Raw genomic sequence first — 72089 nt, 5'->3', positions numbered from 1 at the left:
GACCATACCCAGCTGGGCCTCCGCGGTCGTCCATGCCCAGCGTCTCATGTCCTCCCTTCGTTTCCGACAGTGGGTTCTCCGCCTGCAATAGACCCCCAAGGTCTGCACCCCCTTGGCGATGGCACACCATATTCCCTTCTTTTGACTGCAGAGGCAATACAGACAGGATAACACTATTAGACAAACAGTACAGCGTGTCAAACAAATGGCCCACCATACCCGTTTTCATCACCATTGGCACACACATAGCTCAGAGCACAACATGTACACCACAAAGAGGACATCCACCCCTCCTTACACAATGCCTTCACACACAACTCAATGCATTCATGCCACATGCATCGTGCTCACAGGGTACTCACCTGTTGGTCTGGAGGCCTATACAGCAGTCCGCACTGGGGTATGACCCCATCCACCAGTTGCTCCAACTCCTCAGAAGTGAAGGCTGGGGCCCTTACCCCGGTCACGCAGGACATGGTAGGTTCCAAACACAGGTCACAGCAGCACATGCAGTGTAGGTCCTCTCCTATGGAAGGTCAGGAAACAAGTGAGGAATGAGAAATAAAATGGTGGTCACATCCGCGGTGGTGCATACCGTCACCACTGGCGTAGATCCCCATTGGCCACTGTACCCTATAGGGCCCAATATACACAAATGAGGAATTGCACAGTGGTTCACGACGGCCTACCGCCACGGCGCACAACGTCGGTGGCATTACTTCACTTCCACCTGTCCCTCCACACAGGACAGGTGGCTGCCATTTCAGGAGGGGTGAAGAGGCCTATTGATAATTTCTGCGTCACAGGATATATAGGCACATACTTTTAAATTACACTGTCCAAAAACATGATTGCACGAGTGGACTGCTGTTGTGGTATAGTTGTTCAAATTGTGACAGCCTACTCACTCTTGTGTCCCTTAGATACCTACTGCTGCGGATGAATAGGAAATGGAGACATACCCCCATGTACAGACCCTTGGTGGACTTGGCTACACTGGAGGATATGGACATTATACTCACCTATAGGCTGGACAGGGCCACAATCACACAGCTGTGTACCCAGTTGGAACCTGACCTGATCTCAGCTATCCGTCGTCCCACTAGGATTCCCCCCCTCTTGTGCAAGTTCTATCAGTGCTCCATTTCCTGGCAACTGGTTCTTTTCAAGTGACAGTGGGCTTGGCAGCAGGAATGTCACAGCCAGCGTTCTCACTAGTGCTGGCAAGAGTCTTGTCTGCCCTGATAAAGCACATGTGCAGCTACATTGCTTTCCCCCAGGTGGAGGATTTTGCAACTGTGAAGGCAGGGTTTTATGCAATGAGACATATCTCCAATATAATTGGGATGATTGACGGTACACATATTGCGTTTGTTCCCCCCGCGGCAAAATGAACAGGTGTTCAGGAATCGTAATAGTTTCCACTCAATGAATGTGCAGATGGTGTGCCTGGCGGACCAGTGCATCTCCCACGTCAATGCTAAGTATCCTGGGTCGGTGCGTGATGCCTTTGTCCTGAGGAATAGCAGCATCCCAAATGTGATGTTGTGATGTCCCAACTACAGAGGCACAGGGTGTGGCTAATAGGTGAGCCTTGGTCCCCACCCAGTATATGTTGGTGTATGCCTATGCTGTTGGCCACATAGGATAGTTTGTGGCTAAATGTTGTCCCTCAATATTTGCAGGTGACTCTGGTTACCCAAACCTATCATGGCTGCTGACCCCTGTGAGGAATGCCAGGACAAGGGCAGAAGAACGTTATAATGAGGCCCATGGGCGAACCAGGAGGATTATTGAGAGGACCTTCGGCCTCCTAAAGGCCAGGTTCCGGTGCCTCCATCTGACAGGTGGATCCCTGTGCTACTCACCCAAGAAGGTCTGCCAGATAGTAGAGGCATGCTGCATGTTGCACAACCTGGCCCTCAGACGCCATGTACCGTTTCTGAAGGAGATGCACGGAAGCAGTGAACCCTGTGGATGGTGAGGATGAGGAGGCAGAGGATGAGGATGTGGACAACAGAGTATTAGTGATACATCATTACTTCCAATGACACACAGGTGAGACAGTACAACTTTACATTTCTATGACTCTTGGTGTATTCTGTGTGGCATTGGCATGCTGGCATTACCCACTTCTTTCCCCTACTTACTGTTACATATGGATATTCATTTTACAGATGGTGGTGATATGACAACAGTGTCCTGATGTGATCACAATAGCCAGCAACAGGTCACTCATTCTATGCTCACACTATGTACAGTTCAATTGCAATGGTTCTAGCTGTTTCAATCAATACAGATTTGCAATACATGCAATACTAGTAGTCGAGTTTTATCCAAGGCTGTTTATTGTAGTGTTAAAATATGGAGGGGAAGGTGCAGTGTCCATGGGTACATAGGAAGGGGAGCAATGGCAGTTCAAGGTTGTAGGAAAGTACCATCTTGCCTGGCATGTTACCCCCATTTTTCACTGTATATATGTTGTTTTAGTTGTATGTGTCACTGGGACCCTGGTAACCCAGGGCCCCAGTGCTCATAAGTGTGCCTGAATGTGTTACCTGTGTAGTGACTAACTGTCTCACTGAGGCTCTGCTAATCAGAACCTCAGTGGTTATGCTCTCTCATTTCTTTCCAAATTGTCACTAACAGGCTAGTGACCATTTTTACCAATTTACATTGGCTTACTGGAACACCCTTATAATTCCCTAGTATATGGTACTGAGGTACCCAGGGTATTGGGGTTCCAGGAGATCCCTATGGGCTGCAGCATTTCTTTTGCCACCCATAGGGAGCTCTGACAATTCTTACACAGGCCTGCCACTGTAGCCTGAGTGAAATAACGTCCACGTTATTTCACAGCCATTTTACACTGCACTTAAGTAACTTATAAGTCACCTATATGTCTAACCTTTACCTGGTAAAGGTTAGGTGCAAAGTTACTTAGTGTGAGGGCACCCTGGCACTAGCCAAGGTGCCCCCACATTGTTCAGAGCCAATTCCCTGAACTTTGTGAGTGCGGGGACACCATTACACGCGTGCACTACATATAGGTCACTACCTATATGTAGCTTCACAATGGTAACTCCGAATATGGCCATGTAACATGTCTATGATCATGGAATTGCCCCCTCTATGCCATCCCAGCATAGTTGGTACAATCCCATGATCCTAGTGGTCTGTAGCACAGACCCTGGTACTGCCAAACTGCCCTTCCTGGGGTTTCACTGCAGCTGCTGCTGCTGCCAACCCTTCAGACAGGCATCTGCCCTCCTGGGGTCCAGCCAGGCCTGGCCCGGAATGGCAGAACAAAGAACTTCCTCTGAGAGAGGGTGTGACACCCTCTCCCTTTGGAAAATGGTGTGAAGGCAGGGGAGGAGTAGCCTCCCCCAGCCTCTGGAAATGCTTTGTTGGGCACAGATGTGCCCAATTCTGCATAAGCCAGTCTACACCGGTTCAGGGGACCCCTTAGCCCTGCTCTGGCGTGAAACTGGACAAAGGAAAGGGGAGTGACCACTCCCCTGACCTGCACCTCCCCTGGGAGGTGTCCAGAGCTCCTCCAGTGTGCTCCAGACCTCTGCCATCTTGGAAACAGAGGTGCTGCTGGCACACTGGACTGCTCTGAGTGGCCAGTGCCACCAGGTGACGTCAGAGACTCCTTGTGATAGGCTCCTTCAGGTGTTGCTAGCCTATCCTCTCTCCTAAGTAGCCAAACCCTCTTTTCTGGCTATTTAGGGTCTCTGTCTCTGGGGAAACTTCAGATAACGAATGCAAGAGCTCATCCGAGTTCCTCTGTGTAGGAAAGTACCATCTTGCCTGGCATGTTACCCCCATTTTTCACTGTATATATGTTGTTTTAGTTGTATGTGTCACTGGGACCCTGGTAACCCAGGGCCCCAGTGCTCATAAGTGTGCCTGAATGTGTTACCTGTGTAGTGACTAACTGTCTCACTGAGGCTCTGCTAATCAGAACCTCAGTGGTTATGCTCTCTCATTTCTTTCCAAATTGTCACTGACAGGCTAGTGACCATTTTTACCAATTTACGTTGGCTTACTGGAACACCCTTATAATTCCCTAGTATATGGTACTGAGGTACCCAGGGTATTGGGGTTCCAGGAGATCCCTATGGGCTGCAGCACTTCTTTTGCCACCCATAGGGAGCTCTGACAATTCTTACACAGGCCTGCCACTGCAGCCTGAGTGAAATAACGTCCACGTTATTTCACAGCCATTTTACACTGCACTTAAGTAACTTATAAGTCACCTATATGTCTAACCTTTACCTGGTAAAGGTTAGGTGCAAAGTTACTTAGTGTGAGGGCACCCTGGCACTAGCCAAGGTGCCCCCACATTGTTCAGAGCCAATTCACTGAACTTTGTGAGTGCGGGGACACCATTACACGCGTGCACTACATATAGGTCACTACCTATATGTAGCTTCACCATGGTAACTCCGAATATGGCCATGTAACATGTCTATGATCATGGAATTGCCCCCTCTATGCCACCCTGGCATTGTTGGTACAATTCCATGATCCCAGTGGTCTGTAGCACAGACCCTGGTACTGCCAGACTGCCCTTCCTGGGGTTTCACTGCAGCTGCTGCTGCTGCCAACCCCTCAGACAGGCAGCTGCCCTCCTGGGGTCCAGCCAGGCCTGGCCCAGGATGGCAGAACAAAGAACTTCCTCTGAGAGAGGGTGTGACACCCTCTCCCTTTGGAAAATGGTGTGAAGGCAGGGGAGGAGTAGCCTCCCCCAGCCTCTGGAAATGCTTTGTTGGGCACAGATGTGCCCAATTCTGCATAAGCCAGTCTACACCGGTTCAGGGACCCCTTAGCCCCTGCTCTGGCGCGAAACTGGACAAAGGAAAGGGGAGTGATCACTCCTCTGACCTGCACCTCCCCTGGGAGGTGTCCAGAGCTCCTCCAGTGTGCTCCAGACCTCTGCCATCTTGGAAACAGAGGTGCTGCTGGCACACTGGACTGCTCTGAGTGGCCAGTGCCACCAGGTGACGTCAGAGACTCCTTGTGATAGGCTCCTTCAGGCGTTAGTAGCCTTTCCTCTCTCCTAGGTAGCCAAACCCTCTTTTCTGGCTATTTAGGGTCTCTGTCTCTGGGGAAACTTTAGATAACGAATGCATGAGCTCAGCCGAGTTCCTCTGCATCTCCCTCTTCACCTTCTGATAAGGAATCGACCGCTGACCGCGCTGGAAGCCTGCAAACCTGCAACATAGTAGCAAAGACGACTACTGCAATTCTGTAACGCTGATCCTGCCGCCTTCTCGACGGTTTTCCTGCTTGTGCATGCTGTGGGGGTAGTCTGCCTCCTCTCTGCACCAGAAGCTCCGAATAAATCTCCCGTGGGTCGACGGAATCTTCCCCCTGCAACCGCAGGCACCAAAAAGCTGCATTACCGGTCCCTTGGGTCTCCTCTCAGCACGACGAGCGAGGTCCCTCGAATCCAGCAACACGGTCCAAGTGACCCCCACAGTCCAGTGACTCTTCAGCCCAAGTTTGGTGGAGGTAAGTCCTTGCCTCACCTCGCTGGGCTGCATTGCTGGGAACCGCGACTTTGCAGCTACTCCGGCCCCTTTGCACTTCCGGCGGAAATCCTTCGTGCACAGCCAAGCCTGGGTCCACGGCACTCTAACCTGCATTGCACGACTTTCTAAGTTGGTCTCCGGCGACGTGGGACTCCTTTGTGCAACTTCGGCGAGCACCGTTTCACGCATCCTTTTAGTGCCTGTTTCTGGCACTTCTCCGGGTGCTACCTGCTTCAGTGAGGGCTCTTTGTCTTGCTCGACGTCCCCTCCCTCTGCAAGTCCAATTTGCGACCTCCTGGTCCCTCCTGGGCCCCAGCAGCGTCCAAAAACGCCAAACACATGATTTGCATGTAGCAAGGCTTGTTGGCGTCCTTTTGGCGGGAAAACACTTCTGCACGACTCTCCAAGGCGAGAGGGATCCGTCCACCAAAGGGGAAGTCTCTAGCCCTTTTCGTTCCTGCAGAAACCTCAGCTTCTTCTGTCCAGTCGAAGCTTCTTTGCACCCGCAGCTGGCATTTCCTGGGCATCTGCCCATCTCCGACTTGCTTGTGACTTTTGGACTTGGTCCCCTTGTTCCACAGGTACCCTAGATTGGAAATCCACAGTTGTTGCATTGCTGGTTTGTGTCTTTCCTGCATTATTCCTCTAACACGACTCTTTTGTCCTTAGGGGAACTTTAGTGCACTTTGCACTCACTTTTCAGGGTCTTGGGGAGGGTTATTTTGCTAACTCTCACTATTTTCTAATAGTCCCAGCGACCCTCTACAAGGTCACATAGGTTTGGGGTCCATTCGTGGTTCGCATTCCACTTCTGGAATATATGGTTTGTGTTGCCCCTATCCCTATGTTTCCCCATTGCATCCTATTGTAACTATACATTGTTTGCACTGTTTTCTAAGACTATACTGCATATTTTTGCTATTTTGTATATATATCTTGTGTATATTTCCTATCCTCTCACTGAGGGTACACTCTAAGATACTTTGGCATATTGTCATAAAAATAAAGTACCTTTATTTTTAGTATAACTGTGCATTGTGTTTTCTTATGATTTTGTGCATATGACACTAAGTGGTACTGTGGTAGCTTCACACGTCTCCTAGTTCAGCATAAGCTGCTCTGCTAAGCTACCATTATCTATCAGCCTAAGCTGCTAGACACCCTATACACTAATAAGGGATAACTGGGCCTGGTGCAAGGTGCAAGTACCCCTTGGTACTCACTACAAGCCAGTCCAGCCTCCTACACTCTGCATCTCTCTCTTCACCTTCTGCCAAGGAATCGACTGCTGACCGCGCTGGAAGCCTGCAAACCTACAACATAGTAGCAAAGACGACTACTGCAACTCTGTAACGCTGAACCTGCCGCCTTCTCGACTGTTTTCCTGGTGGTGCATGCTGTGGGGGTAGTCTGCCTCCTCTCTGCACTAGAAGCTCCGAAGAAATCTCCTGTGGGTCGACGGAATCTTCCCCCTGCAACCGCAGGCACCAAAAAGCTGCATTACCGGTCCCTTGGGTCTCCTCTCAGCACGACGAGCGAGGTCCCTCGAATCCAGCAACTCTGTCCAAGTGGCCCCCACAGTCCAGTGACTCTTCAGTCCAAGTTTGGTGGAGGTAAGTCCTTGCCTCACCTCGCTAGACTGCATTGCTGGGAACCGCGACTTTTGCAGCTACTCCGGCCTCCGTGCACTTCCGGCGGAAATCCTTTGTGCACAATCCAGCCTGGGTCCACGGCACTCTAACCTGCATTGCACGACCTCATAAGTTGTTCTCAGGCGACGTGGGACTTCTTTGTGCGACTTCGGGTGAGCACCGTTTCACACATCCTTGTAGTGCCTGTTTCTGGCACTTCTCCGGGTGCTACCTGCTGCTGAGAGGGCTCCTTGTCTTGCTCGACGTCCCCTCTCTCTCCTGGTTCAATTTGTGACCTCCTGGTCCCTCCTGGGCCACAGCAGTGTCCAAAAACGCAAAAACGCACGATTTGCAGCTAGCAAGGCTTGTTGGCGTTCTTTCGGCGGAAAAACACTTCTGCACGACTCTCCACGGCGAGAGGGATCCGTCCACCAAAGGGGAAGTCTCTAGCCCTTTTCGTTCCTGCAGAAACCTCAGCTTCTTCTGTCCAGTAGAAGCTTCTTTGCACCCACAGCTGGCATTTCCTGGGCATCTGCCCATCTCCGACTTGCTTGTGACTTTTGGACTTGGTCCCCTTGTTCCACAGGTACCCTAGATTGGAAATCCACAGTTGTTGCATTGTTGGTTTGTGTCTTTCCTGCATTATTCCTCTAACACGACTTCTTTGTCCTTAGGGGAACTTTAGTGCACTTTGCACTCACTTTTCAGGGTCTTGGGGAGGGTTATTTTTCTAACTCTCACTATTTTCTAATAGTCCCAGCAACCCTCTACAAGGTCACATAGGTTTGGGGTCCATTCGTGGTTCGCATTCCACTTTTGGAGTATATGGTTTGTGTTGCCCCTATCCCTATGTTTCCCCATTGCATCCTATTGTAACTATACATTGTTTGCACTGTTTTCTAAGACTATACTGCATATTTTTGCTATTGTGTATATATATCTTGTGTATATTTCCTATCCTCTCACTGAGGGTACACTCTAAGATACTTTGGCATATTGTCATAAAAATAAAGTACCTTTATTTTTAGTATAACTGTGTATTGTGTTTTCTTATGATATTGTGCATATGACACTAAGTGGTACTGTAGTAGCTTCACACGTCTCCTAGTTCAGCCTAAGCTGCTCTGCTAAGCTACCATTATCTATCAGCCTAAGCTGCTAGACACCCTATACACTAATAAGGGATAACTGGGTCTGGTGCAAGGTGCAAGTACCCCTTGGTACTCACTACAAGCCAGTCCAGCCTCCTACATTGGTTGTGCAGCGGTGGGATAAGTGCTTTGAGACTACTTACCACTCTTGTCATTGTACTTTTCATAAGAGAAAAATATACAAAACAAGGTCAGTGTATATACACATAGCCAAAAAGTTTTGCATATACTCTTTTCACTCTTTTCTAAGTGCTGAAAAGTACTTCTAAACTTTCAAAAAGTTCTTAAAAGTTTAAAAAGTTGTTTTTTTCTGTCTTTCTAAAAAGTTCCGAAACTTTTTTCTCTTTTTCTATCACTTTAACTCTCTCTAAAAATGTCTGGCACAGGCCAAAATGTTGATCTGTCCAAACTTGCATATGATCACCTTAGCTGGAAAGGAGCAAGGAGTCTCTGCATAGAGAGAGGTTTGAGTGTAGGGAAGAATCCTTCCTTGGAACTGTTACTTAACATGCTTAGAGAACAAGATAAGGCTATAGGTGCCCCATCTGTTGAAAAAGTACCTAATAGTTCCCAATCTGATTCAGGGACTCCCCCAGGAAAAGATTCAGGAAAGAAACTTCCTAGCCTGCCCATTACTAGACAGTCTAGCATAGTTGGTAATGATGATGAGCCACACCATATAAATAGTGTTGTCTCACATCATAGCAAAAGCATTTATTCTCACCATACTGGTAGTAATGTTTCTGTTAGCCAAGCTGTTAGGGTGGCTTCTGTAAGGGACAGGTCTCCTTCTGTTCATTCCCATCATACCTCTGTATCCAGGAATGTCCCTCCCACCAACCCTGATGACAGAATGTTAGAGAGGGAACTCAATAAGTTGAGGGTGGAACAAACCAGACTGAAGCTTAAGAAGCAACAGCTGGATTTGGATAGACAGTCTTTTGAACTAGAGAAGGAAAGACAGAAGTTGGGTTTAGAAACCCATGGTGGCAGCAGCAGTATTCCCCATAGTCATCCTGCAAAAGAGCATGATTCCAGGAATCTGCACAAGATAGTTCCCCTTATAAGGAGGGGGATGACATTAACAAGTGGTTTGCTGCACTTGAGAGGGCCTGTGTTGTACAGGATGTCCCTCAAAGGCAGTGGGCTGCTATCCTATGGCTATCATTTAGTGGAAAAGGTAGGGATAGGCTCCTTACTGTGAAAGAAAATGATGCTAATAATTTCCAAGTTCTTAAGAATGCACTCCTGGATGGTTATGGCTTAACCACTGAACAATACAGGATAAAGTTCAGAGAGACCAAAAAGGAGTCTTCACAAGACTGGGTTGATTTCATTGACCATTCAGTGAAGGCCTTGGAGGGGTGGTTACATGGCAGTAAAGTTACTGATTATGACAGCCTGTATAACTTGATCCTGAGAGAGCATATTCTTAATAATTGTGTGTCTGATTTGTTGCACCAGTACTTGGTGGACTCTGATCTGACCTCTCCCCAAGAATTGGGAAAGAAGGCAGACAAATGGGTCAGAACAAGGGTGAACAGAAAAGTTCATACAGGGGGTGACAAAGATGGCAACAAAAAGAAGGATGGTAAGTCTTCTGACAAAGGTGGGGACAAATCTAAAAATGAGTCTTCATCAGGCCCACAAAAACACTCTGGTGGGGGTGGTGGGCCCAAATCCTCTTTTAATCAGAACAAAGAAAAGAAACCATGGTGCTATTTATGTAAAATAAAAGGCCATTGGACAACAGATCCCAGTTGTCCAAAGAAAAGCACCAATGCTCCTACCACTACAACCCCTACTGCTACCCCTAGTGTCCCTACTAATAGCAGTGGTGGTGGGAGCAAACCTACTAATAGCCAATCCAAGGGAGTAGCTGGGCTCACTATTGGTAACTTAGTTGGGGTTGGCCTTGTTAGGGAGGCCACAGAGGCTGTGTTAGTCTCTGAGGGGGCTATTGATTCAGCCACCTTAGTTGCTTGTCCCCTTAATATGGATAAGTACAAGCAGCTACCCCTAATAAATGATGTTGAGGTTCAGGCCTACACGGAAACTGGTGCCAGTGTGACTATGGTCATAGAGAAACTGGTCCACCCTGAACAACACCTACTTGGACACCAGTACCAAGTAACCAATGCTCACAACAACACACTTAGCCACCCCATGGCTGTTGTTAATCTCAACTGGGGGGGGGTTAGTGGTCCAAAGAAAGTTGTGGTAGCTTCAGATTTACCTGTAGACTGTCTATTAGGGAATGATTTGGAGACATCAGCTTGGTCAGATGTGGAGTTGGAGGCCCATGCAGCAATGCTGGGCATCCCAGGGCATATTTTTGCTTTGACATGGGCTCAGGCCAAAAAGCAAAAAGGACAGGGAAGCTTGGATCCTGGAACAATGGACCAAGTGCTCCCTAAAGCTAGGGCTCGTAGAAGCAAACCACTTCCTACTATCCCTCCCTCTACAGTGGATTCAACTTCTGAGGAAGAAGAATTCCCTCCCTGGGCAGAACCTACACCAGAGGAGCTTCAAGCAGACACTGCTGAGCTTTTGGGTGAAGGGGGGCCTGCCAGGGAGGAGCTGAGTGTGGCACAGCAAACCTGTCCCACATTAGAGGGTCTCACACAGCAAGCTGTCAAACAGGCTAATGGGGATGTCAGTGACTCTCACAGAGTTTACTGGGAGGACAACCTCTTGTACACTGAGCATAGGGATCCTAAACCTGGAGCTGCCAGGAGATTAGTGATTCCTCAGGAGTACAGAAAGTTCCTCCTAACTCTTGCCCACGACATTCCCCTAGCTGGGCACCTGGGTCAAATGAAAATTTGGGACAGACTGGTTCCATTGTTTCATTGGCCTAGGATGGCTGAGGACACAAAATAATTTTGTAAGTCCTGTGAAACCTGTCAAGCCAGTGGCAAGACAGGTGGAACTCCAAAGGCACCCCTTATTCCACTGCCTGTGGTTGGGGTACCCTTTGAAAGGGTAGGGGTTGACATAGTTGGCCCCCTTGACCCTCCTACTGCTTCAGGCAATAGATTTATCTTGGTGGTAGTGGACCATGCCACAAGATACCCTGAAGCAATTCCTTTAAGGACCACTACAGCACCTGCAGTGGCAAAGGCCCTCCTGGGAATATTTTCTAGGGTGGGCTTCCCAAAGGAAGTAGTATCAGACAGTTGAAGCAATTTCATGTCTGCATACTTAAAGGCCATGTGGAAGGAGTGTGGTGTAACTTACAAGTTCACAACACCCTATCATCCACAAACAAATGGACTGGTGGAGAGATTTAATAAAACTCTCAAAGGCATGATTATGGGTCTCCCTGAAAAACTCCGCAGGAGATGGGATATCCTTCTACCATGCCTCCTTTTTGCCTACAGGGAGGTACCCCAGAAAGGAGTGGGCTTCAGCCCCTTTGAACTTCTTTTTGGACACCCTGTTAGGGGTCCACTCACACTTGTAAAGGAGGGTTGGGAACAACCTTTAAAAGCTCCTAAGCAGGATATTGTGGATTATGTACTTGGCTTCAGATCAAGGATGGCTGAGTACATGAAAAAGGCCAGCAAAAACCTTCAGGCCAGCCAAGAGCTCCAGAAGCAATGGCATGATCAGAAGGCTGTTTTTGTTCAGTACCAACCAGGGCAGAAAGTGTGGGTCTTTGAGCCTGTGGCCCCAAGAGCACTCCAAGATAAATGGAGTGGACCCCACACAATTGTTGAAAAGAAGGGAGAAGTCACCTATTTAGTTGACTTAGGCACTGCCAGGAGTCCCCTTAGGGTGCTCCATGTCAACCGCCTGAAACCCTACTATGACAGGGCTGATCTCACCCTGCTCATGGCAACTGATGAGGGACAGGAAGAAGACAGTGATCCTCTACCTGATCTCTTCTCTTCCACAGAACAAGATGCTCTTGTGGAAGGTGTAGTTTTGGCTGATTGTCTTACTGCTGAGCAGAAAGACCATTGCATAAATATCCTAGATCAATTCTCTGAACTCTTCTCTACTGTGCCAGGTACCACTTCTTGGTGTGAGCACACTATAGATACTGGAGACAGTTTACCTGTCAAAAGTAAGATCTATAGGCAGCCTGACCATGTCAGGGACTGCATAAAGCAAGAGGTCCAGAAAATGTTAGAACTAGGAGTGGTTGAGCACTCTGAAAGTCCATGGGCTTCTCCTGTGGTACTTGTACCAAAACCCCATTCCAAAGATGGAAAGAAGGAAATGCGGTTTTGTGTAGACTATAGAGGTCTCAACTTGGTAACCAAAACTGATGCTCACCCTATACCCAGGGCAGATGAGCTCATAGATACACTGGCATCTGCCAAGTATCTAAGCACTTTTGATTTGACTGCAGGGTATTGGCAGATCAAATTGTCAGAAGATGCTAAACCTAAGACTGCATTTTCTACCATTGGAGGACATTACCAGTTTACTGTAATGCCTTTTGGTTTGAAAAATGCACCTGCCACTTTTCAAAGGTTGGTGAACACAGTCCTGCAAGGGCTGGAAGCTTTCAGTGCAGCATATTTGGACGATATAGCTGTCTTTAGCTCCAGCTGGGATGATCACCTGGTCCACCTATGGAAAGTTTTGGAGGCCCTGCAAAAGGCAGGCCTCACTATCAAGGCTTCAAAGTGCCAGATAGGGCAGGGTAAGGTGGTTTATCTGGGACACCTTGTTGGTGGGGAACAGATTGCACCACTTCAGGGGAAAATCCAAACAATTATTGATTGGGTTCCCCCTACCACTCAGACTCAGGTGAGAGCCTTCCTAGGCCTCACTGGGTATTACAGGAGGTTCATTAAGAACTATGGCTCCATTGCAGCCCCTCTTAATGACCTCACATCCAAGAAAATGCCTAAAAAGTTATTATGGACAGCAAACTGTCAGAAAGCTTTTGAAGAGCTGAAGCAGGCCATTTGCTCTGCACCTGTCCTGAAAAGCCCTTGTTACTCTAAAAAATTCTATGTCCAAACTGATGCATCTGAATTAGGAGTAGGGGCAGTCCTATCACAACTTAATTCTGAGGGCCAGGATCAACCTGTTGCTTTTATTAGTAGGAGGTTGACCCCTAGAGAAAAGCGTTGGTCTGCCATTGAGAGGGAGGCCTTTGCTGTGGTCTGGGCTCTGAAGAAGTTGAGGCCATACCTGTTTGGCACTCACTTCATTGTTCAGACAGACCACAAACCTCTACTTTGGCTAAAACAAATGAAAGGTGAAAATCCTAAATTGTTGAGGTGGTCCATATCCCTACAGGGAATGGACTATACAGTGGAACATAGACCTGGGAGTAGCCACTCCAATGCAGATGGACTCTCCAGATATTTCCACTTAGACAATGAAGACTCATCAGGTCATGGCTAGTCTTATTGTCCTTCGTTTGGGGGGGGGGTTGTGTAGGAAAGTACCATCTTGCCTGGCATGTTACCCCCATTTTTCACTGTATATATGTTGTTTTAGTTGTATGTGTCACTGGGACCCTGGTAACCCAGGGCCCCAGTGCTCATAAGTGTGCCAGAATGTGTTACCTGTGTAGTGACTAACTGTCTCACTGAGGCTCTGCTAATCAGAACCTCAGTGGTTATGCTCTCTCATTTCTTTCCAAATTGTCACTAACAGGCTAGTGACTAATTTTACCAATTTACATTGGCTTACTGGAACACCCTTATAATTCCCTAGTATATGGTACTGAGGTACCCAGGGTTTTGGGGTTCCAGGAGATCCCTATGGGCTGCAGCATTTCTTTTGCCACCCATAGGGAGCTCTGACAATTCTTACACAGGCCTGCCACTGCAGCCTGAGTGAAATAACGTCCACGTTATTTCACAGCCATTTTACACTGCACTTAAGTAACTTATAAGTCACCTATATGTCTAACCTTTACCTGGTAAAGGTTAGGTGCAAAGTTACTTAGTGTGAGGGCACCCTGGCACTAGCCAAGGTGCCCCCACATTGTTCAGAGCCAATTCCCTGAACTTTGTGAGTGCGGGGACACCATTACACGCGTGCACTACATATAGGTCACTACCTATATGTAGCTTCACAATGGTAACTCCGAATATGGCCATGTAACATGTCTATGATCATGGAATTGCCCCCTCTATGCCATCCTGGCATAGTTGGTACAATCCCCTGATCCTAGTGGTCTGTAGCACAGACCCTGGTACTGCCAAACTGCCCTTCCTGGGGTTTCACTGCAGCTGCTGCTGCTGCCAACCCCTCAGACAGGCATCTGCCCTCCTGGGGTCCAGCCAGGCCTGGCCCAGGATGGCAGAACAAAGGACTTCCTCTGAGAGAGGGTGTTACACCCTCTCCCTTTGGAAAATGGTGTGAAGGCAGGGGAGGAGTAGCCTCCCCCAGCCTCTGGAAATACTTTGTTGGGCACAGATGTGCCCAATTCTGCATAAGCCAGTCTACACCGGTTCAGGGGACCCCTTAGCCCTGCTCTGGCGCGAAACTGGACAAAGGAAAGGGGAGTGACCACTCCCCTGACCTGCACCTCCCCTGGGAGGTGTCCAGAGCTCCTCCAGTGTGCTCCAGACCTCTGCCATCTTGGAAACAGAGGTGCTGCTGGCACACTGGACTGCTCTGAGTGGCCAGTGCCACCAGGTGACGTCAGAGACTCCTTCTGATAGGCTCCTTCAGGTGTTGCTAGCCTATCCTCTCTCCTAAGTAGCCAAACCCTCTTTTATGGCTATTTAGGGTCTCTGTCTCTGGGGAAACTTCAGATAACGAATGCAAGAGCTCATCTGAGTTCCTCTGCATCTCTCTCTTCACCTTCTGCCAAGGAATCGACTGCTGACCGCGCTGGAAGCCTGCAAACCTGCAACATAGTAGCAAAGACGACTACTGCAACTCTGTAACGCTGAACCTGCCGCCTTCTCGACTGTTTTCCTGGTGGTGCATGCTGTGGGGGTAGTCTGCCTCCTCTCTGCACTAGAAGCTCCGAAGAAATCTCCCGTGGGTCGACAGAATCTTCCCCCTGCAACCGCAGGCACCAAAAAGATGCATTACCGGTCCCTTGGGTCTCCTCTCAGCACGATGAGCGAGGTCCCTCGAATCCAGCAACTCTGTCCAAGTGGCCCCCACAATCCAGTGACTCTTCAGTCCAAGTTTGGTGGAGGTAAGTCCTTGCCTCACCTCGCTAGACTGCATTGCTGGGAACCGCGACTTTTGCAGCTACTCCGGCCTCCGTGCACTTCCGGCGGAAATCCTTTGTGCACAGTCCAGCCTGGGTCCACGGCACTCTAACCTGCATTGCACGACCTCCTAAGTTGTTCTCCGGCGACGTGGGACTTCTTTGTGCGACTTTGGGTGAGCACCGTTTCACGCATCCTTGTAGTGCCTGTTTCTGGCACTTCTCCGAGTGCTACCTGCTGCTGAGGGGGCTCCTTGTCTTGCTCGACGTCCCCTCTCTCTCCTGGTCCAATTTGCGACCTCCTGGTCCCTCCTGGGCCACAGCAGCGTCCAAAAACGCTAAACCGCACGATTTGCAGCTAGCAAGGCTTGTTGGCGTTCTTTCGGCGGGAAAACACTTCTGCACGACTCTCCACGGCAAGAGGGATCTGTCCACCAAAGGGGAAGTCTCTAGCCCTTTTCGTTCCTGCAGAAACCTCAGCTTCTTCTGTCCAGTAGAAGCTTCTTTGCACCCGCAGCTGGCATTTCCTGGGCATCTGCCCATCTCCGACTTGCTTGTGACTTTTGGATTTGGTCCCCTTGTTCCACAGGTACCCTAGATTGGAAATCCACAGTTGTTGCATTGTTGGTTTATGTCTTTCCTGCATTATTCCTCTAACACGACTTCTTTGTCCTTTGGGTGAACTTTAGTGCACTTTGCACTCACTTTTCAGGGTCAACCAACAATCCCACAATACACCAACATACACAAGCAAAAGCTGCCAGGGTAACAACAACCATAGAGAGGAAGCTAAAGAAGTACAAATGTCATACACTTGAATCATAATACATCCCCAAAGGTACCCCAGCCAATGTCAGTGGAGAGGAGGTGCCACCACTATCCAGTCCCCCAGCAGAAAAGGTCCCCAGTGATGACAGTAAATCTGAACTTCAGGAGCTGGACAACCTACCTGCCCCATCAGGAACCACTGGACAGCCAGTCACCCAAGCCCACTCGCGGTCCACCACAGAGCCTCCACCATCAGGAGCCAACACCACAGCACCCACCCAGCATACCCACACCTCTGCCCCCAGGACACGTCAATCAGCAGTGTGTCCACCTGTACAATGAGCCCAGGCCACACCTCACACACAAGACAATCAGGTACCTGGGGTCAGTGACAATGGGCACACCGTTCAGGGGACAGAGGCACAGGCCAGCAGGGACACTGGGAGGACTGCTGTGTGCCAGGGGGAGGACAAGCCCAGGGAACCGACTATCAAGGAGGCACTCACCGAGATCCTGGGAGCCTACCAACATTCCCAGGACACGATGGGCCAGATCCTAGACAACGAGCAGGAGAACAGGCAGCTGCAGGAGGAACAGTATCAGGGAATCAGGGAGGACTTGCAGGCCATCAACAATACCCTGATCTCCATAGCAGGGGTGCTGGAAGACTTAGCCAACATCATGAGAAAGGTAACAGCACGCCAGCGGGCCCCTACCACAAGCCAGTCATCTGAACTGCCCTCCACTTTCCCTGCCACTAGTGGCCAGGAGGCCCCGCCACAGTCCCCACAGGCCACCAGCATCCCACCCCCTTCAGAAGGTGAACCAAACGTTCCCTGCGAACCAGACAGAAGCCAGAAACACTTTCCAGGACCACTGCCAGAAAATGAGACTCTCCTGATTGTCCCCCTTGTGTCTCACTCAGTCTCCTTGTCCACCTTTGTAGGAGGCTGGACTGGCTTGTAGTGAGTACCAAGGGGTACTTGCACCTTGCACCAGGCCCAGTTATCCCTTATTAGTGTATAGGGTGTCTAGCAGCTTAGGCTGATAGATAATGGTAGCTTAGCAGAGCAGCTTAGGCTGAACTAGGAGACGTGTGAAGCTACTACAGTACCACTTAGTGTCATATGCACAATATCATAAGAAAACACAATACACAGTTATACTAAAAATAAAGGTACTTTATTTTTATGACAATATGCCAAAGTATCTTAGAGTGTACCCTCAGTGAGAGGATAGGAAATATACACAAGATATATATACACAATAGGAAAAATATGCAGTATAGTCTTAGAAAACAGTGCAAACAATGTATAGTTACAATAGGATGCAATGGGGAAACATAGGGATAGGGGCAACACAAACCATATACTCCAAAAGTGGAATGCGAACCACGAATGGACCCCAAACCTATGTGACCTTGTAGAGGGTCGCTGGGACTATTAGAAAATAGTGAGAGTTAGAGAAATAACCCTCCCCAAGACCCTGAAAAGTGAGTGCAAAGTGCACTAAAGTTCGCTTAAGGACAAAGAAGTTGTGTTAGAGGAATAATGCAGGAAAGACACAAACCAACAATGCAACAACTGTGGATTTCCAATCTAGGGTACCTGTGGAACAAGGGGACCAAGTCCAAAAGTCACAAGCAAGTCGGAGATGGGCAAATGCCCAGGAAATGCCAGCTGCGGGTGCAAAGAAGCTTCTACTGGACAGAAGAAGCTGAGGTTTCTGCAGGAACGAAAAGGGCGAGAGACTTCCCCTTTGGTGGACAAATTCCTCTTGCCGTGGAGAGTCGAGCAAAAGTGTTTTCCCGCCGAAAGAACGCCAACAAGCCTTGCTAGCTGCAAATCATGTGGTTAGCGTTTTTGGACGCTGCTGAGGCCCAGGAGGGACCAGGAGGTCGCAAATTGGACTAGCAGAGAGAGGGGACGTCGAGCAAGACAAGGAGCCCTATCTGAAGAAGTTAGCACCCAGAGAAGTGCCAGAAACAGGCACTACAAGGATGCGTGAAATGGTGCTTGCCGAAGTTGCACAAAGGAGTCCCACGTCGCCGGAGACCAACTTAGAAAGTCGTGCAATGCAGGTTAGAGTGCCGTGGACCCAGGCTTGGCTGTGCCCAAAGGATTTCCGCCGGAAGTGCACAGGGGCCGGAGTAGCTGCAAAAGTCGCAGTTCCCAGCAATGCAGCCCAGCGAGGTGAGGCAAGGACTTACCTCCACCAAACTTGGACTGAAGAGTCACTGGACTGTGGGGGTCACTTGGACAGAGTCACTGGATTCGAGGGACCTCGCTCGTCGTGCTGAGAGGAGACCGGTAATGCAGCTTTTTGGTGCCTGCGGTTGCAGGGGGAAGATTCCGTCGACCCACGGGAGATTTCTTCTGAGCTTCTGGTGCAGAGAGGAGGCAGGCTACCCCCACAGCATGCACAAGCAGGAAAACAGTCGAGAAGGCGGCAGGATCAGCGTTACAGAGTTGCAGTAGTCGTCTTTGCTACTACGTTGCAGGTTTGCAGGCTTCCAGCGCGGTCAGCAGTCGATTCCTTATCAGAAGGTGAAGAGAGAGATGCAGAGGAACTCGGCTGAGCTCATGCATTCGTTATCTAAAGTTTCCCCAGAGACAGAGACCCTAAATAGCCAGAAAAGAGGGTTTGGCTACTTAGGAGAGAGGATAGGCTAGCAACACCTGAAGGGGCCTATCACAAGGAGTCTATGACGTCACCTGGTGGCACTGGCCACTCAGAGCAGTCCAGTGTGCCAGCAGCACCTCTGGTTCCAAGATAGCAGAGGTCTGGAGCACACTGGAGGAGCTCTGGACACCTCCCAGGGGAGGTGCAGGTCAGGGGAGTGGTCACTCCCCTTTCCTTTGTCCAGTTTCGCGCCAGAGCAGGGCTAAGGGGTCCCCTGAACCGGTGTAGACTGGCTTATGCAGAATTGGGCACCTCTGTGCCCAACAAAGCATTTCCAGAGGCTGGGGGAGGCTACTCCTCCCCTGCCTTCACACCATTTTCCAAAGGGAGAGGGTGTCACACCCTCTCTCAGAGGAAGTTCTTTGTTCTGCCATCCTGGGCCAGGCCTGGCTGGACCCCAGGAGGGCAGATGCCTGTCTGAGGGGTTGGCAGCAGCAGCAGCTGCAGTGAAACCCCAGGAAGGGCAGTTTGGCAGTACCAGGGTCTGTGCTACAGACCACTGGGATCATGGGATTGTGCCAACTATGCCAGGATGGCATAGAGGGGGCAATTCCATGATCATAGACATGTTACATGGCCATATTCGGAGTTACCATTGTGAAGCTAAATATAGGTAGTGACCTATATGTAGTGCACGCGTGTAATGGTGTCCCCGCACTCACAAAGTTCAGGGAATTGTCTCTGAACAATGTGGGGGCACCTTGGCTAGTGCCAGGGTGCCCTCACACTAAGTAACTTTGCACCTAACCTTTACCAGGTAAAGGTTAGACATATAGGTGACTTATAAGTTACTTAAGTGCAGTGTAGAATGGCTGTGAAATAACGTGGACGTTATTTCACTCAGGCTGCAGTGGCAGGCCTGTGTAAGAATTGTCAGAGCTCCCTATGGGTGGCACAAGAAATGCTGCAGCCCATAGGGATCTCCTGGAACCCCAATACCCTGGGTACCTCAGTACCATATACTAGGGAATTATAAGGGTGTTCCAGTAAGCCAATGTAAATTGGTAAAAATGGTCACTAGCCTGTTAGTGACAATTTGGAAAGAAATGAGAGAGCATAACCACTGAGGTTCTGATTAGCAGAGCCTCAGTGAGACAGTTAGTCACTACACAGGTAACACATTCAGGCACACTTATGAGCACTGGGGCCCTGGGTTACCAGGGTCCCAGTGACACATACAACTAAAACAACATATATACAGTGAAAAATGGGGGTAACATGCCAGGCAAGATGGTACTTTCCTACACCCTCCCCCCCCAAACGAAGGACAATAAGACTAGCCATGACCTGATGAGTCTTCATTGTCTAAGTGGAAATATCTGGAGAGTCCATCTGCATTGGAGTGGCTACTCCCAGCTCTATGTTCCACTGTATAGTCCATTCCCTGTAGGGATATGGACCACCTCAACAATTTAGGATTTTCACCTTTCATTTGTTTTAGCCAAAGTAGAGGTTTGTGGTCTGTCTGAACAATGAAGTGAGTGCCAAACAGGTATGGCCTCAACTTCTTCAGAGCCCAGACCACAGCAAAGGCCTCCCTCTCAATGGCAGACCAACGCTTTTCTCTAGGGGTCAACCTCCTACTAATAAAAGCAACAGGTTGATCCTGGCCCTCAGAATTAAGTTGTGATAGGACTGCCCCTACTCCTAATTCAGATGCATCAGTCTGGACATAGAATTTTTTAGAGTAACAAGGGCTTTTCAGGACAGGTGCAGAGCACATGGCCTGCTTCAGCTCCTCAAAAGCTTTCTGACAGTTTGCTGTCCATAATACCTTTTTAGGCATTTTCTTGGATGTGAGGTCATTAAGAGGGGCTGCAATGGAGCCATAGTTCTTAATGAACCTCCTGTAATACCCAGTGAGGCCTAGGAAGGCTCTCACCTGAGTCTGAGTGGTAGGGGGAACCCAATCAATAATTGTTTGGATTTTCCCCTGAAGTGGTGCAATCTGTTCCCCACCAACAAGGTGTCCCAGATAAACCACCTTACCCTGCCCTATCTGGCACTTTGAAGCCTTGATAGTGAGGCCTGCCTTTTGCAGGGCCTCCAAAACTTTCCATAGGTGGACCAGGTGATCATCCCAGCTGGAGCTAAAGACATCTATATCGTCCAAATATGCTGCACTGAAAGCTTCCAGCCCTTGCAGGACTGTGTTCACCAACCTCTGAAAAGTGGCAGGTGCATTTTTCAAACCAAAAGACATTACAGTAAACTGGTAATGTCCTCCAACGGTTGAAAATGCAGTCTTAGGTTTAGCATCTTCTGACAATTTGATCTGCCAATACCCTGCAGTCAAGCCAAAAGTGCTTAGATACTTGGCAGATGCCAGTGTATCTATGAGCTCATCTGCCCTGGGTATAGGGTGAGCATCAGTTTTGGTTACCAAGTTGAGACCTCTATAGTCTACACAAAACCGCATTTCCTTCTTTCCATCTTTGGAATGGGGTTTTGGTACCAGTACCACAGGAGAAGCCCATGGACTGTCAGAGTGCTCAACCACTCCTAGTTCTAATATTTTCTGGACCTCTTGCTTTATGCAGTCCCTGACATGGTCAGGCTGCCTATAGATCTTACTTTTGACAGGTAAACTGTCTCCAGTATCTATAGTGTGCTCACACCAAGAAGTGGTACCTGGCACAGTAGAGAAGAGTTCAGAAAATTGATCTAGGAGATTTATGCAATTATCTTTCTGCTCAGCAGTAAGACAATCAGCCAAAACTACACCTTCCACAAGAGCATCTTGTTCTGTGGAAGAGAAGAGGTCAGGTAGAGGATCACTGTCTTCTTCCTGTCCCTCATCAGTTGCCATGAGCAGGGTGAGATCAGCCCTGTCATAGTAGGGTTTCAGGCGGTTGACATGGAGCACCCTAAGGGGACTCCTGGCAGTGCCTAAGTCAACTAAATAGGTGACTTCTCCCTTCTTTTCAACAATTGTGTGGGGACCACTCCATTTATCTTGGAGTGCTCTTGGGGCCACAGGCTCCAAGACCCACACTTTCTGCCCTGGTTGGTACTGAACCAAAACAGCCTCATTGCTTCTGGAGCTCTTGGCTGGCCTGAAGGTTTTTACTGGCCTTTTTCATGTACTCAGCCATCCTTGATCTGAGGCCAAGTACATAATCCACAATATCCTGCTTAGGAGCTTTTAAAGGTTGTTCCCAACCCTCCTTTACAAGTGTGAGTGGACCCCTAACAGGGTGTCCAAAAAGAAGTTCAAAGGGGCTGAAGCCCACTCCTTTCTGGGGTACCTCCCTGTAGGCAAAAAGGAGGCATGGTAGAAGGATATCGCATCTCCTGCGGAGTTTTTCAGGGAGACCAATAATCATGCCTTTGAGAGTTTTATTAAATCTCTCCACCAGTCCATTTGTTTGTGGATGATAGGGTGTTGTGAACTTGTACGTTACACCACACTCCTTCCACATGGCCTTTAAGTATGCAGACATGAAATTGCTTCCTCTGTCTGATACTACTTCCTTTGGGAAGCCCACCCTGGAAAATATTCCCAGGAGGGCCTTTGCCACTGCAGGTGCTGTAGTGGTCCTTAAAGGAATAGCTTCAGGATATCTTGTGGCATGGTCCACTACCACCAAGATAAATCTATTGCCTAAAGCAGTAGGAGGGTCAAGGGGGCCAACTATGTCAACCCCTACCCTTTTAAAGGGAACCCCAACCACAGGCAGTGGAATAAGGGGTGCCTTTGGGGTGCCACCTGTCTTGCCACTGGCTTGACAGGTTTCACAGGACTTACAAAATTCCTTTGTGTCCTCAGACATCCTAGGCCAATGAAACAATGGAACCAGTCTGTCCCAAGTTTTCATTTGACCCAGGTGCCCAGCTAGGGGAATGTCATGTGCCAGGGTTAGGAGGAACTTTCTGTACTCCTGAGGAATCACTAATCTCCTGGCAGCTCCAGGTTTAGGATCCCTATGCTCAGTGTACAAGAGGTTGTCCTTCCAGTAAACTCTGTGAGAGTCACTGACATCCCCATTAGCCTGTTTGACAGCTTGCTGTCTGAGACCCTCTAATGTGGGACAGGTTTGCTGTGCCACACTCAGCTCCTCTCTGGCAGGCCCCCCTTCACCCAAAAGCTCAGCAGTGTCTGCTTCCAGCTCCTCTGGTGTAGGTTCTGCACAGGGAGGGAATTCTTCTTCCTCAGAAGTTTAATCCACTGTAGAGGGAGGGATAGTAGGAAGTGGTTTGCTTCTACTAGCCCTAGCTTTAGGGAGCACTTGGTCCATTGTTCCAGGATCCAAGCTTCCCTGTCCTTTTTGCTTTTTGGCCTGAGCCCTTGTCAAAGCAAAAATATGCCCTGGGATGCCCAGCATTGCTGCATGGGCCTCCAACTCCACATCGGAACAAGCTGATGTCTCCAAATCATTCCCTAATAGACAGTCTACAGGTAAATCTGAAGCTACCACAACTTTCTTTGGACCAGTAACCCCCCCCAGTTGAGATTTACAACAGCCATGGGGTGGCTAAGTGTGTTGTTGTGAGCATCGGTTACTTGGTACTGGTGACCAAGTAGGTGTTGTTCAGGGTGGACCAGTTTCTCTATGACCATAGTCACACTGGCACCAGTGTCCCTGTAGGCCTGAACCTCAACACCATTTATTAGGGGTAGCTGCTTGTACTTATCCATATTAAGGGGACAAGCAACTAAGGTGGCTAAATCAATAGCCCCCTCAGAGACTAACACAGCCTCTGTGGCCTCCCTAATAAGGCCAACCCCAACTAAGTTACCAATAGTGAGCCCAGCTACTCCCTTGGATTGGCTATTAGTAGGTTTGCTCCCACCACCACTGCTATTAGTAGGGACACTAGGTGTAGCAGTAGGGGTTGTAGTGGTAGGAGGCTTGGTGCCTTTCTTTGGACAACTGGGATCTGTTGTCCAATGGCCTTTTATTTTACATAAATAGCACCATGGTTTCTTTTCCTTGTTCTGATTAAAAGAGGATTTGGGCCCACCACCCCCACCAGAGTGTTTTTGTGGGCCTGATGAAGACTCATTTTTAGATTTGTCCCCACCCTTGTCAGAAGACTTACCATCCTTCTTTTTGTTGCCATCTTTGTCACCCCCTGTATGAACTTTTCTGTTCACTCTTGTTCTGACCCATTTGTCTGCCTTCTTTCCCAATTCTTGGGGAGAGGTCAGATCAGAGTCCACCAAGTACTGGTGCAACAAATCAGACACACAATTATTAAGAATATGCTCTCTCAGGATCAAGTTATACAGGCTGTCATAATCAGTAACTTTACTGCCATGTAACCACCCCTCCAAGGCCTTCACTGAATGGTCAATGAAATCAACCCAGTCTTGTGAAGACTCCTTTTTGGTCTCTCTGAACTTTATCCTGTATTGTTCAGTGGTTAAGCCATAACCATCCAGGAGTGCATTCTTAAGAACTTGGAAATTATTAGCATCATTTTCTTTCACAGTAAGGAGCCTATCCCTACCTTTTCCACTAAATGATAGCCATAGGATAGCAGCCCACTGCCTTTGAGGGACATCCTGTACAACACAGGCCCTCTCAAGTGCAGCAAACCACTTGTTAATGTCATCCCCCTCCTTGTAAGGGGGAACTATCTTGTGCAGATTCCTGGAATCATGCTCTTTTACAGGATGAATATGGGGAATACTGCTGCTGCCACCATGGGTTTCTAAACCCAGTTTCTGTCTCTCCTTCTCTACTTCTAAAGTCTGTCTATCCAAATCCAGCTGTTGCTTCTTGAGCTTCAGTCTGGTTTGTTCCACTCTCAATCTATTGAGCTCCCTTTCTAACAATCTGTCATCAGGGTGGGTGGGAGGGACATGCCTTGAAACAGAAGTATGGTGAGAATGGACAGAAGGAGACCTGTCCCTTACAGAAGCCACCCTAACAGCTTGGCTAACAGAAACATCACTACCAGTATGGTGAGAATAAATGCTTTTGCTATGATGTGAGACAACACTATTTATATGGTGTGGCTCATCATCATTACCAACTATGCTAGACTGTCTAGTAATGGACAGGCTAGGAAGTTTCTTTCCTGAATCTTTTCCTGGGGGAGTCCCTGGATCTGATTGAGAACCATTAGCTACTTTTTCAACAGATTGGGCACTTATGGCCTTATCCTGTACTCTAAGCATGTTAATTAACAGTTCTAAGGAAGGATTCTTCCCTACACTCAAACCTCTCTCTATGCAGAGATTCCTTGCTCCTTTCCAGCTAAGGTGATCATATGCAAGTTTGGACAGATCAACATTTTGGCCTGTGCCAGACATTTTTAGAGAGAGTTAAAGTGATAGTAAAAGATAATAAGTTTGTCAGAGCTTTTAGAAAGACAGAGAAAAAAAACTTTTTAAACTTTTTAGAACTTTTTAGAAAGTTAGAAGTACTTTTCAGCACTTAGAAAAGAGTGAAAAGAGGAAATGCAAAACTTTTTGGCTATGTGTATATACACTGACCTTGTTTTGTATATTTTTCTCCTATGAAAAGTACAATGACAAGAGTGGTAAGTAGTCTCAAAGCACTTATCCCACCGCTGCACAACCAATGTAGGAGGCTGGACTGGCTTGTAGTGAGTACCAAGGGGTACTTGCACCTTGCACCAGGCCCAGTTATCCCTTATTAGTGTATAGGGTGTCTAGCAGCTTAGGCTGATAGATAATGGTAGCTTAGCAGAGCAGCTTAGGCTGAACTAGGAGACGTGTGAAGCTACTACAGTACCACTTAGTGTCATATGCACAATATCATAAGAAAACACAATACCCAGTTATACTAAAAATAAAGGTACTTTATTTTTATGACAATATGCCAAAGTATCTTAGAGTGTACCCTCAGTGAGAGGATAGGAAATATACACAAGATATATATACACAATAGCAAAAATATGCAGTATAGTCTTAGAAAACAGTGCAAACAATGTATAGTTACATTAGGATGCAATGGGGAAACATAGGGATAGGGGCAACACAAACCATATACTCCAAAAGTGGAATGCGAACCACGAATGGACCCCAAACCTATGTGACCTTGTAGAGGGTCGCTGGGACTATTAGAAAATAGTGAGAGTTAGAGAAATAACCCTCCCCAAGACCCTGAAAAGTGAGTGCAAAGTGCACTAAAGTTCCCCTAAGGACAAAGAAGTCGTGTTAGAGGAATAATGCAGGAAAGACACAAACCAACAATGCAACAACTGTGGATTTCCAATCTAGGGTACCTGTGGAACAAGGGGACCAAGTCCAAAAGTCACAAGCAAGTCGGAGATGGGCAAATGCCCAGGAAATGCCAGCTGCGGGTGCAAAGAAGCTTCTACTGGACAGAAGAAGCTGAGGTTTCTGCAGGAACGAAAAGGGCTAGAGACTTCCCCTTTGGTGGTCTGATCCCTCTCGCAATGGAGAGTCGTGCAGAAGTGTTTTCCCGCCGAAAGAAAGCCAACAAGCCTTGCTAGCTGCAAATCGTGCGGTTAGCGTTTTTGGACGCTGCTGAGGCCCAGAAGGAACCAGGAGGTCGCAAATTGGACCATCAGAGAGAGGGGACGTCGAGCAAGACATGGAGCTCTCTCTAATGCAGGTAGCATCCGGAGAAGTGCCAGAAACAGGCACTACAAGGATGCGTGAAACGGTGCTCGCCGAAGTTGCACAAAGGAGTCCCACGTCGCCGGAGACCAACTTAGAAAGTCGTGCAATGCAGGTTAGAGTGCCGTGGACCCAGGCTTGGCTGTGCACAAAGGATTTCCGCCGGAAGTGCACAGGGGCCGGAGTAGCTACAAAAGTTACGGTTCCCAGCAATGCAGCCCAGCGAGGTGAAGCAAGGACTTACCTCCACCAAACTTGGAGTGAAGAGTCACTGGACTGTGGGGGTCACTTGGACAGAGTCGCTGGATTCGAGGGACCTCGCTCGTCGTGCTGAGAGGAGACCCAAGGGACCGGTAATGCAGCTTTTTGGTGCCTGCGGTTGGAGGGGGAAGATTCCGTCGACCCACGGGAGATTTCTTCGGAGCTTCTGGTGCAGAGAGGAGGCAGACTACCCCCACAGCATGCACAAGCAGGAAAACAGTCGAGAAGGCGGCAGGATCAGCGTTACAGAGTTGCAGTAGTCGTCTTTGCTACTATGTTGCAGGTTTGCAGGCTTCCAGCGCGGTCAGCAGTCGATTCCTTATCAGAAGGTGAAGAGAGAGATGCAGAGGAACTCGGCTGAGCTCATGCATTCGTTATCTAAAGTTTCCCCAGAGACAGAGACCCTAAATAGCCAGAAAAGAGGGGTTGGCTACTTAGGAGAGAGGATAGGCTAGCAACACCTGAAGGAGCCTATCACAAGGAGTCTCTGACGTCACCTGGTGGCACTGGCCACTCAGAGCAGTCCAGTGTGCCAGCAGCAGCTCTGTTTCCAAGATGGCAGAGGTCTGGAGCACACTGGAGGAGCTCTGGACACCTCCCAGGGGAGGTGCAGGTCAGGGGAGTGGTCACTCCCCTTTCCTTTGTCCAGTTTCGCGCCAGAGCAGGGCTAAGGGGTCCCCTGAACTGGTGTAGACTGGCTTATGCAGAATTGGGCACCTCTGTGCCCAACAAAGCATTTCCAGAGGCTGGGGGAGGCTACTCCTCCCCTGCCTTCACACCTTTTTCCGAAGGGAGAGGGTGTCACACCCTCTCTCAGAGGAAGTTCTTTGTTCTGCCATCCTGGGCCAGGCCTGGCTGGACCCCAGGAGGGCAGATGCCTGTCTGAGGGGTTGGCAGCAGCAGCAGCTGCAGTGAAACCCCAGGAAGGGCAGTTTGGCAGTACCAGGGTCTGTGCTACAGACCACTGGGATCATGGGATTGTGCCAACTATGCCAGGATGGCATAGAGGGGGCAATTCCATGATCATAGACATGTTACATGGCCATATTCGGAGTTACCATTGTGAAGCTACATATAGGTAGTGACCTATATGTAGTGCACGCGTGTAATGGTGTCCCCGCACTCACAAAGTTCAGGGAATTGGCTCTGAACAATGTGGGGGCACCTTGGCTAGTGCCAGGGTGCCCTCACACTAAGTAACTTTGCACCTAACCTTTACCAGGTAAAGGTTAGACATATAGGTGACTTATAAGTTACTTAAGTGCAGTGTAAAATGGCTGTGAAATAACGTGGACGTTATTTCACTCAGGCTGCAGTGGCAGGCCTGTGTAAGAATTGTCAGAGCTCCCTATGGGTGGCACAAGAAATGCTGCAGCCCATAGGGATCTCCTGGAACCCCAATACCCTGGGTACCTCAGTACCATATACTAGGGAATTATAAGGGTGTTCCAGTAAGGCAATGTAAATTGGTAAAAATGGTCACTAGCCTGTTAGTGACAATTTGGAAAGAAATGAGAGAGCATAACCACTGGGGTTCTGATTAGCAGAGCCTCAGTGAGACAGTTAGTCACTACACAGGTAACACATTCAGGCACACTTATGAGCACTGGGGCCCTGGGTTACCAGGGTCCCAGTGACACATACAACTAAAACAACATATATACAGTGAAAAATGGGGGTAACATGCCAGGCAAGATGGTACTTTCCTACAGTGCTCTAAATGACAACCTTTTTTCTTCTTCTACTCAGGCCTCAGTATTTTTCTCAATTCTCTGTCGCAATCAATATAAATGTCACTAATGTTTACATAGACCAAGTTTAGAAATAGCAATGAAAATTAGATGTACAGCTTAGCCACAATATTCTGTTTAAAGAGGTTCAGCCAAACGTGTATATTGACTCCAGTGTTCCGAGAAATCAATATCTTTTTCATTTGCCAAGTAGGTCCACTCAGGTGAAGAATACCTACGACTAGGCATTCATGTTCTCTTCTCAGAGCAGCACCTTCATCATAGATTTCACTTAACTTAGATCAGCGTTCTCACTCTCTTTAACGATTGTCTGAGGCAAACATTCTTTAGTCAAACTCACTCTTGTTCTCTCTTGCCTTCTGGACCATTGGTCTCCAGCTTCCACTCGCTCTCTTCCAGCACTGAGTTCTTTGTCAGGGTCTCATTCTCAGTGTGACTGATTCACCACCGGACAAGACTCCGTCACTTCTGTTTCAGCTTCGATTGTAGCTTGTTCACAATCTCCTTCAGACTGGCCAAGTGCTGTTTATGGCTCTTGCTTGGCCCCCAACAGCTTGACTGACCCTTTCTTGCTGCCTCTTTCTCACCACAGGTTCTTCTGGGACAGGTGCTGTTGAATCAAGGGGACATTCGACTCTCTGAGTATGGGAAGACATCACAGCAGTGGTAGTGACCAGGATCACCTGGTACAGCCCACTCCAATGTGGATCCAGGCATGTTTTCCTGACGTGTTTCTTCACCATGCCCAAGTCGCCGGGACTGAGATCATGGCATGTTTGTGATGCGGAGGGGCTGCAGCTGGTCCAAGCTGATGAGACACAGAACACACTACATCAGCTAGTCCCTTGCAGTAGTCCAGGACCATATCATCAGTAATGTTCACAAGTGCATTCACAGGAATCGCTGGCAGTCTCATCCCCCTCCCCTTACTTATCTTGTGGGGGATAGTTCAGTCTTTCCATCAGGTACACTGTAGGAGGCTGGCCTGGCTTGTACTGGTTACCAGAGGTACTTACACCTTGTGCCAGGTCCAGTTATCCCTTATTAGTGTAGAAGAGGTGTTTCTAGCAGCTTAGGCTGACAGAAGGTAGCTATGGCAAAGCAGCTTAGGCTGAACTAGGAGACATGTAAAGCTCCTACTATACCACTGGTGTCATATGCACGATATCATAAGAAAACACAATACACAGATATACTAAAAATAAAGGTACTTTTTTTTTATGACAATATGCCAAAAGTATCTCAGTGAGTACCCTCAGTATGAGGATGAGAAATATACACAAGATATATGTACACAAACCAAAATTATGCAGGTAATAGCAAAAGGAAGTGATGCAAGCAATGTAAAGTTACAGTAGATTGCAATAGGAGCACATAGGTATAGGGGCAACATAAACCATATACTCCAAAAGTGGAATGCAAACCACGAATTGACCCCAAATCTATGTGAGCTTTGTAGAGGGTAGCTGGGACTGAAAGAAAACAGTCAGGGTGTCCAAGATACCCCACCCCAAGACCCTGAAAAGTAGGAGTAAAATACACCTACTACCCCAAAAGAGCACAATAGTCGTGATAGGGGGATTCTGTAAGTACCACAAACACCAGCAAAGCACTGAAGACGGATTCCTGGACCTGAGGACCTGCAAGGCAAGGGGACCCAGTTAGAAAAATAGCCCACCCCAAGACCCTGTAAGGTAGGTGTAAAGTGCACCTACAACTCCCAGAGAGCACAGAAGTCGTGATAGGGGGATTCTGCAAGGAAAACCAACACCAGCAATGCAACAACAGTGGGTTTCCGGACCGGAGTACCTGTAAGACAAGGGGACCAAGTCCAAGAGTCGCAACAGTGTCGATAGTGGGCAGGAGCCCAGGAAATGCCAGCTGAGGGTGCAAGGAAGCTGCCACCGGAAGGAAGAAGCTTGGTGTTTTGCAAGAACGAAGAGGACTAGGAACTTCCCCTTTGGAGGATGGATGTCCCACGTCGTGAAGAAGCTTGCAGAGGTGTTCTCACGCAGAAAGACCGCAAACAAGCCTTGCTAGCTGCAAGGATTGCGGTTAAGGTTTTTGGATGCTGCTGTGGCTCAGGAGGGACCAGGATGTCACCACTTAGATGAGACAGAGGGGGCGCCCAGCAAGTCAGGGAGCCCTCACAGAAGCATGCAGCACCTGCAGAAGTACAGGAACAGGCACTTGGAAGAGGAGTGAACCGGAGTCTACGCAAAGTCACAAAAGGGAGTCCCATGACGCCGGAGGACAACTCAGAAGGTTGTGCACTGCAGGTTAGAGTGTCGGGACCCAGGCTTGGCTGTGCACAAAGGAAATCCTGGAAGAGTGCACAGGAGCCGGAGCAGCTGCAAATCACGCGGTACCCAGCAATGCAGTCTAGCGTGGGGAGGCAAGGACTTACCTCCACCAAACTTGGACTGAAGAGTCACTGGACTGTGGGAGTCACTTGGACAGAGTTGCTGAGTTCCAGGGACCACGCTCGTCATGCTGAGAGGGGACCCAGAGGACCGGTGATGCAGTCTTTTGTTGCCTGCGGTTGCAGGGGGAAGATTCCGTCAACCCACAGGAGATTTCTTCAGAGCTCCTGGTGCAAGAAGGAGGCAGGCTACCCCCAGAGCATGAACCACCAGGAAACAGGCGAGAAAGCCGGCAGGATGAAGCAATACAAGGTTGCAGTAGTCGTCTTTGCTACTTTGTTGCGGTTTTGCAGGCATCCTGAGCAGTCAGCGGTCGATCCTTTGGCAGAAGGTGAAGAGGGAGATGCAGAGGAACATGGAGCACCCTAAGGGGACTCCTGGCAGTGCCTAGTTCAACCAAGTAGGTGACCTCGCCCTTCTTTTCAACAATGAGATGGGGTCCACTCCATTTTTCTTGGAGTGCTCTTGGGGCCACAGGCTCCAATACCGACACCTTCTGTCCTGGTTGGTACTGAATCAGAACAGCCTTCTGGTCATGCCATTGTTTTTGGAGCTCTTGGCTGGCCTGAAGGTTTTTACTGGCCTTTTTCATGTACTCCGCCATTCTGGATCTTAGGCCAAGTACATAGTCCACTATATCCTGCTTCGGAGCTTTTAAAGGTTGTTCCCAGCACTCCTTCACAAGTGTTAGGGGACCTTTTACAGGGTGCCCAAAGAGGAGTTCAAAGGGGCTGAATCACACTCCTTTCTGGGGTACCTCCCTGTAAGCAAAAAGGAGGCAAGGTAACAGGACATCCCATCTCCTCCTGAGTTTTTCAGGGAGTCCCATTATCATTCCTTTGAGAGTTTTATTAAACCTCTCTACCAGTCCATTTGATTGTGGATGATAGGATGTGGTGAATTTGTATGTTACACCACATTCCTTCCACATAGCTTCAAGTATGCAGACATAAAGTTGCTACCCCTGTCTGATACAACCTCTTTTGGAAAACCCACCTTGGAAAAGATTCCCAGGAGGGCTTTTGCCACTGCAGGTGCTGTAGTGGTCCTTAGAGGAATAGCTTCAGGATATCTTGTGGCATGGTCCACTACCACCAAGATAAACCTATTGCCTGAAGCAGTAGGAGGGTCCAGGGGGCCAACTATGTCAACCCCTACCCTTTCAAAGGGAACCCCAACCACAGGTAGTGGAATAAGGGGAGCCTTTGGAGTGCCATCAGTCTTGCCACTGGCTTGGCAGGTCACGCAAGACTTGCAAAAATCTTTTGGGTCCTCTGACATCCTAGGCCAGTGAAACAGGAGGACAAGCCTTTCCCATGTTTTAATCTGGCCCAAATGCCTAGCCAAGGGAATGTCATGTGCCAGAGTTAGGAGGAACTCTCTGTACTGCAGGGGAATGACCAATCTCCTGGCTGCTCCAGGTTTTGGGTCCCTTGCCTCTGTGTACAAGAGGTTGACCTCCCAGTAAACTCTATGTGAGTCACTGACATCCCCATTTTGCTGCTTGACAGCTTGCTGCCTGAGACCCTCTAATGTGGGACAGGATTGCTGTGCCACACTCAGCTCTTCCCTGGCAGGCCCCCCTCCACCCAAAAGCTCAACAGTGTCTGCTGCCAGCTCCTCTGGTGAAGGTTCTGCACAGGGAGGAAATTCTTCTTCCTCAGAAGTTGAATCATCTGTAGAGGGAGGGATAGTGGGTAGGGATTTACCCTTGCTACCCCTAGCTTTAGGGAGCAATTGGTCCATTGTTCCAGGATCCAAGTCACCCTGTCCTTTTTGCTTTTTGGCCTGAGCCCTTGTCAAAGCAAAAATATGCCCAGGAATGCCCAGCATTGCTGCATGAGCCTCCAACTCCACTTCTGCCCAAGCTGATGTCTCTAAATCATTTCCTAGTAGACAGTCTACAGGTAAATCTGAAGCAACCACAACTTTCTTTGGACCAGTAACCCCCCCCCCAGTTGAGATTCACAACAGCCATGGGGTGGCTAAGAGTGTTGTTATGAGCATCTGTCACTTGGTACAGGTGACCAAGTACGGGTTGTTCAGGGTGTACCAGTTTCTCTATTACCATGGTAACACTGGCACCTGTGTCCCTGTAGGCCTGAACCTCAACACCATTGATTAGGGGAAGTTGCTTGTACTTATCCATATTAAGGGGACAAGCAACCAAGGTGGCCAAATCAATTGCACCTTCAGAGACTGACACAGCCTCTGTGGTCTCCCTAACAAGACCAACCCCACCTAAATTACCAAAAGTGAGCCCAGCAACTCCCTTGGATTGGCTATTAGTAGGTTTGCTCCCACCACCACTGCTATTACTAGGGGCACTAGAGGTTGCAGTAGGGGTTGTGGTAGTGGGAGGTTTGGTGTTTTTCTTTGGACAACTGACATCAGTTGTCCAATGGCCTTTTACTTTATATAAACAACACCAAGGCCCATATTTATACTTTTTGACGCAAAACTGCGCTAACGCAGTTTTGCGTCAAAAAAATTAGCGCCGTATTTATTGAATGACGTTAGCCGGCGTTAGCCGCCGGCGCCGTCTGGTGTGTGTTAAAAAAAACGACGTACACCAGGCAGCGCCGGCGTAGGAGAAAATGGAGCTTGGGCGTCAAGAAATGGGGCAAGTCAGGTTGAGGCAATTTTTTCGCCTCAACCGGATTTGCGCCATTTTTTTTCACTCCCAACCCCCATAGAAATGACTCCTGTCTTCGCAAAGACAGGAGTCATGCCCCCTTGCCCAATGGCCATGCCCAGGGGACTTTTGTCCCCTGGGCATGGTCATTGGGCATAGTGGCATGTAGGGGGGCACAAATCAGGCCCCCCTATGCCACAAAAAAAAACACTTACCTGAACTTACCTTAATGTCCCTGGGATGGGTCCCTCCAGCCTTGGGTGTCCTCCTGGGGTGGGCAAGGGTGACAGGGGGTGTCCCTGGGGGCATGGGAGGGCACCTCTGGGCTCCTTCAGAGCCAACAGGTCCCTTAACGCCTGCCTTTTGCAGGCGCTAAAAAACGGCGCAAAAGCGGCCGTACGTCATTTTTTTTGACTCGGCCACTCCCGGGCGTGAATTTTGCCCGGGAGTATAAATCCGACGCACATGCCTCAGAGTCAATTTTTTAGACGTGAACGCCTACCTTGCATCTCATTAACGCAAAGTAGGTGTCCACGCTAAAAAATGACGCAAACTCCATGGACTTTGGCGCTAGACGCGTCTAACGCCAAAGTATAAATATGGAGTTAGTTTTGCGTCGAAATTGCGTAAAAAAAAACGACGCAATTCCGGGGCAAACGGAGTATAAATATGCCCCCAAGGCTTTTTTACTTGATTAGAAGAGGATTTCCCCCCCCCACCAGAGTGTTTTTGTGGGCCTGATGAAGTATCTTTTTTAGATTTGTCCCCACCCTTGTCAGAAGACTTACCATCCTTCTTCTTGCCATCCTTGTTACCCCCTGTATGAACTCTTCTGTTCACTCTTGTTCTGACCCATTTGTCTGCCTTCTTTCCCAATTCTTGGGAAGAGGTCAGATCTGAGTCCACTAGATATTGGTGTAACAAGTCAGACACACAGGGGGTTATTCTAACTTTGGAGGAGTGTTAATCCGTCCCAAAAGTGACGGTAAAGTGACGGATATACCACCAGCCGTATTACGAGTTCCATAGGATATAGGGGGTCATTCCAAGTCTGCCGGGCGGCGGAGGCCGCCCGCCAGACTTCCCCCCTCCGAAATACCGCTCCGCCGTCAAAAGACCGCGGAGGGTATTCTAAGTTTTTCCCTGGGCTGGCGGGCGGTCGCCAAAAGACCGCCCGCCAGCCCAGGGAAAAACTCCCTTCCCACGAGGATGCCGGCTCGTAATCGAGCCGGAGGAGTGGGAAGGTGCGAAGGGTGCTGTTGCACCCGTCGCGTATTTCACTGTCTGCCAAGCAGACAGTGAAATACTTGTAGGGGCCCTCTTACGGGGGCCCCTACAGTGCCCATGCCAGTGGCATGGGCACTGCAGGGGCCCCCAGGGGCCCCACGACCCCCCCTACCGCCATCCGGTTCCCGGCGGGCGGACCGCCGGGAACTGGATGGCGGTAGGGGGGTCGGAATCCCCTCGGCGGCGCAGCTAGCTGCGCCACCTTGGAGGATTCCAAAGGGCGGTGGTACACTGGCGGGAGACCGCCAGTGTTGCCGGTCCGACCGCGGCTTTACCGCCGCGGTCGGAATGCTCCCGCGGTCCTCCAACCCAGCGGTCATTGACCGCCAGGGTTGGAATGACCCCCATAATGGACTCGTAATACGGCTGGTGGTAAATCCGTCACTTTTCCGTCACTTTTGGGACGGATTAACACCTCCTCCAAAGTTAGAATAACCCCCACAGTTATTCAGAATATGCTCTCTCAGAATAAGATTATACAGGCTTTCATAGTCAGAAACTTTACTGCCATGTAACCACCCCTCCAAGGCCTTCACTAAACAGTCAACAAAGTCTATCCAGTCTTGTGAGGACTTTTTGTGGTGTCTCTGAACTTAATCCTGTATTGTGCAGTGGTTAAGCCAAATCCATGCAAGAGTGCATCCTTCAAAACTGCAAAATTGTTAGCATCACTTTCTCTAACAGTAAGGAGCCTATCCCTACCCTTTCCAGTGAAAGATAGCCACAATATAGCAGCCCACTGCCTTTGAGGGACCCCCTGTACCATACAGGCCCTCTCAAGTGCAGCAAACCACTTGTTAATGTCACCCCCCTCCTTGTAAGGTGGAACTATCTTGTGCAGATTCCTGGAATCATGCTCTCTCACAGAATTGCTATCAGGAATACTGCAGCTGCCACCATGGGGTCCAAACCCCAACCTCTGTCTCTCCTTCTCCAGGTCTAGGGATTCCCTGTCTAGAGCCAGCTGTTGCTGTTTAAGCTTCAGCCTGGTCTCTGCCACTCTCAACTTTTTGAGTTCCCTTTCTAACATGTTGTCTTCAGGGTGGGTGGGTTGGGAATGCTTGGACACTGAGGATATGTTGGAATTAACAGAGGGAGACCTGTCCCTAACAGTTTGCACTCTAACAACCTGGCCTTGAGGAACAAAAGCATCCCTACTATGATGGGAGCTCCTATTGCTACCAACATTGCTAGGTGGTCTGCGAAGGGGCAGATTTGGAAGACAACCCTGTACACCTCCCTCAAGGGGCTCCCCTGAGTCAGAGTGTGAGCTATCTACTAACTTCTCAGATTAAGTGCCACCTAGGGACTTATCATTCTCAATGAGCATGTTAAACAGAAGTTCTCTAGAAGGGTTCTTTCCTACCACTAAACCTCTATCAATGCAGAGACTCCTTAGGCTCTTAAAGTTTAAATTGTCATAAGTAGTATTGACCATTTTAAGAGAAGTTCCTACATCAGACATGATAGAAGAAGGTTTAGACACAGTGAGAAGAGAGAAAAAGTTTCAGGACTTTTTAAAGAAAAGGAAAAAAAAAAAATTCAAACTTTTTCAAACTTTTAGAAAGTTTAGGAGTACTTTTCAGCACTTAGCAGAAAGTGTAAGAGAAGAAAAGCAAAACTTTTTGGTTAGGTGTACATACACTGAACTTGTTTTTTATATTTTTCTCTTATGAAAAGTACAAAATGACAAAGTGGTAAGTAGTTACAAGTACTTATCCCACTGCTGCCGAACCAATGTAGGAGGCTGGCCTGGCTTGTAGTGGGTACCAGAGGTACTTACACCTTGTGGCAGGTCCAGTTATCCCTTATTAGTGTAGAAAAGGTGTTTCTAGCAGCTTAGGCTGATAGAAGGTAGCTATAGCAGAGCAGCATAGGCTGAACTAGGAGACATGCAAAGCTCCTACTATACCACTGGTGTCATATGCACAATATCATAAGAAAACACAATACACAGATATACTAAAAATAAAGGTACTTTATTTTTATGACCATATGCCAAAAGTATCTCAGTGAGTACCCTCAGTATGAGGATGCCAAATATACACAAGATATATGTACGCAATACCAAAAATATGCAGTAATTGCAAAAGGAAGTAATGCAAGCAGTGTAAAGTTACAATAGATTGCAATAGGAGCACATAGGTATAGGGGCAACACAAACCATATACTCCAAAAGTGGAATGCAAACCACGAATGGACCCAAACCTATGTGAGCTTGTAGAGGGCCGCTTGGACTGTAAGAAAACAGTGAGGATTAGAAAAATAGCCCACCCCAAGACCTTGTAAGGTAGGTGTATAGTGCACTTACAACCCCCAGAGAGCACAGAAGTCGTGATAGGGGGATTCTGCAAGGAAAACCAACACTAGCAATGCAACAACAGTGTATTTCCGGACCTGAGTACCTGTAAGACAAGGGGATCAAGTCCAAGAGTCGCAACAGTGTCGATAGTGGGCAGGAGCCCAGGAAATGCCAGCTGAGGGTGCAAGGAAGCTGCCACCGGATGGAAGAAGCTTGGTGTTTTGCAAGAACGAAGAGGACTAGGAACTTCCCCTTTGGAGGATGGATGTCCCACGTCGTGAAGAAGCTTGCAGAGGTGTTCTCACGCAGAAAGACCGCAAACAAGCCTTGCTAGCTGCAAGGATTGCGGTTAAGGTTTTTGGATGCTGCTGTGGCTCAGGAGGGACCAGGATGTCACCACTTAGATGAGACAGAGGGGGCGCCCAGCAAGTCAGGGAGCCCTCACAGAAGCATGCAGCACCCGCAGAAGTACCGGAACAGGCACTTGGAAGAGGAGTGAACCAGAGTCTACGCAAAGTCACAAAAGGGAGTCCCACGACGCCGGAGGACAACTCAGAAGGTTGTGCACTTCAGGTTAGAGTGTCGGGACCCAGGCTTGGCTGTGCACGAAGGAAATCCTGGAAGAGTGCACAGGAGCCGGAGCAGCTGCATATCACGCGGTACCCAGCAATGCAGTCTAGCGTGGGGAGGCAAGGACTTACCTCCACCAAACTTGGACTGAAGAGTCACTGGACTGTGGGAGTCACTTGGACAGAGTTGCTGAGTTCCAGGGACCACGCTCGTCATGCTGTGAGGGGACCCAGAGGACCGGTGATGCAGTCTTTTGTTGCCTGCGGTTGCAGGGGGAAGATTCCGTCAACCCACAGGAGATTTCTTCAGAGCTCCTGGTGCAAGAAGGAGGCAGGCTACCCCCAGAGCATGTACCACCAGGAAACAGGCGAGAAAGCCGGCAGGATGAAGCAATACAAGGTTGCAGTAGTCGTCTTTGCTACTTTGTTGCGGTTTTGCAGGCGTCCTGAGCAGTCAGCTTTGGCAGAAGGTGAAGAGGGAGATGCAGAGGAACTCTGGTGAGCTCTTGCATTCGGTATCTGAAGAATTCCCCAAAGCAGAGACCCTAAATAGCCAGAAAAGGAGGTTTGGCTACTATGAAAGGAGGCTTGGCTACTGAAAGAGGTAAGCACCTATCAGGAGGGGTCTCTGACGTCACCTGCTGGCACTGGCCACTCAGAGCAGTCCAGTGTGCCAACAACACCTCTGTTTCCAAGATGGCAGAGGTCTGGGGCAAACTGGAGGAGCTCTGGGCACCTCCCCTGGGAGGTGCAGGTCAGGGGAGTGGTCACTCCTCTTTCCTTTGTCCAGTTTTGCGCCAGAGGAGGGCTGGGGGATCCCTAAACCGGTGTAGACTGGCTTATGCAGAGATGGGCAGCATCTGTGCCCATCAAAGCATTTCCAGAGGCTGGGGGAGGCTACTCCTCCCCAGCCATCACACCTATTTCTAAAGGGAGAGGGTGTCACACCCTCTCTCAGAGGAAATCCTTTGTTCTGCCTTCCTGGGCCAGGGCTGCCTGGACCCCAGGAGGGCAGAAACCTGTCTGAGGGGTTGGCAGCAGCAGCAGCCGCAGTGGAGACCCTGGAAAGGCAGTTTGGCAGTACCCGAGTTCTGTGCTAGAGACCCGGGGGATCATGGAATTGTCTCCCCAATGCCAGAATGGCATTGGGGTGACAATTCCATGATCTTAGACATGTTACATGGCCATGTTCAGAGTTACCATTGTGACGCTATACATAGGTAGTGACCTATGTATAGTGCACATGTGTAATGGTGTCCCCGCACTCACAAAGTCCGGGGAATTTGCCCTGAACAATGTGGGGGCACCTTGGCTAGTGCCAGGGTGCCCACACACTAAGTAACTTTGCACCCAACCTTCACCATGTGAAGGATAGACATATAGGTGACTTATAAGTTACTTAAGTGCAGTGGTAAATGGCTGGGAAATAACGTGGACGTTATTTCACTTAGGCTGCACTGGCAGGCCTGTGTAAGAATAGTCAGATCTCCCTATGGGTAGCAAAAGAAATGCTGCAGCACATAGGGATCTCCTGGAACCCCAATACCCTGGGTACCTCAGTACCATATACTAGGGAATTATAAGGGTGTTCCAGTATGCCAATGTGAATTGGTGAAATTGGTCACTAGCCTGTTAGTGACAATTTGGAAAGCAGAGAGAGCATAACCACTGAGGTTCTGGTTAGCAGAGCCTCAGTGAGACAGTTAGTCATCACACAGGGAACAAACACATACAGGGCACACTTATGAGCACTGGGGCCCTGCCTGGCAGGGTCCCAGTGACACATAGACTAAAACAACATATATACAGTGAAATATGGGGGTAACATGCCAGGCAAGATGGTACTGTCCTACAGCCACATACTTGAAAAAGGAGAGGGAGAGGGCTGCAAGCCCTAATGGGGCCCAGAGACACCATCCCTGGGCTACATTTTGAGCCTCATAAAAAGTCTCTGAGGGCCCCATCCCCTGGGGCCAATTTCTAATGAAAGGAAAAGAAGGTGTGCGACCCCCCTCCTGAGCATGTAAAGGTTGGGGGGGCTCATCCTCCTGGGTGACATACAACTGTAGGTGGGGCAAGCGAATATTTTAACAGCACTTCAAATTTACACAACATTTGGCAGAAAGTTAGATCTTTACCAAGTGTGGTATTTATGATTTGGTGTAAATCCATTCCATAGTTTTTGAGTAATTAAGGGTCAACATTTGTAGCTATATTTGTGTGCAAACTACCGCAATAGTGGCAGATCAGGACTAACCTCTGCAAAGATGTTTGGCAGCCATTTTAGGATATCCCCATGTCTTAGAAAAGAAAAGAAAAAACATATAGGCGGTAAGTTAGGCATACCCTGGCCCCCTATGCCCTGAGGGGGGGTCCCAGAGGGACCAACTCCCATTGGCGATTTTATTTTTGCAGCATTTTGATACCACAACAGAACTTAGATACTTCAGTAAATTATTTTTACATAAAAGGCTAGCATAACACTGAGCTGGGCCCCGTCTCTTTCATTCGACTCCTTCCATTCTGAAACTGCAGATGAGCATGGGTAAAAGGAAAGACTCCTCTCTAATTACCGACCCTGTAAATCCAAGTAAGCGCAAGAATCCCGCAATTATGTTTTTTTCTAACCTCTGCAGTGGGTGTATTAACTAATAAACTTTCCTTTGTGGAGGAGGAGCTTGAGATCAGTGCCAGGAGCTCTTTAAGGGATCAAAGTGTTACTGCATCAGTGAGTAGTATTTTTTCTGCAGGACATTTTACTACAAACCTTGACAGTGTTTCATCATATCTGCATTTGGTCATGCTGTATGACAGTCCCCACAGTGGTTCATCCTTCTCCCGAGGAGCCAGCCGCAGAGGTGGCTCCATCAGCTTATACAAAGAAAAAGAAAAGGCCCCTTGAAAAAGTGCCACAGGCCTGATACCCCAACACAGGTGCAAAGGATCTCAAGTTGGGTGGAGACCTAGGTATCCCAGCACCAACGCAGAAGGACCCCTGTTTATGCCAAAGTGGAACTTTTGTTACAGAACTGAATGGAATCTATTTTCCACGACTTTCTACAATAGAAGTCCTTAGAGGTCTAAGAGATCACTTCAAATTTTACCTGGAATGCTGTACCTGCTTTAAAGACTACCCCACCTCCCCCCTGCAGTCAGTGGTGTTATTGATCAGAATCTTATCCAGCTGAATCATGGCCAGGGGCTGGTTGGGGTTGAAGTAGGGGCTGCACAGAATTAGAACATCAGGGATGGTCAATTAGAGCCTAACAGGACCCCCAGGCATAAATGTTTCTAATCCCTTTTCATCCCTTTTCATCCCTTTTCATCATGGCAAGGGTTAACTACTCACCCTATTCCTTCTACCCGGAGTGACAGGTTGACTTCCAAGGGCACATTTAACCCTAATAGAGGTAGTATTGAGCTTAACCAACCATTTAGACTGTCACTGCCCCCTAAAGCCATGCCATTTACGGTTGTATTGGTGAATGTTTCGCATTTGAAGGAGGGAACTCACAAATCCACACAGCAGCTAATTAAATAGTTGCTTATTGGAGTAAAGGAGGGGGGAATCCATCATTGTTTAACCATATTATGATGGTAAGGCATGCTGATTGGATAGGTGAGGGGAAGAAGACTTTTGAAGGAGTCTGTGTGGTGGTTAATTTTGTTTGGGCAGAGATACCTGCTAACCTACTTGTACGTCCCCTTGGCACTCATAACGCCTGATCATTTTCATAGGCCTTTCCACTTGGGTTTTTCTACCCCTCAGTTCCTTCCATGACTCAGCTAGCACTGCCAAGGTCAGGGTACCAGTCAGCACCTGAGATTGTTTATAATATTCCCACCTCTAATCCTTTTAAGATGTTGAGTTCTGAGATCAGCTACACCTGACTGTCTATTGCACACACACCTGTTGACCAGTTCCCCCCTGTCCAATTCTAGGGGGGGTTTAATTCTGTTTTGGACATCCTCTTTTGGAATATCACAGGTCTCAGTTTCAAGAACCTACTGGTTTAATTTTACTGAAAGTTTTAGTATTATCTGTATTCAAGAGACATGGGACGCTGGCAACTCTTTTTATTTGAATGGTTTCAGGTACTTTTTCTGCCAACCACTCCTGCTGCGTCTGGCAGTGCCAAGTGGGGACTTCATCCCCTTGATTTCATTGACGCTTGGTAGTGACCCATGCTTGTTGAACTTTTGTTTGCCCTACATTTGAGTGGTCCTTTTCTGTTTCTCCAAAGCAAATAGATTATTAGTCATACATTTTCATAATTATCCCTCATGTTATAAAACACTGACCATTTGATGTCTTTGTAAGGCTTTTTAGAGTGTTGTATAGATGTCTTTAGTATATTCACCTCCATGATTCTTAGGGCCAATTTTAACTTGCATCCTTTTGAGGTGAGTAATGGTACCCTTGGCTTTGGGGGTGAAGGGGACATAGAGGTTACCTCTCATATTGAGCATTCTACTGAGGGAGAGCGCCCTAATACAGTCTTGAATGAATTTAATTTGGCGCATATGTCCAGGACGTTTTGGGAGAGGCTCATCCATAACAATTGATTTTGGTTTTATCTCTTTCCGTCTTGTTTCCCTAATAAATTCAGAGTCAGAGGCCATGGGTCTAGTGACCACAGCCCATTAACTCCTTCGCTGGGTTGGGCAGAATTTGAGGCTAGGGTCATAGGCCCATTCTCTCTCTCCTTGTAGACAAATCTGTCTTCCCTATGGATCAGAGGTTCAAGTAGAAGTGATAAAAAATAACACCTGAGACCTTTCATAGCAATCTGATTGCCTCTTGAATTGAAGTGTCTCTCCAGGAGGGGTCTACTGATGTTGGAATGTTAGCTGCTTTTGGTACAATTTACAGTAAAGTTAGCTCTGGGCTAACTGTCAAAGACCAAGAATCACCATTCCCTCACCCTAGATGGTTTGATAGCAAGTGTTCCACGGCACATTGGTAGCTAGAGAACAAATCCCAGGGAAAGAACTCTGGTCGCAGTTTGTCAACTGAATTACAAAAGGGCCATCAAGGAGGGAAATAATGACCTGTAAGAGGTAGCATGGGACCAACTTTTACAGGCTTGCATGCTCTCCCACAATGCCTGTTTCATGAGCTGTCCAATATTTTTACAAGATGGTGGGCAAACTGTGTGTTCTCAGATTTCACCCGATAGGTGGGTCAACATTTTGAATGGGTTTACAGCTTCTGTAATGTCTGTCCTGGAGTTGTAATTTGACTCACTGGAGGGTGTCTCAATCATTGTCTTCTGTTAGTTGAACTTCATGAAGCCCTTATTTGGTTAGTGGAGAACAAAGCCCCTGGCCCGTATGGAGTTCCTACCAACTTATATTTAATAGACCTAATCTTTGGGCCCCTCTACTCACCCAGGTCCTTAATGCAGCAGTCGTAGAGGGTCTACCTAGTTCCTGGTCACAATCTATTATCATGCCTGTCTTTAAAAAGTGTATAACGAGGACCTATGCTGTTATAGGCCCATCTCACTGATAGACTCAATAGTGGGTGTCTAGTGGACCTTCTCTCAACAAAGCCATCATACAGGACTGTCTGAAATTGGATGGGTTACATCAAATTCGATGGCTGAGCTATGTTAAACTGACTTTTCATGCTCTTGACCGACCAGGCCTAATTGAAAACCCTGAAAGTGTTATTAGATCTAATTTGAAGTGGACCACATTTTCTTGTCTATAAGAAACATAGGAGGGCAACAAAGCAGCTTGGGAAACCATCCATGCAAACACATGCCTTTATGAAATCCGCCCTGTATATGGAGCCCTATATGGTCATACTGCATAGCATAAATCATCGCTGTCACTTAACCAGATATATTCTAAGCCTGGAGCACTGTCTTCTCGCAATCCCAGGAGGCTCGCACCAGGTTATTAGCTTGTTTCCTTGCAGATGCGATTCTATATCAATGCAGGACATGTTACACTTTATTTTATCTTGTATGTTTTATGTGCATTTGCTAGTTAAATGTATTATTCCACTTTTAAAGGGTTTAAATTTCACTCAAGCCAGACCAGTCCCAATATTGTTACAACCACTGCCTGCCCACAAAGCACATCTGTTTTTCTATGGCTAGTTTTTTGAGATGGGCTTTAAAGTTGAGATTATCAATAAATTGTCAATTGTCTTTTTGCATGAATTAGTTATGTATAGTTTTAGCATGTTTTTCTGTGCAGAACTCAGTCAATGTAGAATGTGAACAACTGGGAAAGGTCAGAGAAAGAAAGCTCAGACAGCCCAAGGGTGCACTGAGTGATACACAGGCAGCTGGTGGAGGCACACGTAAGTAGGACTGATGCAGGAAGGGGGGTGTGTGGGCACAGGACAGAAGTGACTCCTGGGAAGGAAGCAGGCGTAGGTGTGTTATGGACAGGGATAAAAGGAGGAGCAATGCCATGGTGGCCTTCAGCTCTGTAGAATAAAGAACAGTTGGCATTCAGTTCTGACTTATAAATTTATTTGAAGAAGTAACCTAAGAGAACAACGGGTTTCACAACATGTATCAGGCTTGTTAGGAAGGGAAGTGTGAAAGAAAGCTTTCCTCTTTGTTGCCTAAATCTTGACTGACTGCTAACAATGACTCAATAAATCATGAAGTACATATTTCATAATCAAATTAAGCCACAATGACTCAATAAATCATAAAGTACATATTTCATAATCAAATTAAGCCATGGGCCACAATTGTTCCTCCTTAGATTACAGTCTAGGTTCCTTTTTATGGAGAAATTGAAGATGTAGTGATAACTGCATGGACAAATTTGTCTTCTTGGCATCCGTTTCAGATTTTCTCTTTGTCAAAGTATACGTCATTCATTTTTTTAAGGATGTACCTGTGTAAAGAACAATCTTACTACAGAGAGCAGTATAGCTAGTAACACTGAGAAGTGCACGTTCTCATTACGTAATTCGCTTTTTGTATGACTGTTGGGACGGAAAGACCCTCTGCTTTGGAAAGAGATGTGTATCTGTACTGTTGTCTTGATTCCTAATGCTGATTTTTTTGTCATAGGCAAACACGAATCATGCATGTGCGCCATGAGACAGGCCTGCCTCATGGATTGTAGTCTTGTTGGATCAAGAGCGGCACTGCAAACGCTGCCCTCAGAAAGAGGTGAAAGGTTAGAACCTTCACCAGCAGTTAAACGGCACAAGAGTGGTAGAGGCAGCATGCCCTGTAGTGATCAGTATTAGTGAGCAATCCTTTTTACCATTTATCTCAGGAGTGTGGACTACAGGCTCACTCACCTTTTTAAAAGCTCTGCTGCTATGTGCTTAACTCATCCCTGGCCTACATCATGTAAATGTGGAAGTGCATGTGTGATGGAGGCATGTGCTGAGGGTATGTGTGCTCGCAAGGAGTACATACCACTTAGAATGAAGTGTGGTACAAATGTGTGTATGCTGGCAGTATGTGTTTTTATAAAAGCATACTCTGATACAATACAGAAAGGCTGCACTACTGAACAGTGTGTGCATACTGAATGCATTTGCTGTGTGGAGTTATGCTTGTGGTGGCATAGTGCATGAGGATAACAGTGCTGTGCAATAAGTGTACTGTGGATGTATACTGAATGCAAGGGTGTAGGCACTGATATATAGCATGGAGGACTTTGGATTCCATTTTGTGAAGCCTAGGCCTGCCTGGTGAAAACATGAGCAGTGGAGGAATTCCCCCAGACAGATTTGTATACTACTGCATTCCTGTAAGTTGGGAGGGACATACACTGGAGGATGGGAGCGCCAGGCTCTCTCTGCATTTCAAAGGGCTCTTTGATTCAATGATTGATCACAAGGAAGAAGCCTGGACACACCTCAGGAAGAAAGAGTTGGGACTGATAACGGAATCATAAAGAGTAGGGCTGGGAGTCCTTGATTAACCTTTTGATGCACATATCACTGTGGCTGACATACAGGAGTGAACGCTGGACAATCCCATGGATCTTATTGTGGATTAATCAACTTTGGAGTCCTACTGGCTGTGACAGGCAACCTTCAGAATGGAGAAGAAAGGGGAAAGCTGTCAATTTCAAAGAAGCAGAACCCCAACATTGGGGTTGTGTAGAGTGTGCCAGGCCTGCTCAGCCTCGTGGTGGGTGGCCCCGTGTGCCAGAGAGGGGGCTACTGTGAACATCTATGCCAGGTCAGCGTGACTGGACTTGTGAGTGTTGTGGCAGCAACCCTGTATTCCAGGAGAAGCTGCAGGAGATGCTGTGACCAAGGGTTCAGGTCCTTGCCGGGGACTGAGACACTGCTGTTGTGACCAAGGGGAGTCCAGCCCACACTGTGTGAACTGAACCAAAGGAGGCTCAAGGTTCAAATGATATGTTGCCGGAGCCCCATCAGAGCAAGGAGATCAAACCCCACAAAAGGAAGTGTGACTTACCAAGCAATCACCGGAGAAGGAACATCCCCAATAGCTAGAAACAGCTGGTAGCATGGCTCGGAGGAGGGACCCTGCGGGGTGCTGCCATGTGTGCCCATGAAGCCTGACTCTGCCGATCCAGAGTAGGATTTTGGTGCACAACTACCCGGAGAGGTAAGCCATGAACTGCGCTTCTGGGGCCCTGGGGGGCATGCCACCATAGATACTGTGACCCCATGAACTATTGTGACTGAACTTCCGAAAGGAGTTAGAGGGGAGAACTCTTGAGTACGGCCTAATAGTTTACATTCCCTCAATGTGGCCATCAGTGAATGGAGACTAACATCAAACTTGTTGCACTAAAGTGTGGACAGGGAATGGCTTGACAACTACTAGGGCCTGATCTCAAAGGGGATTGTGTTATTGTTTTTGATTGTTGTTTACCTTTGCATGTGTAGAATTAGAATTAAAACACTTCTTTTGATATAAAAACATGTATTTGACTGAACATTGATTTATCGTTCATGCTGCTTGCATGTTGAGTTATGATTTGTGTTCACTAATCTGTAAATGCGCTCCCAACCGAATGAGCCTCGATTGCTTATCCAACGCTACCTAACTGACAGACTGGTGCATAAGGGGTGCTTGGCCTAGTTGAGCAGAATCCATAGTAGGTGTAGGAAAGTACCATCTTGCCTGGCATGTTACCCCCATATTTCACTGTATATATGTTGTTTTAGTGTATGTGTCACTGGGACCCTGCCAGCCAGGGCCCCAGTGCTCATAAGTGTGCCCTGTATGTGTTCCCTGTGTGATGACTAACTGTCTCACTGAGGCTCTGCTAACCAGAACCTCAGTGGTTATGCTCTCTCTGCTTTCCAAATTGTCACTAACAGGCTAGTGACCAATTTCACCAATTCACATTGGCATACTGGAACACCCTTATAATTCCCTAGTATATGGTACTGCGGTACCCAGGGTATTGGGGTTCCAGGAGATCCCTATGGCCTGCAGCATTTCTTTTGCCACCCATAGGGAGATCTGACAATTCTTACACAGGCCTGCCAGTGCAGCCTGAGTGACATAACGTCCACGTTATTTCACAGCCATTTACCACTGCACTTAAGTAACTTATAAGTCACCTATATGTCTAACCTTCACCTGGTGAAAGTTGGGTGCAAAGTTACTTAGTGTGTGGGCACCCTGGCACTAGCCAAGGTGCCCCCACATCGTTCAGGGCAAATTCCCCAGACTTTCTGAGTGCGGGGACACCATTTCCCGCGTGCACTGTACATAGGTCTCTACCTATGTACAGTGTCACAATGGTAACTCCGAACATGGCCATGTAATATGTCTAGGATCATGGAATTGTCACCCCAATGCCATTCTGGCACTGGGGGGACAATTCTATGATCCCCCGGGTCTCTAGCACAGAACCCGGGTACTGCCAAACTGCCTTTCCCGGGGTTTCACTGCAGCTGCTGCCAACCCCTCAGACAGGTTTCTGCCCTCCTGGGGTCCAGACAGGCTTGGCCCAGGAAGGCAGAACAAAGGACTTCCTCAGAGAGAGGGTGTTACACCCTCTCCCTTTGGAAAAAGGTGTCAGGGCTGGGGAGGAGTAACCTCCCCCAGCCTCTGGAAATGCTTTGATGGGCACAGATGGTGCCCATCTCTGCATAAGCCAGTCTACACCAGTTCAGGGATCCCCCAGCCCTGCTCTGGCGTGAAACTGGACAAAGGAAAGGGGAGTGACCACTCCCCTGACCTGCACCTCCCAGGGGAGGTGCCCAGATCTCCTCCAGCGTGCCCCAGACCTCTGCCATCTTGGATTCAGAGGTGTGCTGGCACACTGGACTGCTCTGAGTGGCCAGGGCCAGCAGGTGACGTCAGAGACTCCTTCTGATAGGCTCTTACCTTTCTTACTAGCCTATCCTCCTTCCTAGGTAGCCAAACCTCCTTTTCTGGCTATTTAGGGTCTCTGCTTTGGGGGATTCTTCAGATACCAAATGCATCTCCCTCTTCACCTTCTGCCAAAAGATCGACCGCTGACTGCTCAGGACGCCTGCAAAACCGCAACAAAGTAGCAAAGACGACTACTGCAACCTTGTATCGCTTCATCCTGCCGGCTTTCTCGACTGTTTCCTGGTGGTGCATGCTCTGGGGGTAGCCTGCCTCCTTTCTGCATCAGGAGCTCTGAAGAAATCTCCCGTGGGTCGACGGAATCTTCTCCCTGCAACCGCAGGCAACAAAAGACTGCATCACCGGTCCTCTGGGTCCCCTCTCAGCATGATGAGCGTGGTCCCTGGAACTCAGCAACTCTGTCCAAGTGACTCCCAGTAGTCCAGTGACTCTTCAGTCCAAGTTTGGTGGAGGTAAGTCCTTGCATCCCCACGCTAGACTGCATTGCTGGGTACCGCGTGATTTGCAGCTGCTCCGGCTCCTGTGCACTCTTCCAGGATTTCCTTTGTGCACAGCCAAGCCTGGGTCCCCATATATCTAGTGTATATTTGGCATCCTCAAACTGAGGGTACTCATTGAGATACTTTTGGCATATTGTCATAAAAATAAAGTACCTTTAGCGCTGAGTGAGGAGAGGAGGGGCTGGAGCCCTTTAAACATTTTGCCGCGCTCCCGCAGTCGTGGGAAGCGCTGAGTGAGGAGAGGAGGGGCAGGAGCCCTTTAAACATTTTGCCGCGCTCCCGCTGCGTGGGATGCGCGCCCGGGCCAAGGGCGGGCCCATCCTTGCCCGTCATTGCCAGGAAGAGGCAGGGCAGGGCCACCCCCCTAACATTCACCCAAAGAAGTCTGGATCAGTTAGCCCAATGGACAGGGCCGCCTAAAGGTACTGTGCCGGTGATTATTCTTTAAAACAAAAGAGGGTCTTCGGGGAGTGCGCCTTTGGCGCTGCTGTGGAGGAGCACTGATTACTAGCTGAAGGACGCACCCCCCCTCACGCAAGGATTGACTTAGGCGGTTCACGCACAAGGTATAAGTCAGGCCTATAACTCTATAACTGTAGTAGTTTTGGCATGGTTAAAGGCTGTGACTGGACATTTGAGCCAACTAGGTTCTGACTATAATCTGGTTCTATTTTCTTTCCCCCAGTCAGGGGATCTGAGTTTGATATGTCTGTTAAAGTAATTTACAGTGCCCTATCTTGGACAAAGGGACTAGCCTGTCAAAATGGGAAAACGCAAGGGAGATAATGGGGGAAGGGAATCCACCCAGGAGGCCCCCCCACCCAAGCTAATAACAAGCTACCTAACGTCTGTAATGGGTGCCATTGAGACAGAGATAGGGAGGGTAGAAGCTACCCTAGAGTCGTCTCTTGAGAAAGCAGGAAAGGCTGGGGAGGGGGGACGGAACCCGTCGGCAACACTGCTGCCGAGTAAGATTAAGGAAAGAAACCGTTGTGTAATAACAGAAATTGATTTAATCGATTTAATTACTCCTACAACCCTAGAGAGTCCACCCTAAAAAAAAAACAGGCAATAATCCCCCCCAAAACGGCAGTAACTCCCATACACCAAGGGGGACTTCCTGTAGATAGGGAAGGCTCTGGGAAGTCCTCTTCAGGAACTAAGAAGACCAAGAGCAAATGTCCCTCTAAAACCCAAAAAATAAAACAAACTATAGGGAAACAACCAAAAGACAGTAAAAATCTGGATTCAACTAAAACTTGTTTTTTGCAAATTGAAGACCAACTCAGAGACATTAAAAAGCTATGCTCATTAGTCCTGGAGAAAGTGGCCGTTCTCGAACAGAAGGTAGAATCTATATATAAAACCCGAACCACTGAAGGCAGAATTTCAGAATACTCATTCCATTCCTGAATATTTACCAGCTCCACCTACTCATCAACATCAGAACTTTAGAATATCTCCTGCCCAGAACCCAATCCAAAAATCCTTGAATGCAGAGGCCCCACAACATTCTACAAACCCACAATATCAGTGGGGCATAAACAAACGGGAAGGCCGCCGGGGCCAGGAAACTATAAGTACTCAGGCAGCCTGCCCAAGGATACCTCTGGCATGTACCCCCTATGTTTTAATCTTGGAAAACGCCCCTATACTGGAAAGCACCCACCCCGAATCCCATATGTCTCTGTTGAATTAAGTGACGCATTGGGTAGGAAAACACACGGGAGGGCGGGTTGACTTCCATAGGGACATCTTAACTGTAAGAAGGGTACCTTGGGTTGGCTCATCCACTAAAACATCACCTGGGGATTGTATTATAATAAATTTTAGGACCCCCCGGACTGTTAATGCTCTGTATCACCATCTCTCATCTATGAGATCACCCGTGGGCCTATAAGAGCCCAACTCCTGACTAAGTTTATCCATCCGTTACCAAACCCACGTTATTCTGATTCAACCTACTCTGGGTTTCAGAATCCCAGTAACCTTGGTCTCTCTAACCCCTCTGATACCGCTCTGACACTATCTAATAGATATGAGACCCTGACCTCACTAGAGCAGTTAGATTGACAATCACTAACTGACCCATCCTTGCAAGATCCTCCGGAGACAAACGTACTCTCACAGTCCCCCCTAGAATCTAAAGGAGTCCCTAATATACGTGATATACAGGGTACGACACCCCTAGGGATCATTTCATGGAATGTTGCAGGTCTAAAATCTAAAATTGGAAACCCCGATTGCATAGATTTAGTGATGGGAAATCTTATTATTTGTTGTCAGGAGACCTGGCTCACAGAATCACCACATATTAATGGCTATACCACATATTATGTCCCTGCAACCAAGGCCCAGGCAGGTAGAGCTAAGGGCGGTCTGGCTATCTTTTTATCTGTGGAGGCTGGAGGGATGGAAGCACGTGTTGTAGGTAAATTGCCTTTTTTTCTGGCCCTATCTCTGAAACTAGAAGAATCATACGATATACTACTGATCAACTATTATAACAACACCTTTGACAACTCAGACACTAGCGTGGTCAGTAGCTTGGAGACCCTAATACATAAGGTAACAGTATCTAGTAAAAAGGACATAAGAATAGTCTGGGTTGGTGATTTTAATGCCCATCTCTGCGAGCCAGAACTCCTCGACTGTTGTGGACTCCTGGACGAGAATGACATTCCCATTCAACACTTCAAACACTCCCCGTATGGGAACGCCCTCAACTCTCTGATAACAGTAAACTCCCTTTCCTTTCCCACACCGGATACCCGAGGAATACCAACATTTGTAAGGGGGGACACTCACACCACTATTGATTATATTACTTACTCTAGAGAATTGTCCCCTATTACAGGTCAATTCAGGGTTACCCCGACCTGTTTTAGTGATCATAACCCCTTATCCATTATGATTAATTTAGATCTGACAAATGATCCAAGAAGAGGGAAGCGACACCCTCCCATGAAGCTCTCATCCCAAAAAGGGCTCACAATCAAATGGGGAAAGATAAACAACAAAAAATGTTTTAGAGATGTTTTCTTGAATAAATGGCCAGATGTTATGACATCCCTGGACGAAAATAAGGCCCCACACAAAATTATTCGGGCATTCTCCTCTCTGACAAATTACATGGCGGAGAAACTACAGCCTCAACGAGCCAATAAAGTCCGTGGCCCAAGATGGTTTAACCACGCATGTACCTCATCTTTAAGCAAGCTAAAAAAAACAATCAATGCCTCTCCCAAAGATCTACAAGCAATCAAGATTGCCCGGAAAAACTATAAAGAAGTTCTTGCCAAAGGGAAAACTGATCTAAGTGAATCTGCGTGGGAGGAACTGATGACTGCAAGCAAACTCAAAGATACAACTGCATTCTGGCGTGTGGTTAACTCTTCATTATTTAGCGATAACTATGAGACGCCCATGGACACTGTCATTCCAGCCAAGACCTGGGTGGACTATTTTAAAAAAACCTTTGCCACAGAGACAAACACCCAATCAGAAATTCGAAACTGTTTAAAACCTGCAGGAAATGATCAGCTAAGTTTGGCTTTTAGTAACACTATAAGTGTAGACGATGTTAAACAGGCAATCCTAGATAGTCCATCTGAGAAAGCCCCGGGTCCAGACAGAATTCCTGCTGACCTATATAAAGCACTTCCAGATTTCTGGGGCCCATTGCTAACCAATGTCATGAGGTCGGCTGTGGTAGGCCCTTTAGTAGACTCTTGGAAAGAAGCGATCATCGTCCCGATTTTCAAAAAGGGAGATAGGGCAGACCCTCTGTGCTATCGCCCAATCTCTTTGCTGGACAGTTCAGTCAAAATTTTGGGCCGGGAAATTTTAAATAAGCTAGAAGAATGGGCGACTGATACTCACTCCCTCTCAGAGGTACAATTTGGCTTTCGCCCAGGGGTGGGCACAGTCAAACAAACCCTTAATTTGACACTTATAGTCCAGAAATATACTAAAGCCAAAAGGGGCTGTATACACTTAGCATTTATGGATCTCTCCTGCGCCTTTGATACAGTCAGCAGGGAGAAATTGTGGAAGGTAATGCTGGATATGGGCGTGGATAAACACATAGTTATATTACTCAGTAAACTTCATGCCTGCACAGAGGCTCGGTCCGTTACTCTCGGGAGGGAGGCCTGACAGAGAAATTCCCCTCACAAAAAGGGGTCAGACAGGGTTGTGTTCTTGCCCCTTTTCTCTTTCTCTTATATATAAATGGGTTGGAGAAATTTCTTTGCGATCTAGGAAAAGACTCTGCAGTTATTAATAACTCCCCAATCCCTGTACTTTTATATGCAGATGATGCAGTATTAATTTCAAGGACAGCGAATGGCCTCCAGATTTTATTGAATGCTTTTAATACCTTTATGAGGAACCTTGGTCTTAAAGTTAATAGAACCAAGTCATTTGTCATGAAGTGTGGTCCTAAGTTAGCAAAAACAAAAAAATGTACTTTAAATGGGCATGAGATACTTAAGGTCCCACATTTTACGTATCTGGGGGTCCCTATTGATGTAGATTTTAACTGGAAGTTTTTAGTTAACACACGCTCAATACAATTCCAAAAAAACATTGAAGCTGTTTTTAGATTTGCAAGAAGACTACGACATAAACCTGTTAAGGAAATGATGACTGTCTTCACTTCTAAATGCCTTTCCGTCGCGACATTTGGAGCTGGGGTCTGGGGGCATGCAGAATGCACGGGGCTCCAGATTATAGAAAACAAATTTCTAAGAAGGCTATTATCAGTCCCCCAATCTACACCAATAAAGTTCTGCCACAAAGAAGTAGGTCTAAGATACATATCTAGCTATATAAAACTTCAACCTCTCATATTGTGGATAAAAATCTGGACTAAGCCTGAAACGCTTCTATGTAGAAAGGTGATACAGGACTGTCTTCTTCTGTCACGATTTCTAGATATACCCTGGCTTAGATATGTTTATCTTTCTCTCCTATCATTAGGATTAGGAGATTTTTTCCTTAAACCAGATACCTTAACAAGACAGGACATTAAGAAGGTCAAAGACATATTCTGGCAGAAAAATCAGGATATGGACCCGGCCTCTTGTTTAATGAGCCAACGGACAAGATTAGAGACACAACAACTTCAACCGAAGTTGTACTTGACCATCATTAATCATGAGCGACAAAGGTTTTTACTCACAAGACTACGTCTAAACACCTTACATTATCTGGTAGCATTCCCAGGTGCTGGAACCTGGTTTAAGATCCTCCCTCCCTGTTGCTGCGATGGAAAGACATCTCAAAGTACATTACACTTTATGCTTTTCTGCACTTTATATACTATTCCAAGAAAAAGGGTTTTACGTCCGCTATTTCAGTCTAACAGTATTAGAACTAGCCAACTTGCTTACTCCCACTTACATGATTTGGGAAATATGGACATAATCCAGGCTGTGTTAAATTTTATACATGCTGCTTTTGGTGTTCGGAAAATGTATTAACAATGTTATTAGAATTTTTTTATGACTGGAAATTCTGTATGTTATTTATTTATTTTATGTCTTTTATGGTCTTTTTGCACCGAATAAAGTAAATTAAAGAAAAAGAAAGAAGTACCTTTATTTTTAGTATATCCGTGTGTTGTGTTTTCTTATGATATTGTGCATATGACACCAGTGGTATAGTAGGAGCTTTGCATGTCTCTTAATTCAGCCTAAGCTGCTCTACTATAGCTACCTTCTATCAGCCTAAACTGCTAGAAACACCTCTTCTACCCTAATAAGGGATAACTGGACCTGGTACAGAGTGTAAGTACCCCTTGGTACCCACTACAAGCCAGGCCAGCCTCCTACAGTAGGGTGGTATAAGAGGCTGGCCATCTATGTAGAGTACAAAACTAGGCACACTATGCAGGGGGGCCAGGCTGCCACACGTTGGTTTCCAGAGGTAAACTTTAGACCACCTAATGCTGCAATTTTTAAGGTAGCTGGTCGAGCAGTTAGACTAATCCAGGAGATGTGCTAAGCTTTCGTTGTACTCACAAATCCAATCATGCACCACACACACTCAATGAATAACTCTAGACCAGAATTTACAAAAATACTTCAGACTTTTATCTAACTTTTAAGACCAAGATCTTTATAATATGTTAAGTACTTTTTGAGATATGACTTTTCAAAGTTTTAATGACGTTATTCTTTCTGTACGTAATTACTGTATGGACCATAGGAATCAATAAGCAGTCACTTTTAAAAATGCATTAAAAATCATACAGTTGGGTTACATGTCTCTTCTTCTGCAGGAAGGACGAAGCAGTCGATGGGCACACTGTGCCAGCTAGAGAGACTTGGGTGGCTCCAGGTTCCAGCGGGAGCAGAGCTGGAAAGTCCCTTAGCACAGGGCCACTTGGAGGGGTCACCTGGAAAAGGAACTGGTTTGCAGATTTAAAGGTGGTGCCTTTGGGTCCCCTTGGGCTATTGAGGTCAGGAGGGGTTAGGGACCCAGGGCACACAGCAGGTTCCGCAATGCAAGGCTCAGGGTGGCCGGGTGCAGAGAGAGTTGGAGGTCTTGGATACTGTGTGCAATGGAACCTTTTGGAGCTGGAGGTAAGTCTTCTTCCGAGGGCCTTGCAGGACGACGAATGTGCTCTGGTGGGAGGTCCAGGGTGTCACTGAAGTCCCTTGACTGGGGCTTCCTCCTGTCCAGTTGCAGCTCTGGGGAGGTGTATTTGGTGGTTTCAGACTTGCACTGACCAATACCTGGGGTATTGGCACAACTCGGCTACAGGAGAGTGCTGTACCACCATAGTGGGCACACATGCAGGTCTCATCTGGGCTGTCATTGGTGTACCATCAGGTCTGGCTTTGGCTTCCGGTTGCAGAGATATCGTCTGGTCGGTGAAGTGACCGTCACCGGTTTGCTGGTTCGTTGTAGGTTTCTTTGGTTTCTTTACTGGAGCCTCCACTCAGGAGGGAGATCTCAGGCTATTTGCAGAGCCTGTAGGTCCTCTGGGTTTTTGGAGGTCGGTTAGTGGTCAGCTCCTCCTTAGAGGCGATTGTCGGGACTCTGGTGCAACAGGGGTCTTGAAGCCTCTTCTATTGCAGCAGGTCCTCTGTTCTCGTCCTGTCGGGTTCATTGGTGCTGTCTTCTTTTCTTCCTGATGAATCTGGTTTCTTTGTCTAGTGGAGCCCACTAAATACTGAATTTAGTGGGCATTTTAGGGGGAAACCTGTAGTGTCCAATGTAACACTTACCCTTGGGTGGCTACACCCACTACAGTGACCACTTCTTGTGGGAAGGGTCACTACCCTAACCCTCATTGGCTATTTTCCTGCCATCCAACATGGAGGAAAATTAAATGGTGGGTCCACTTTGCCTGCAAGCGCCTAGGGGTGGTGCATGCTCAGTGAGACACCTCCTCGTACCCTTTGTGTGGTTTCCCACCTTTGCTCCCACCAAAAGTGGGGGTTGACAAAGAGGGAAGCCATCTGCTGCTAGCAGCAGGCCTGGGGACTCGAGTTTTAAGAGTGGTAGCCCTTTGAAGCTCACCGCTAGGAGAGTACACATTCCTGGGGGAGTGGGTGTTAGTACCTCCATCCAGGAAGGGCATTGTTTTACAAACCAGAGAGCCAGGGCTATCCCCCAGGTTTGTGTATTGGCTGTCTGGAAGAGGCAGGCTGAATGGAACCAGTCAGCAACCATGCCAGGTAGGTTAGCTTTGGCAGGGGGCACCTGGGTTGGTTGATACCAAACAACCCCAGGTGCAGAGTGGCCATCATGTAGCTGGGGAACTCGTGTTTGACCAGTGTCCAGTACATGTATTTAAAATGGCTGCTCTGTTCACTCACTATGTCCCAGGTTTGGCAAGGATACAGTAGGGACGTTTTGCTCATGCAACTATGCCCTCACATATAGTATGGTGCACCCTGCCTTAGGGTTGGAAGGCCTACTAGAGGAGTGACGTACCCATAGCATATGCAGTGTAGGGTGGACAGGGCACACAGGGAGTGTGCCATGTTGAGTTTGTCTTTTAGGTTTGCCACAGTATACTCAGCCTGCAATGGCAGTGCTGGGTGTTTCTTGATGCAGGGCCCTAGAGGGTGGCACAAACAGTGCTGCTGCCCTCAGGAGTCTACTCCTAAAATCCTATGCCCTGGGTACTGGGGTACTCATTTACTAGGGACATTCAATGATATTTAAGAGTGTATCCAATTGTGACAAACATCACAACAGATTTAGGGAAAGAGCTCTGGCCTAGTGAACCTGGTTAGCCCATGGTTAGCAGGAACCATGGGCACTACAGCTTCTAGGACACATCAACATCAGGCAAAACGTGTGGGTCTGGCCATGCAAAAAGAGGCCTCCTCTCACAGGTGGGCCCAGGGACATCAGTATAAAAGGCCTCAGCCACCACGGTTGGGCCCAGTAACTCCTGCTTGCCTGTGGTCCTCTGAAAGAGGGTTCTGACAGGCACCATATGCAGAACAATGTCTCATTCAGAGCAATTGCCATGGAATTATATCAGGGTAGGATAATGAGAGCCTTTGTGATGAATAAAGAGGATTGTAACAATAGAAAGCATGTCTTGATGTTGTAGAAAGCTGAGCTGAGTTTGAATGAGGTAAGACCATTAATGTGAGATGTATTAGCATTTCAATTATTATTGTATCATGAATGGAGACCTACCCTATTCAGCATCTACATGTCCCCCCTTGTCAACATCATTAGATTGTACAGTTTTAAAAACATCTCTTATGCCGTCGATACCCACCTCATCACTCCCATCTCTGAAAACATCAGTGCCATTCAAACTGACATTAACGCCTACAAACTCTGGGTCTCTGACTGGACTCACAACTGCCTTAAGCTTATCGGTAAAAACCTAAGGTTATGTTGTATGGCTTATCATGCGCTAGGCCGGGATCCCTCTGAAATAAGGGATACCCCATGGCCCACCAATACCGCTAAAAACCAGGCATAGTCCTAGACAATAATCTGGTCATGGCTGACCAAATTACATCAATTTGGCATTTTGAAAATAATTTGCAAAGTTTTCAGCTGGATGGTATTGAGTCATGCAAAACTATAACTCAGGCCCTTGCCACTATCTCTCTAGATTACAGCAATGCTCTGTATGTAGCTATTCCTGCTTACTTGACCAAACCTGCTGAAATTATATGTGGGAAAAGCATACGATATTTACCATATCAAGAGGTATCATGTTATTTCGCACCATCTCATAGTAAATGTTATTTATCACACCCAACAAATAACCTACCGCGTTGTATCGTTATTTATCAGGTGCAATAAGAAGCATATCAGGCCCAAAGTGTCAAATTAATTTGAAGTAAAACAGTAAACTAGTGCAGTATTGTGGGCCAGAGAATCCCTGGGTCTGGAAAGCAAGCAATACAAACCTATGTTATCTCAAAAAAGGCTGAAAGAACCCCATGACACTTTTTTTTTGTTTTGCTAAAAAAGTTATAAGTATTGGCGAAAAATGTAATAATAGTTTGGATCAAAGGTCATCCGGAAGATTCTCACTGGTTTACCCTGCCATGTGGAAAGTGAATAAAGTATATTGGTCTAGTGGAGAAGGAGATTAATCTGCCACCCTTAAACGGCACTTTGCAGCACTTGAAGGCTGCTCTGGAAACGTAGAAGTGTGGAACTGTCTACGAATCAGGATATGATTTATTCAAAGTCCGGATCAACGATTACTTCATGCAGATTTTTAAATATACCTATTTATTATAGTTTTTTTAAAATGCTACAGAATTGACAGGCTTGCTCTGGGCTTCATTTTAAGACGCATTTATTAACAATTAAGGGCCAGAGGTTTTTCTTCTGTTAGAAGCACAGATCAGATCAGTAGGATCATTCAACTTCCCATCTTATTTTTACATAGGTAGTGTCTATTTAGTCGGTCACCTGGTAAATAGTGAATTTTCTCTTATGTTTACAAAGCTAGTAGCTAAATAGTAAAGATCCTTTACTACTTGTCCTGCTGCTTGCATTTAGCAGAGAAACTTCACTGTTTACCTTTCTTCAGGCTAAAGAGTAGAGATTCTGCACTTTTGGCGCCAGCTGTGTAAATAGCAGAAAAGGTTCACTGATTAACCGGCCGCTGGCTATATAGTTAGGATTCTGCACTGCTTGGCTGGCAAATATGCAACTAGCACACAAAGTTCACTATTAATCAGGCTTCTGGCTAAATCACAGAGATTTTGCACTGTTTGGATGGTAGCAATGCAAACAGTAAAGACATTTTAGAATTTACCTGGCCTGCTGCTATTTGGCCAGAGGCTGCGCAAATAGCAAAGAAACTTTAGAGTTCACCTTGCCAATGACTAAATCGCAATCATTGTATTGTATTGTACTGCAGTATTTATGTAGCGTTTTACTACCCCAATATTTGTCGCCTAAGCACTTGCCTACATGAATAGCACTCTACAGTGTGTAGGGTGTGAGGGTGGAAGGGTGTCGTCTTTGTTTTGATCCTATGCGGCAAGTGTTACCATGCCATTTGTGATGACAAGCATAGTTATGGTTGGTTGGTTATTGTGTCATGGGATGCATCACATAGCAGTGTGTTGGATAATGAAGTGTAAGAGACAGACGTGGGGTTTCATGGTTTTCAGTATGCTGATAGCTTTGAACAGCTCTGCAGGTCCCTTGATGAGATTTCACGATATAGACTGCTTAGTTGGTTACTGCACTAGGTTGTCCAATCTAAGATTTTGTGTATGGTGGTCCTGAGCGGGCATGGTTGGAGGGAGACATGTAGTGATCTGCTGGAGTAGTCATTTTAATTATCATCTCGTATTTGTGTGTATGTGAGATGTAAAGCAGTGGTCAGATTGTATAGATGTTTGGAATGTGCAGTAGTGGATGTTATTAAAGTCACCCAAATTGTCCAGCAATGTGTGACAGGTTTCTTCAGTTATTCTGTGCCGGTTCATTCGGTGAGTACTGTTTTTTTGTTTGTTCAGTGCTAATGATCGACAACCCTCAAAGCAGATTTGTCCTTTATGAATTTAAGAGATATCGGATACAGTTTGTTTCTGACTGCAGCATATTATAGTTTTACTATTACTGTGGGCCAGATCTGTTATATATGGAAGTACATACCTATATAATGCCACAGCAAACCATACAACCCCCCCTTCTTTGCTTACCTGCATACTGAAAGCAGTTTACTGGCTGAGTTTGCAATTCGTGGGTTGTAAGCTGAGGATTGTGTTTAAGGATGCAACTGTTTTCTGGGCTCTGTTGCCAATATTTGGGTGGTACAATTATCTAAGAAGTAGCCATGTTTTCAAATGTCTTTGGAAGTGTATATGCTTATGATTGGTTCTACTGCTGCCTGGTAGTGAGTTACAGAGTTTGGCGGCTTGAACTGAGCTAGTAATGACTCCTACAGATCTGTGATATGATGATAAGTGATGCAAGCCTGGAGTGCAGTGTTTTGTTTGGTGTATTTTATTTGAATTTATCTTGTACGTATAGCGGTCATGTTCCTTTGGAGTCTGTGTGGACAATGCAGAGTGCCTTGAACATTGCTCTTATAGCTGCAAGTAGCTAGTCGAGTGATTGCAGGACTCGAGTTATGGGTTCTCTTGGGTAAGGAGTGGATGCATTATTTGTCCACTGGACAGGCAAACTGGCAAGAAACCTCACTTTAATTGCTGTCAAATTAGCACACGTTATGTACAATTTGGCTATCAGCTATCAGCTATGCAAATAGCAAAGAAATGTCACTATTTACCTGGCTGCTGGTTAAATAACAGACATTAAGTATTATTTGACAGTTGGCCTTGCTAAAAGCAAAACAAAACTTTTATATTTCCATAGCCACTGACGTTATGAAAGAAACTATGTACTGGTTGGCCAGCAGCCATTCAAATAGCAAGGAAATTTCATTTTCACCTGTTGGCTGGCTAAATAGCAAACAGTGTAAACAGTATGGCTAGTAGATGTGCATATAGCCAAGCAACTTCACTATTTACCTAGCTGCTGTCTAAACAGCTCAAATTCTGTATTATGAGGCATAGAGCAGAATTAAACAGGCAATTACCACCAGGTAGAAATGGAACCAAGAGGTGAATACAGTTGGCACCCATGTCCTTATGCAAGTTAGTGCTAAACCTGGCTTAAATGCAATTTCCACAATAACAGAACTAGGTCAAATGCCTAAAGATTTCAATAGCCAAGAAAGAGAATGTTTCCATGTTTGTTTGTTTTTTACATTTTATTAAACATTTTTGGACAAGTATGTGCACCTACAGTACAGCAGCATGAGGAGGCAAACAGAGCGAGCATTAGCACATCGAGCCAATCAAATACAACAAAGCAAGGCAATAGTGATAGATTAAAAGACAACACGAGGTATAGCAAACATAAAGCAACTTTGGACGCTACAGTCCGTCAGCAGCCTGGGGAAATATGATAGTATTACGTGGGGACTGCCCGTCACCAGCCGTTGAAGATGTAGGTGACAAAGTTTGAAGATAGGTCCTCAAAGGTTGCCAGATATCCTTCGGGTGAGAAACAGGAAGCTGAAGAGAGATGTATAGTTTACTGTTAGTATCACAATGAATGAGGTTCCTAATTCAGGCTGCCTCTGTAGGTTGAGCCGCACTGCCCCAGTGTAGGGTGATCCATCATTTGGCAAGCAATAGCGTCAATGCAGAGTACTGCTGAGTGGAATTTTGTTGTGTATTTACATATCCCAGTAGAGCCTAGAGTGGATCAGGGTTGAATTCTTGATCTATCATGCAGGACAGAATGGAGTACATGATGCCCCAATATGTAGAGACCAGTGGGCATGTCCAAGTCAAATGGATGAAATCGGCCTGGTTGGTATTGCTTTTAGGACATTGATGAGACCATGAGGGGTCAAATCTAGCAAGAGCTGAATGAGTGGTATATGCACGGTGAATAAATTCAAAATGTAAAAGTTTGTGACGGTAGTTGTTAGATATTAATCTGACCTGTGTGCAGCAGTAATACCAAACTTCATACCACAAAGAGCAACCGAGGTCTCTCTCCCGGACAACCCTCGATTTTTTAGGCCCACAGCATCTAAGCTGTAGGTAAGTGTGATACAGACATGAGATGAAATGCGCATTGTCTATAGCAGTGATGGTGATGGACAATAGGGGGAAGTCTCTTGGCTCCGCTGGGTATGTAGGCATCGCTGTGCACAAGCTGCCATAGAGTCTATGTAAAATAAATCTATCTAGTGCAGAGGATTTGTGCCCCTCAGTCACATCCGTGGCCGAGCGGAGTTTAGAGTCTGTGAACAGATTGCCATTTGTATGCAAATGAAGAGTCAGTCACTCACATGTAAGTGGGAGCCACATATTGTTGGGCACGGGAATGTGCGGTGAGTAAAGAATATCAAAGCCTAGATAGCGGAGTAGCTTTATTCATGCCCAACAGGTCACAGGAAGAGCCTGAATTTCCACTGGGGTACCTGGAGGGCCCCTAGGCAGAACGACAAAGAGAGAAGTAAAGGAGGTCTGCGTACACTCCAGCCTGAGATATCGGATTCTATTATAAGGATGATACCAGTAATAGGCAAACTATGCCTGAGCAATTAGATAATAAAGGTAGAAGTCTAGGACTCTGAAGCCCCCATACTCAACTGAGAATGTCAATGTAGACCAGTGCACTCGGGGCACCTACCCACCCAGACCAACCGTGTAAGGATGCCACGCAACGAGGTGAAAAAGTGCTTGGGCAAAGCTACAAGAATATTCAAAAATAGGTACAAAAAGCAAGGAAGGACCACCATCTTTATAATGGCTATCCTCCTGGCAAGCGACAGGGACAGTGTTATCCATTGCTCCACTTGCGTGGTAAGTTGGTTAACCGCTGGGCCACAATTTTGGCGACTGACCTCCACAGTGCTTATGTGTAGATGTATACCAAGGTATTTTGTTGAGTCACCTCTCCAGATCAGAGGGTAAGTGAGGGGGCAAACGCGTGGCCAGGACCTTGGCTAGAATCTTATTGTCATGGTTACTTAATGACAAAGAACGGAAGGAAGCGCAGTGCCGGGGTGGCCTTCCGGGTTGGGGAGAAGGAGCATTATTACCGCATCACTCATGGAAGGGGGGAGTATGCCCTGATCCAGGCGAGGAATTGCTGTTGACCAGCTTCTAGTCACACCACAACCACCTCAGCCAAGTACTCCAAAAGCTCTGCCACATTGACAGTTGCACGAGTACGATATAAGGATCAGTAATAGGATTCAAAAGTAGAGAGGATATTGGGAGTTTTGGAAACTATCTCTCCGGACTCCATCTAGAGAGTGGTGACATAAGAAGATTGATACAATGAGCTGAGAAGGTGCATGAGTGTGCAACCAGGCTGCTCACCCTCCTCCTATTCTGCTGGCCACAACATATTTACTGGGGTACAACACATCACGGACGGAGGCCTCATGAAAATCCAGCAGCAGTGCAGCTCTCTGTGTTGGAATAGTGGTCATAAGGGCAGATGGAGCATGCTGATCAAGCGCTTGCAGTTCACTCTCTATTCGAGCAAGTTCACCCCGGATGGAGCGGAAGTAGCCCAGCATGTTTGGCAATGCACACTCCCCTAATGGAGGCCTTGAAGGCATTCCAGAGTGTTGCATATTTAGGAACAGTACCCTCATTGAGAGCAAAATACTCCACAATAGCGTCACAAACCTCTGAATTGAACACCTCATCCCTCCGAGCACTGAAGGGGAATTGCCATGCATGGACAGAAGGAAGCAGGGTTGGGATACGCATGTTGGCTATCACTGGAGAATGATCAGATAGGGTACGGGGGAAATGTGAAAACCTGTTTAGCCAAGGGGGTGCAGCAGGGGTCACATAGCAATGATCGATGTAGGGCCATACATTGTGGGTGCTGGAATAATAAGAATAAGCAGGTGCAGAAGGGTTGTGGGTGCGCCATGCATCAGCAAGCTTAAAAGTGTAAAGCAGACTGCACAATGCTTGAATGGGACGGGGCTTAGTAACACCTGATGTGCCTGTGGTGTTGAGTTGTGGACAGCAAGTGAGGGGAAATTTGCCAACTAACAAAATGTGTTCAGGGTGGAACCATTCCATCTGAGACGTCAGGGCATGGAAAAACTCTGGGGAATCAAAATTAGGTGCATAAACATTAACTAAGAGCAGAGAGACACCGGCCAGGGTCCTATGTACTCTGACAGTATCGACCAGCGATGCATGGCATACAAAGGTAGACTCTTATGGACCAGTATGCACCCCCCCCGGAATAGGAGCTGTAGTGAGCAAAATACTGATTCCTACCTGTAGGAAAGTACCATCTTGCCTGGCATGTTACCCCCATATTTCACTGTATATATGTTGTTTTAGTTGTATGTGTCACTGGGACCCTGCCAGACAGGGCCCCGGTGCTCATAAGTGTGCCCTGTATGTGTTACCTGTGTTATGACTAACTGTCTCACTGAGGCTCTGCTAATCAGAACCTCAGTGGTTATGCTCTCTCATTTCTTTCCAAATTGTCACTAACAGGCTAGTGACCAATTTTACCAATTTACATTGGCTTACTGGAACAACCTTATAATTCCCTAGTATATGGTACTGAGGTACCCAGGGTATTGGGGTTCCAGGAGATCCCTATGGGCTGCAGCATTTCTTTTGCCACCCATAGGGAGCTCTGACAATTCTTACACAGGCCTGCCACTGCAGCCTGAGTGAAATAACGTCCACGTTATTTCACAGCCATTTTACACTGCACTTAAGTAACTTATAAGTCACCTAAATGTCTAACCTTTACCTGGTAAAGGTTAGGTGCAAAGTTACTTAGTGTGAGGGCACCCTGGCACTAGCCAAGGTGCCCCCACATTGTTCAGAGCCAATTCCCTGAACTTTGTGAGTGCGGGGACACCATTATACACGTGCACTACATTTAGGTCACTACCTATATGTAGCTTCACAATGGTAACTCCGAATATGGCCATGTAACATGTCTATGATCATGGAATTGCCCCCTCTATGCCATCCTGGCATAGTTGGCACAATCCCATGATCCCAGTGGTCTGTAGCACAGACCCTGGTACTGCCAAACTGCCCTTCCTGGGGTTTCACTGCAGCTGCTGCCAACCCCTCAGACAGGCATCTGCCCTCCTGGGGTCCAGCCAGGCCTGGCCCAGGATGGCAGAACAAATAACTTCCTCTGAGAGAGGGTGTGACACCCTCTCCCTTTGGAAAATGGTGTGAAGGCAGGGGAGGAGTAGCCTCCCCCAGCCTCTGGAAATGCTTTGTTGGGCACAGAGGTGCCCAATTCTGCATAAGCCAGTCTACACCGGTTCAGGGGACCCCTTAGCCCTGCTCTGGCGCGAAACTGGACAAAGGAAAGGGGAGTGACCACTCCCCTGACCTGCACCGTGTCCAGAGCTCCTCCAGTGTGCTCCAGACCTCTGCCATCTTGGAAACAGAGGTGCTGCTGGCACACTGGACTGCTCTGAGTGGCCAGTGCCACCAGGTGACGTCAGAGACTCCTTCTGATAGGCTCCTTCAGGTGTTAGTAGCCTATCCTCTCTCCTAGGTAGCAAACCCTGTTTTCTGGCTATTTAGGGTCTCTGTCTCTGGGGAAACTTTAGATAACGAATGCAAGAGCTCATCCGAGTTCCTCTGCATCTCTCTCTTCACCTTCTGCCAAGGAATCGACTGCTGACCGCGCTGGAAGCCTGCAAACCTGCAACATAGTAGCAAAGACGACTACTGCAACTCTGTAACACTGATCCTGCCGCCTTCTCGACTGTTTTCCTGCTTGTGCATGCTGTGTGGGTAGTCTGCCTCCTCTCTGCACCAGAAGCTCTGAGGAAATCTCCCGTGGGTCGACGGAATCTTCCCCCTGCAACCGCAGGCACCAAAAAGCTGCATTACCGGTCCCTTGGGTCTCCTCTCAGCACGACGAGCGAGGTCCCTCGAATCCAGCGACTCTGTCCAAGTGACCCCCACAGTCCAGTGACTCTTCAGTCCAAGTTTGGTGGAGGTAAGTCCTTGCCTCACCTCGCTGGGCTGCATTGCTGGGAACCGTGACTTTTGCAGCTACTCCGGCCCCTGTGCACTTCCGGCAAAAATCCTTTGTGCACAGCCAAGCCTGGGTCCACGGCACTCTAACCTGCATTGCACGACTTTCTAAGTTGGTCTCCGGCGACGTGGGACTCCTTTGTGCGACTTCGGGTGAGCACCATTTCACGCATCCTCGTAGTGCCTGTTTCTGGCACTTCTCCGGGTGCTATCTGCTTCAGAGAGGGCTCCTTGTCTTGCTCGACGTCCCTTCTCTCTGCTGGTCCAATTTGCGACCTTCTGGTCCCTCCTGGGCCTCAGCAGCGTCCAAAAACGGTAACTGCACAATTTGCAGCTAGCAAGGCTTGTTGGCGTTCTTTCGGCGGGAAAACACTTCTGCACGACTCTCCACAGCAAGAGGGATCCGTCCTGCAAAGGGGAAGTCTCTAGCCCTTTTCGTTTCTGCAGAAACCTCAGCTTCTTCTGTCCAGTAGAAGCTTCTTTGCACCCGCAGCTGGCATTTCCTGGGCATCTGCCCATCTCCGACTTGCTTGTGACTTTTGGACTTGGTCCCCTTGTTCCACAGGTACCCTAGATTGGAAATCCACAGTTGTTGCATTGTTGGTTTGTGTCTTTCCTGCATTATTCCTCTAACACGACTTCTTTGTCCTTAGGGGAACTTTAGTGCACTTTGCACTCACTTTTCAGGGTCTTGGGGAGGGTTATTTTTCTAACTCTCACTATTTTCTAATAGTCCCAGCGACCCTCTACAAGGTCACATAGGTTTGGGGTCCATTCGTGGTTCACATTCCACTTTTGGAGTATATGGTTTGTGTTGCCCCTATCCCTATGTTTCCCCATTGCATCCTATTGAACTATACATTGTTTGAACTGTTTTCTAAGACTATACTGCATATTTTTGCTATTGTGTATATATATCTTGTGTATATTTCCTATCCTCTCACTGAGGGTACACTCTAAGATACTTTGGCATATTGTCATAAAAATAAAGTACCTTTATTTTTAGTATAACTGTGTATTGTGTTTTCTTATGATATTGTGCATATGACACTAAGTGGTACTGTAGTAGCTTCACACGTCTCCTAGTTCAGCCTAAGCTGCTCTGCTAAGCTACCATTATCTATCAGCCTAAGCTGCTAGACACCCTATACACTAATAAGGGATAACTGGGCCTGGTGCAAGGTGCAAGTACCCCTTGGTACTCACTACAAGCCAGTCCAGCCTCCACAACTCCTAGATGGTTATGGCTTAACCACTGAACAGTACAGGATGAAGTTCAGAGAAACCAAAAAGGAGTCTTCACAAGACTGGGTAGACTTTGTTGACCATTCAGTGAAGGCCTTGGAGGGGTGGTTACATGGCAGTAAAGTTGCTGACTATGAAAGCCTGTATGACTTAATCCTGAGAGAGCATATTCTTAATAATTGTGTGTCTGATTTGTTACACCAGTACCTGGTGGACTCTGATCTGACCTCTCCCCAAGAATTGGGAAAGAAGGCAGACAAATGGGTCAGAACAAGGGTGAACAGAAAAGTTCATACAGGGGGTGTGTGAAAGTAGCCTCTTTCTAGCCTTGTTACCCCCACTTTTGGCCTGTTTGTGAGTGTATGTCAGGGTGTTTTCACTGTCTCACTGGGATCCTGCTAGCCAGGGCCCAGTGCTCATAGTGAAGACCCTATGTTTTCAGTATGTTTGTTATGTGTCACTGGGACCCTGCTAGTCAGGACCCCAGTGCTCATAAGTTTGTGGCCTATATGTATGTGTTCCCTGTGTGGTGCCTAACTGTCTCACTGAGGCTCTGCTAACCAGAACCTCAGTGGTTATGCTCTCTCATTTCTTTCCAAATTGTCACTAGCAGGCTAGTGACCAATTTTACCAATTCACATTGGCATACTGGAACACCCTTATAATTCCATAGCATATGGTACTGAGGTACCCAGGGTATTGGGGTTCCAGGAGATCCCTATGGGCTGCAGCATTTCTTTTGCCACCCATAGGGAGCTCTGACAATTCTTACACAGGCCTGCCACTGCAGCCTGAGTGAAATAACGTCCACGTTATTTCACAGCCATTTACCACTGCACTTAAGTAACTTATAAGTCACCTATATGTCTAACCTTTACCTGGTAAAGGTTAGGTGCAAGGTTACTTAGTGTGAGGGCACCCTAGCACTAGCCAAGGTGCCCCCACATTGTTCAGGGCAAATTCCCAGGACTTTGTGAGTGCGGGGACACCATTACACGCGTGCACTACACATAGGTCACTACCTATGTGTAGCTTCACAATGGTAACTCCGAATATAGCCATGTAACATGTCTATGATCATGGAATTGCCCCCTCTATGCCATCCTGGCATAGTTGGCACAATCCCATGATCCCAGTGGTCTGTAGCACAGACCCTGGTACTGCCAAACTGCCTTTTCAGGGGTTTCACTGCAGCTGCTGCAAGCCCCTCAGACAGGCTTCTGCCCTCCTGGGGTCCAGCCAGGCCTGGCCCAGGATGGCAGAACAAAGGACTTCCTCTGAGAGAGGGTGTTACACCCTCTCCCTTTGGAAAATGGTGTGAAGGCAGGGGAGGAGTATCCTTCCCCACCCTCTGGAAATGCTTTCATGGGCACACATGGTGCCCATTTCTGCATAAGCCAGTCTACACCGGTTCAGGGACCCCTTAGCCCTGCTCTGGTGCGAAACTGGACAAAGGAAAGGGGAGTGACCACTCCCCTGACCTGCACCTCCCCTGGGAGGTGTCCAGAGCTCCTCCAGTGTGCTCCAGACCTCTGCCATCTTGGAAACAGAGGTGCTTCTGGCACACTGGACTGCTCTGAGTGGCCAGTGCCATCAGGTGACGTCAGAGACTCCTTCTGATAGGCTCCTTCAGGTGTTGCTAGCCTATCCTCTCTCCTAGGTAGCCAAACCCTCTTTTCTGGCTATTTAGGGTCTCTGTCTCTTGGGATCCCTTAGATAACGAATGCAAGAGCTCATCCGAGTTCCTCTGCATCTCTCTCTTCACCTTCTGCCAAGGAATCGACTGCTGACCGCGCTGGAAGCCTGCAAAACTGCAACAAAGTAGCAAAGACGACTACTGCGACCTTGTAACGCTGATCCTGCCGCCTTCTCGACTGCTTTCCTGGTGGTGCATGCTGTGGGGGTAGTCTGCCTCCTCTCTGCACTAGAAGCTCCGAAGAAATCTCCAGTGGGTCGACGGAATCGTCCCCCTGCAACCGCAGGCACCAAAGAACTGCATCACCGGTCCCCTGGGTCTTCTCTCAGCACGACGAGCGAGGTCCCTTGAATCCAGCAACTCTGTCCAAGTGACTCCCTCAGTCCAGTGACTCTTCAGTCCAAGTTTGGTGGAGGTAAGTCCTTGCCTCCCCACGCCAGACTTCATTGCTGGGAACCGCGACTTTTGCAGCTACTCCGGCCTCCGTGCACTTCCGGCGGAAATCCTTTGTGCACAGTCCAGCCTGGGTCCACGGCACTCGAACCTGCATTGCACGACCTCCTAAGTTGTTCTCCGGTGACGTGGGACTCCTTTGTGCGACTTCGGGTGAGCACCGTTTCACACATCATCGTAGTGCCTGTTTCTGGCACTTCTGCGGGTGCTGCCTGCTGCTGAGAGGGCTCCTTGTCTTCCTCGACGCACCCTCTGTCCCCTGACACAATTGGCGACATCCTGGTCCCTCCTGGGCCACAGCAGCATCCAAAAACACTAACCGCACGATTTGCAGCTAGCAAGGCTTGTTGGCGGTCTTCCGGCGGGAAAATACTTCTGCACGACTCTCCACGGCATGAGGGATCCGTCCTCCAAAGGGAAAGTCTCTAGCCCTTGTCGTTCCTGCAGAAACCTAAGCTTCTACTGTCCAGTAGCAGCTTCTTTGCACCCACAGCTGCCATTTCCTGGGCATCTGCCCATCTCCGACTTGCTTGTGACTTTTGGACTTGGTCCCCTTGTTCCACAGGTACCCACGACTGGAAATCCATCGTTGTTGCATTGCTGGTTTGTGTCTTTCCGGCAGAATTCCCCTATCACGACTTCTATGTCCTTTGGGGAACTTTAGTGCACTTTGCACTCACTTTTCAGGGTCTTGGGGTGGGCTATTTTTCTAACCCTTACTATTTTCTAATAGTCCCAGCGACCCTCTACAAGGTCACATAGGTTTGGGGTCCATTCGGGGTTCGCATTCCACTTTTGGAGTATATGGTTTGTGTTGCCCCTATCCCTATGTGTCCCCATTGCATCCTATTGTAACTATACATTGTTTGCACTGTTTTCTAAGACTATACTGCATATTTTTGGTATTGTGTACATATATCTTGTGTATATTTGCTATCCTCATACTGAGGGTACACTCTGAGATACTTTAGAATATTGTCATTGTAGGAAAGTATCATCTTGCCTGGCATGTTACCCCCATTTTTCACTGTATATATGTTGTTTTAGTTGTATGTGTCACTGGGACCCTGTCATCCAGGGCCCCAGTGCTCATAAGTGTGCCTGAATGTGTTACCTGTGTAGTGACTAACTGTCTCACTGAGGCTCTGCTAATCAGAACCTCAGTGGTTATGCTCTCTCATTTCTTTCCAAATTGTCACTAACAGGCTAGTGTCCAATTTTACCAATTTACATTGGCTTACTGCAACACCCTTATAATTCCCTAGTATATGGTACTGAGGTACCCAGGGTATTGGGGTTCCAGGAGATCCCTATGGGCTGCAGCATTTCTTTTGCCACCCATAGGGAGCTCTGACAATTCTTACACAGGCCTGCCACTGCAGCCTGAGTGAAATAACGTCCACGTTATTTCACAGCCATTTTACACTGCACTTAAGTAACTTATAAGTCACCTATATGTCTAACCTTTACCTGGTAAAGATTAGGTGCAAAGTTACTTAGTGTGAGGGCACCCTGGCACTAGCCAAGGTGCCCCCACATTGTTCAGAGCCAATTCCCTGAACTTTGTGAGTGCGGGGACACCATTATACGCGTGCACTACATTTAGGTCACTACCTATATGTAGCTTCACAATGGTAACTCCGAATATGGCCATGTAACATGTCTATGATCATGGAATTGCCCCCTCTATGCCATCCTGGCATAGTTGGCACAATCCCATGATCCCAGTGGTCTGTAGCACAGACCCTGGTACTGCCAAACTGCCCTTCCTGGGGTTTCACTGCAGCTGCTGCTGCTGCCAACCCCTCAGACAGGCATCTGCCCTCCTGGGGTCCAGCCAGGCCTGGCCCAGGATGGCAGAACAAAGAACTTCCTCTGAGAGAGGGTGTGACACCCTCTCCCTTTGGAAAATGGTGTGAAGGCAGGGGAGGAGTAGCCTCCCCCAGCCTCTGGAAATGCTTTGTTGGGCACAGAGGTGCCCAATTCTGCATAAGCCAGTCTACACCGGTTCAGGGGACCCCTTAGCCCTGCTCTGGCGCGAAACTGGACAAAGGAAAGGGGAGTGACCACTCCCCTGACCTGCACCGTGTCCAGAGCTCCTCCAGTGTGCTCCAGACCTCTGCCATCTTGGAAACAGAGGTGCTGCTGGCACACTGGACTGGTCTGAGTGGCCAGTGCCACCAGGTGACGTCAGAGACTCCTTCTGATAGGCTCCTTCAGGTGTTAGTAGCCTATCCTCTCTCCTAGGTAGCAAACCCTGTTTTCTGGCTATTTAGGGTCTCTGTCTCTGGGGAAACTTTAGATAACGAATGCAAGAGCTCATCCGAGTTCCTCTGCATCTCTCTCTTCACCTTCTGCCAAGGAATCGACTGCTGACCGCGCTGGAAGCCTGCAAACCTGCAACATAGTAGCAAAGACGACTACTGCAACTCTGTAACACTGATCCTGCCGCCTTCTCGACTGTTTTCCTGCTTGTGCATGCTGTGGGGGTAGTCTGCCTCCTCTCTGCACCAGAAGCTCAGAGGAAATCTCCCGTGGGTCGACGGAATCTTCCCCCTGCAACCGCAGGCACCAAAAAGCTGCATTACCGGTCCCTTGGGTCTCCTCTCAGCACGACGAGCGAGGTCCCTCGAATCCAGCGACTCTGTCCAAGTGACCCCCACAGTTGGTGGAGGTAAGTCCTTGCCTCACCTCGCTGGGCTGCATTGCTGGGAACCGCGACTTTTGCAGCTACTCCGGCCCCTGTGCACTTCCGTCAAAAATCCTTTGTGAACAGCCAAGCCTGGGTCCATGGCACTCTAACCTGCATTGCACGACTTTCTAAGTTGGTCTCCGGCGACGTGGGACTCCTTTGTGCGACTTCGGGTGAGCACCGTTTCACGCATCCTCGTAGTGCCTGTTTCTGGCACTTCTCCGGGTGCTACCTGCTTCAGAGAGGGCTCCTTGTCTTGCTCGACGTCCCTTCTCTCTGCTGGTGCAATTTGCGACCTTCTGGTCCCTCCTGGGCCTCAGCAGCGTCCAAAAACGCTAACCGCACAATTTGCAGCTAGCAAGGCTTGTTGGCGTTCTTTCGGCGGGAAAACACTTCTGCACGACTATCCACGGCAAGTGGGATCCGTCCTCCAAAGG

This window comes from Pleurodeles waltl, chromosome 8 (genome assembly GCF_031143425.1).
Source record: "Pleurodeles waltl isolate 20211129_DDA chromosome 8, aPleWal1.hap1.20221129, whole genome shotgun sequence".
Taxonomy (NCBI): domain Eukaryota; kingdom Metazoa; phylum Chordata; class Amphibia; order Caudata; family Salamandridae; genus Pleurodeles; species Pleurodeles waltl.
Note: the sequence above shows the minus strand (reverse complement) of the source record.